Source organism: Coloeus monedula, assembly GCF_965178545.1.
Source record: "Coloeus monedula genome assembly, chromosome: 3".
Taxonomy (NCBI): domain Eukaryota; kingdom Metazoa; phylum Chordata; class Aves; order Passeriformes; family Corvidae; genus Coloeus; species Coloeus monedula.
The window spans coordinates 93,395,320-93,455,496 of NC_138783.1; the positions used below are offsets into that span (position 1 = coordinate 93,395,320).

At 37.9% G+C, this 60,177-nt stretch overlaps 2 protein-coding genes across 6 annotated transcripts; one reads left to right on the forward strand and one right to left on the reverse strand.

Moving 5' to 3' along the window:
- Positions 1 to 3,774: 3,774 nt before the first annotated feature.
- Positions 3,775 to 36,887, reverse strand: TMCO3 (transmembrane and coiled-coil domains 3). Of its 2 annotated transcripts, none has more exons than XM_082277940.1 (13): positions 36,747 to 36,887; positions 33,599 to 34,141; positions 28,859 to 29,038; positions 27,004 to 27,195; positions 26,074 to 26,202; positions 23,003 to 23,083; positions 22,156 to 22,342; positions 21,103 to 21,220; positions 20,307 to 20,502; positions 14,043 to 14,193; positions 7,615 to 7,694; positions 6,954 to 7,103; positions 3,775 to 5,287 (listed from the first exon to the last, which is right to left on the reverse strand). In XM_082277940.1, exons 2-13 carry the CDS (start codon positions 34,043 to 34,045, stop codon positions 5,174 to 5,176), a joined length of 2,025 nt encoding a protein of 674 aa, XP_082134066.1. In that variant the 5' UTR covers positions 34,046 to 34,141; positions 36,747 to 36,887; the 3' UTR covers positions 3,775 to 5,173. The 2 variants fall into 2 exon arrangements, with proteins under 2 accessions (XP_082134066.1, XP_082134065.1); XM_082277939.1 differs by having other exon boundaries at positions 23,003 to 23,095.
- Positions 36,888 to 37,082: 195 nt separating this feature from the next.
- Positions 37,083 to 59,705, forward strand: DCUN1D2 (defective in cullin neddylation 1 domain containing 2). 4 transcript variants are annotated; one of them, XM_082277941.1, is made up of 7 exons: positions 37,083 to 37,215; positions 39,647 to 39,863; positions 42,967 to 43,135; positions 45,657 to 45,787; positions 57,338 to 57,420; positions 58,418 to 58,514; positions 59,179 to 59,705. In XM_082277941.1, exons 1-7 carry the CDS (start codon positions 37,213 to 37,215, stop codon positions 59,256 to 59,258), a joined length of 780 nt encoding a protein of 259 aa, XP_082134067.1. In that variant the 5' UTR covers positions 37,083 to 37,212; the 3' UTR covers positions 59,259 to 59,705. The 4 variants fall into 4 exon arrangements, with proteins under 4 accessions (XP_082134067.1, XP_082134068.1, XP_082134069.1 ...); XM_082277942.1 differs by lacking the exon at positions 37,083 to 37,215 and adding an exon at positions 37,581 to 37,673; XM_082277943.1 differs by lacking the exon at positions 37,083 to 37,215 and adding an exon at positions 37,655 to 37,673 and having other exon boundaries at positions 39,467 to 39,863.
- The last annotated feature ends 472 nt before the right edge of the window (positions 59,706 to 60,177 follow it).

The window sequence follows — 60,177 nt, forward strand, 5'->3', positions numbered from 1 at the left end:
CTCTGAGCACACCTTTTTCAGGTATTTTGGAGCTTTAGGATTTCGTTTCTGTTTGTAGTGGTGCAAGGCTATTCCACTTCACAACTGTTTTCTGGGGACTGCCTCCTCCTTTTAAGGGTGCTCGAAAAGCAGAACAGATGATAACTTTAAACAGCATCACTGCGGCAGGACTGCATGACAGACGTGAGGAAATTGTCTCAAGAGGTCATCTAGTCTATAGGCAGAAAGCTACAACAGATGCCAGAGGACATGCACATGAACTGGGAGCCATGCAATCTGAACAATGTGACCACTGTGACATGTGTAAGCTCATGAGTTAATTAAAGACCTCATGCCAGCTGACCACCTTGTCAGCATCTGGCCTCCTCGGGAGGTACCACCTCCCAATTCTCAAATTTCTACTCTATTTTAGGAAATAAAAAATACTGCTTGGTATTATAAATTTGAAAATTTTACAACTCCCTGATCTAGGTTTTTTTCCCACAAGGCAGGATCAGTTATCCCTAAGTCAGTCTTGTCACACCTTTGTCCAGTTCGTTGTCTCCAGCAAGCAGGAGGCTTTTCTAGTCCCACTGTCCTTAAGGGTCAGTAAGTCCAACCCAGCAGTGGTAATTATTCAACAGAGACTGGGAGAACCCAAGGAGCAAATCTCCTGGGCTACTGAGAGAAGTTGGTAAAGGCATGTAGGGGCTGAGTGGGCTACACATCTCTGAGCCCTTAGGACATCTCACTGTTCTTCCTTCTCCCTTCACTGTGTTGGCTCCCTTGTTGTCAGGTCATCAAGAGTGGATGCTGATACTTTGCTGCTCCTTACAAGCTATTGCATTTCCCACAAAATAGTAACGCTGTTAGTGTGGCTTGTCTCTCGTCATTCAGGGATCCCGTTTCCTCCACCTTTGGCACTGCCCACATACTGGAACACTGCCAGGACTGGTTACAGAGCAGAACTATGGATTCCTTCCCTATACAAACCCCAGGAGTGCTTTTGTGGTTAGACTGTTCCTGGGTTTGTTCCAACAGGCAAGACCACACTAGATTCTCACCCCCTCCATCACGCACCACCATACAGCACTATTCTGTCATACAAGGCACCCCCACATCTCTCTGCCTGCAAAGCTGAGGATGTCCAATCACAGAACAAGTGAAGTACAAGGCATTGTGAGGATGCTTTTCCTCATATTTGAGAATTATAGGAAGTATATATTCTTACAGCTTTTAAAAGGCTATGTAGTCCCATGGACTTAGTCCACCACCACCACATTCTTGAGCCATCCTAGACCTACATCAGACAGAGTTCCAGGAAACCGCCTCACAGCTCCCACAAATACCTTCCTACTGACAAACTGAAGCCACCTGCTCTATATGGAATAAGCCACAAGTAGGGTGGTTGTGGGTCCATATATACTCATCTGACGCCAGGGCCAGGGAAACGGCTCACAAAAGATAAGCACAGCCCACACTACCAGCTTTTACACTACTTTGGTTCCTTTATCTTTACAGAATGACCACAGTCAATTAAGGGGTAACATGCAAGAACTCAAATTTTCAGAAAGCCATGCAAAACAAGCACAGTTAAATCCACATATAAAATTAAACAACCAACCCCCCTCTGAAAAAACGAATCTCAACCCCAAAATAGGTTAGCTGAATGAGCTGCAAGTAAAGCACAGAGCAGACCTTCCTTTTCACTCCCCTTAAGCTCAGCTTGGCCACAGGAATATCCTCTCATCACTTCATCAGGTTTCTGCTCTGTATCAGCTTCTCTGTACTCAAATGATGTTGATCATTAGTTAATGAATGAGATAGAACCTCTGTCCAAGAAGCTGGAACAAGAATTTCCAGAAAAGACCTTTCGTTCTTCAAGAAACCTTCAACAAATCAGTGGATTTTCCTTTCAGGACTTCTGGAACTCTGCTTTAATTTTATCTGCTTGACACAGAAAGAGAATGTTCCACAGTACAAGCATAAGGTTTCCAAAAAGCTGCAATTATATCTAAGTGGGCTGGTTATGCAATATTCTCCCCATTTTCCATACAGGAATGAGTGATCATTCAGGAATAAGGTCTGTTGTTTCTATCCTAAGATCATATCATGAGACTACCTCATTTGGACATGGAATTATGCATGGAGCCATTATTTGCATTTCAGGAAACATTTACAGTATCTCAATATACCTCCAGATTTCTATGCGGCAATCTCAAATATCTGATTGTAAACGAACTTACCATATGTCCAATAAGGTTAGTATTTTGCACTTACATCTAATATTGAACCAGGCAATCCAAGTCTATGTCAACAAAGAGGCACAGAACACTGGTACTCACACGAGGCTATTTCTCTTTCCCGAGTTCTCCTAAAGCCTAGCCAAGCTGTTCTGGTTCTGGCCAGGACAGAGCTTTTTTCACAGTAGCCGTGAGGGGGTGGAACCTGGTGTGGGTATGTCTACCTCATTATTCTATACCATCTTATGTCATTGCCAGAGGCAGGAAAAAGGGGCTCCCTCTCTTACTTCCAGGAAGAAAGGCGGCCCCTTCCTGTGTGGCGGGGTGGGGAACTGTTATTGTCTGGGGTGTCTTCTTTGTACACTTTTGTTATTAATATTGTTGTTGTTACCATTTGTTTTCTTATCTCATTGCTGTTTCCAGTAAATGGTGCTTATCTCAACCCACAATCTTTCCCTTTTGTGCTTCCAACTGGGGGGAGAGGGGAAACAACTGACAGCATGGTTTTGGTGAGAGCACTGAATTGGGGAATACCATTCCTAAACCACGACACAGGTTTATTTGGAAGAGAACTGAGAGAGGTGAGGCAACCAGTAAGGTATCTAGATACTCACTTTCCTTTTTTTTGAACATGGTACCAAAAAAGCTTTTCACCCAAATCTTCAAAAAGATAATCAGGAAATTTTTTTTTTTTCTTTTAAGAGACCCAAGCCAACAGCATTTCCTAGTCTCCTTCCTAACTGGAGTTCTCTAGAGAACTACAACTACCCACAGCAGTTTATTTAGATAAAAGGTTTACTCATCACAGGTGTAATACATTGTATAATTGCTTCAAGGGCTAACTAAGTGACGTAATGGAAACCATACAGAAGTCTCTACCATGATCTGTCATACCTTTTTTACCCCCTGAAACAGGCAGCAAACTACATGTGAAATAAGCATCTTTCAAAGCCAAAAGGAAGCACTCATGAGAGATGTCTGTATTTCATGCAGAAACTATGAGCTAGGTTAGCAGGTAGAGTAAGATTTCTCTCCTTAAAACAGTTAAGAAACAAAATTTTCAGTGAGGCACCTGAAAAAGAGTAAAAGGACTGAGATAGATTGTTAAATGGAACCATAAAACTTGAACTGCTCCTCTATTTTGAATAAAAATACTGAAATTCACCAACAAATTTTTATTTATTTGACAACAAGTTTTGAGTTTCTTTTCTGTTATGGATTCATTTTGTAAAAAGAAAAAATTCATTTATAGGGCAGCTTTTTGCTCTGCATGTGTCTGTTTTGCAACAACTTTTGAAACCATTTGAGGGGAGATGAAATTGCCATACATTCCTCCAATCTTTATGAAGCATTAGTGCCTAGAGGGAAAGCCCCAAATCCAGTGAGGAAGAACTCAAGCATGATGATCTCTACCCTGTCCCACCAGCACATACATGCTCCAGATCAATCCAAGCTTCATTTGTACAAGCCCAGCAGATGTCAGAGAAAACACAGAAGAAACTGAGGCTGCTATGGGGGAAAGAGGTATAGAGCACAAAAATCCATCCAAAGCTTTGTTTTGCTACTTGGAGGACAATTTTCATTTTAATTGGCATTTAAACCTCATAACATGCATTTTTTCTAACCATTTTGTGGATATCAATGTTATTTCAGGTAACACTGCAATACCGATCTGAAGAGTTAATGGATCTTAAATAGTATTTGTTTTAGCAGATAAACCTCAAGATGATTCTTAATTGCTTTGTCACAGAGTAGACTATAGCCTATGAGTAAGCTTACTCTATGACACTTAAAGAATGGGCTTTTACAAGACCTATCTCACTACATACAATGTTTTAAAGAAAAAACACATTTAAGATCACATTCAAAACATTGTTTTCTAAAATATCATGGTACTTTAAAAAGACTAACAATTTATTAAATGTAAATGTAACTTAAAGGGTCATAGAGCAGCAAATACACATCCAGTCTGTTGTTTCTAGTTTTCTGCAATTTACTTAAAATAATTTCAAATCTAGAATAGTGTCAACTAAGATCCAACCTCCAAAGTTACAGAAGTGCTATTTTTCACATCTAATTGAAATTACACTTCCCAGTTTTATTAAATTTCTTTTTGATTTAAAAGAAAAGAAAACACCCCTGTAAACCGTTACTGTAGCAGCAGTTAGCAACAAGAACAGGTAACAACTGTCAGTCTGCAAACATAAGTTACGCCCTTTTTACTGTCAATTTTTTGTCAAATATGTAAATAAATACAAGAGCTAACACAAAACATACCACTATAAGAAAATATATTATATGCTGAAATTTGGAATAAAATATCATGCAGTACTGGCTGCATGATTTGGAATATGTAATTAACTGCTTGGAACTGATGTTAAACAGTTAAACCTTTTCTTTGTGTAGAAGACCACTCTTTTATTCACCACGAGAAATTTGTTTTGTAATTAATTTTATACTGCTATATTAAAATCCGAAATGTGAAAATGACTCAAGTCATTTAGTGAAAGAAGATACCATAGGCACCATAATATATATATTTTTTTTTTCCCTTTTTGAACAAAATCTGGTGATGAACCATCATTAACAGGATGAAAATTAAAAGGCACATTCAGGCAAAAAAATAATCAACATAGTTTGCATGACGCTATATTTTAAAAAAATAATTTATGCTCTGAATAACAGACTGGATCAGAAAAAAATATTCTAGCAGATTCCAATCTGTCAGAGTTAAAGTAAATTTTGTAAAAGGTGTGCAATTCAAATGATGCAATTACTTTCAGTATTGAATTTTGTTTTGCTTTAAGGTCAGTATAAGGCTTATAACCAAGTGCTTGTTAAGAGGACTGACTACTCAACAGGTCTCGTTTTCTGAGTGCATAGAAATATAATGAGCAATGAAGATGTTTTCCTTCCAAGAGGACATATTGTTCTATTTGTGCAAAACTTGATCAAGTACTTGAGCGTCTTTCAGGTCTTGGAACACATTTCATAATTGCAGCTCTCCACAGGGCAGGAGCAAGTAAAAGGCTTAGAGTAGTCACACTCAGAATAAGAAGATAGACCTGCAAAAGGCAAATAAAAGCCATTACTTCTCTTGGTTGCAAGGTTGTACAAAGAAGCGACCAGAAGTTTGGGGAGATTAGACTCTTCTAGACAATATTTTCAAAAGACTTCACCTGTCTTCCTAAGCAACTTTGCATATTGCTACAAAAGCAAACAAGTGCATGCTCAAATCATCTAATTACCTGTTTACCTGGTGTGAAGATACAATTGCAAAAACACCATTATGAACTTATAGAAAAACAATTGTTTATATGTATAGTTAAGTGACCAATTTTGAAAATTCAGTATTTGTTAAAATGTCAAAGGCCAATTATCACTTTATTTTAAAAACTAAACAAAAAACCCCAAACACACAAACCAAACAGACCCCCAACCAATCAAAAAAATAAAAAAAACTCCCACCACCACTCTAAACTATTGTGGTTTAGTGATAGAATGGCAAAGTTCACTGCTAGTTCACTTATCAACAGAAAAAAGCAAACAAAAATCCCTTTAAGTCATACTGTACATCTTCTGGAACAAAAAGATCCTAACTACATAGTCTGAATCAGTCTTAGGAGTGGCAGGAAGTAGTTTTGAGGTCTTAAAGAAGGAGTTTAGGAAATTTCACAGCTATACAAACCTACACAGTAGATAATCATGTGAGAATAAAAAAAATGAAAGCCTAAAAGCCTCCAAGCTCAGTGGGTGGGCCCCTAAACTGGTTCTGTGATCCCACAGAGATATCTTGAAACTCTATGCAAACATGCAATATTTGTAACTCTTAATTATATGAAAGAGTGAACATGAAAGTGAATCACCTTTACCTACAAGTAAACATTGTGTAAGTTTTTGACATGTGCTTTATTTGGAATTGGTTCCAACACTATGCAGTCCACTTGCTCATATAATGAAAACCTCGGAGCACTAGGAGAGCATGTTTTGTGAGCAGAAGCACAGAGGACAAAGCAGCTAGTACTAGAAAGTGAGGTCAGTTGTTGTATCTCTATAGCCATAATTTACTTAATTTCGTAAATCAGACTTCATCTTCAAAAAAAAAAAAAAAAAAGTAACATTCTCACAGCTTCAGTATAAAACTAAGTTTAAGGCTTCTTTCCTGGGGGACTTTTCTCATGACTACTGAAAACATTGGTTGTTTCTTCTGTGGAGGATTTAAAATGAACAAGCCTTACAGGTTAAAGTGATTACAAGTTTATTTGCTTGTTTAAATGTCAAGGCAATTTTCACAATATCTGCTCTCTAGTTCTTATTTACTGGTATTTCCTTCTTCAAATCCTATATTCTCTCTGTATTGTATACTCCTATACCTCTTTCAATAGCTGTATCAAGATTTTAAAAGCAAAGGCCTCTCAGTCTGTGTTGCTTGGGTGCTATCTGCAACTCACTGCTCACATAATTAAGTTGTAAGTGAGAGAAGGTAAGGTAAAGCATTTATAACTAAGCTATTTAAAATATTAAAGTACAGTATGAAACAAGTAAAAACCAGCACTAAGAACCCTGTCAAGGACACAGAAGTATCCATTTGTATGGGTTGATTCTACTTTTTTACAGTTGAGAGGTGCCACAAAATTGGAGTGCTTTGGTATTTCAAATACTGGGATTTTGTATTACAGTGTAAGTTATTCAGGTGCAAAAAATGAAGTTAATAACCACAGAACAGCTTACCTCCCGAGATATGATCCCTGCTCTGCGTGCTCTACTTCCCAGAACAAAAGAGAATTCACTGACTTGGGCCAGTCCTGCTGAGACAATCCACTTGATATACTGGCTGGTCTTTGGAAGAATCAAAGAAAGGACAAGCACTGCCAAGACAAACTTTCAAAACAGGGTTTTTTGAGTTATTGTGGGCTTGCTTTGTTTGTTTGATTAGATAAAAGAAGTGCAGTAAATAAAACAGTACTATCTCTGTAAGATACATAGCATCAAATACAATAATTTTGGACGTAACATAAAATAATGGACTTCCAAGTGTGTCTTCTGTATTAATGTCAAAACAGACAATGTACATTGCACATTAAAAAGTAGCATCTTCTTTACTATAATAAAAACACTTGATAACTGTCACAAATCCCAAGACAGAGAAATAGATGCTTTGCCATGTGTAACTTACTTTTAACATTAAATAATTTTCTTTTTAAATACCTGAAGAATATTGTATCAACTGTATTCTAATCAGTAAGATTCCTCCAAATACAGATTTACAGTAGTATTCTCTGTTAAATCAGATATTCAGCTCTTGCATAGAATTTTCTTTAGCCCATGCAGCACAAAGATTACTTAGATTATTGAAGATTAAAATATTTTTTAAAAGCGTAAAAGAAAATACCTTCATTATGACGACAGACAATGTAAGGAATAGCAAGACTGTGAGTTCATATATTACAAATGTGGGAAAAACATGAAGTCCTAGAAGGAAAGAAAACAATATTGCACAGTTTGAGGCCAATATCTTACTATGGTAATTTTCTCGGTTAATAATATATTTAATTGAAAGACTATAGTCTCAAAACCAATCAAACAGAAAGCCTTAACTTACCTACCAACCACTTGATCACAAAAGCCCTAACTACCTACTTGATCACAAAAGCATTTCCTGCAATATCCAGCCCTTTTTTCCTTTGGGGAGGTTCAGCACAAGAAATATTCCCAAATGAATTAAGTTGCATATGACTGATGGACAAACACTTTTAATTTCTAAAGCTTTCAGTCCTCCACACCAGCCAACAATACAAAATCTGAACTGAAACACACATCTAATGAAAGCTATAAAAATCCCACAGGAAAATAATTCCATTGTTCTGCACAGTCACTGTAATATTTTGCTAGTCATTTAACTTTTTTTGTGCAATATGGTAATGGACTATCACAGTGGAAGGAACATGTAACTCAGTATTTGCATACTGACTACATATATTTGACTATAGCTACAACAGAAATCCAAACTGCATCATTCTATGACCCTCACTTCCAAACACTGAAAGACACCTGAACTTGAAAAGTCACTTAGACTGGAATCAGGTAAGGCTATAAACCCCTGAGCACGGTCTAACAATCAAGGAATTACAGAAAAACCCATTGCTTTGATGTTGGTGGGGTTTCTTTTGTTGGAGTGGATTGGCTTTTTTGGTTTTTTGCAATATTTGGTCATTCTAACTTGGTAATTATATGAAGAAAGGTAACAAGAACTACAAAGACTGCAGAAACATAAAATTAAATCCTGTTAATATTAAACATAAGAAAAAGAAGTATTTGTTGGAGAAGTCCTAGAGTCACCAAGGAATAATCTTACAACTAAGTCCATTTTTATCTCCCGAAGTATGAGGAACTTGTGCAGGCAAACATAACTGTGGATCTTTGGAAGCTCGTTCCTTTTTCATAAAAATTTCTAAAAGGTGAAATCAAAATAGTGGTGGTGTTCTCAACAAATTCATAATAGTTGGCATTTCTCCAATCCAGTTATTTCTGATGAAGGACAGGAATTTAGCTTTCTAAAGCATAAGGCATGTAAATCAATGCTGTAAATAACTTCTTATTTTAATGTGGGACAGGTTTCATTAATTTTCCCTCCCTATAGTGTAGAGCCAGACAAACTGTAGAGGACCAAGACCTACAGTATAAGGTCGCTTCCAGACCTAGAGTAACTTCACAATGTTTTGTCTGTATGCACATTCAATTGCTGATGGAAATGTTCTTCAAATACACCAGGGATCTTTACCCAAGTACCACCCAGTCAGCACGCAAACACCCTGTTTTATTTCTCCATTTCCTTCCAACTACTGAAGCAGAAATGCAAAAGACTGGCAAAGTAAGAGGAGAGATGGCAGAATAAGAGATGAACACCACACCAAAAAAAAAGAAATCCACATATATACACAGATGCACGTGGAAGGGCAAGTAGCTCCTCTGTATTTTCACTGTATATCACGTACACAGTGCTCCTTCACCTTTAGGCCGATCTCAGAAAATACATGAAAAGCAATTAGAGAAATACAGCCTGTAGCAATGGCATGTTTGATAAGAGGGCCAACTCTGCCACATCTAGAACTGAAGGTTTCCACGGTAGGCTATAAATAAAACCTAGTGCTCTCATCACTACTGGTGGCACTACACGTTCAGTTCTGGAGCACACAGGCAGTCTGAAGTCCATTTGAACTGCTGCCCAATGTGGAGATTATTGCTATATTCCAAAGAGCTAAAGCACAAACCACAGCTGATTTCTGTACCAATCCTTTGGAGGCGAGTGTCTGCAAGGTGAAAACAATCCTAAACCTGTCACATACACTATTCCGAGCAGACAAATCAACATCCTAGAAACCAGACTTTTTTTGAAGGAAATAAATCCCATTGTAAGTGATTTTATGGTCAGTATAGACCTTTGCCCCAGTCCTAGATGAAAACCCAGGGTAAGGCCAGAAGTCATATCAGACTCCTATACAAGCACATGAAACCTTCCTGACAACACAAGCACCATCAGAAAGATTAAATTCATAGGCAGAAGGTGTATGAATATGGCCAGTTATTGCAATGGCTTTGATCAGATTTCAACTAAGTTCAGGAGTAATTTTGAAATCATTCTCTAACATGTAAGAAACACTTCAAATAACTCGAAAACGTCAGCAGCGTCATCAGCACGTCACACTGGCCAGCAGTCAATAGCTAGGGTAACACTTAGGTACACTTTTACAGAGCTGACCATAAGCTACCAGACTTCAGCTCTAAGCAGTGTTCACAAAGAGCTGGAACAGAGGCCTTGGGGTGCATCGATGTCAAGCCAAAAAGCACAGTTCACTCATATAAGTTGGTATATATTCTGTGGACAATTACAGGCAAGACTTTGCACATTCTTTTTATAAGTACATTTTTCTTAAAAAGTACTCCCTCTTTCCTCGATTAGACAGATTCTACTGATCTGCTGGACAGCTTCCGAACAGCATGTGAATATCCAAACATCTTGACCATATCCTGGTTAGATCCAACATCAAAAAAAGCAATCTTGGAGATCCTTGATGGCAAACGAGTGCAAAAATCAGAACTCTATGGGTCAAACTGGAGCCAGTAGAATTAATTCTGACACATCCTCAAGACAGGACATCACTCAGAAAAATCATGTTAGCTATGCATTGAGATGCTGTGTCTACTAAGAGTCCTAATGAACCGAAGATCATAGCCAGCAAATGCAATAAATGCTACAGCCCTGGCCAGATCATTAAGGAGCAGAGCAGAAAGCCAGTTTACTTCGTATCTCTGCAAAGGGTAAAGTCCTTTTGATTTTAAGTTCTGAGGGCATAAAACCTTCAAGTTTCATTGTGTTCCACGCAGGAAAACAAAGCAGTAGAGCTGCATGGATAAAGAGAAAGCGATGCATGCCACCTAATGAATTCCAGTTGGGACCTTCCTTTGATTTTTCTCAGATTCAACAGAAATGTTAAGAGGCTCATTGGACAATCCTCGTGTGCATGTTTGTTCTGGACAGTGATGGTGCTGTCAGTGTCAGCATCACCCATCTTCCGTAGCAAAGGACTGAGCTGTTAAAGGGTTTTCAGCATCTTGTATTCAAGGTCCAACACAGACCACAGGAGTTACCCAGAAGGGAAGCATGGAACCTGGCAGGTGGGTACATCTGTACAGCCAACTGAGAACACACAACTTGTCAGTGGAAATAATCTGTCACCTCACCAGTGGCAGAGAGGGTCCTGATGACCAGTTTCAAACTCCATACTCCACATGTACACTAAAAAAATTGGAGCTTTTTCAAAACAGTCAAACAGTCTACTCAAAGATGCCTTCCATCTTTCTAAAAAGTAATCAAAACAAAATCAAATGATGTATGGGTAAAGATCTGTGTACTAGGGACCAAAACAAAAATGAGGAGGAAAGTGCCCAAATGTGGCTCTAAGGGACTGGTCAAGATATTCCCTCAAAAATCCTAGTGAGGACAGAGACTAACAGGAATTTTCTAACCTCAGCAGGTGGCATGAAGAGCGCCAGGAACCCTGAAGAACATCCAGAGGCCTAAATGAATGTACAGATTGAGCTTAATAAAGTGCAGCTGTTAATGCCTAACTGCAAAGGTGCATTATTCCCACAAATGCACCCAAGCGCAAATTTGAAAGCAGTACCATTGCATAGGTCAAGCTTAGGGCAGGTCCACTGCTATGGATATTACATGAAAAGTACTATTCAGTTCAGCTTTTAGGCACCAGAAGGATTTCTGTAGTGAGAACAGAAAAGCAGGCTTTTAAGACAAGCAAAATAGGAATGAACTTTTCCAAATGACATACTTACAGTCACTTTTCAATTATGATAGTTTTTCCATTTGTGCCTTTATTCTACAGGGACCAGAAATGATACCACTGCAGTGGTGTTCCTCAGGATCTCAAGTGTTTCTCTATATAACTGCTCTCTATAATATGATTGCTGCATATAGTAACAAACAAACCTTCTTGTTAGGCAGGGGGAAGAACCTTTCCCTGTGGCTCTTACGTAATTTCACATAGTAAATCTCTATCCATTTATAGATAGATATAATTTGCATGTGTACATATGCAAGTAGGAAGCAAGCAAGAAGTCTTTAAAAAGAAGTCTACTAAGAAGAAAAATTCAGGACTACTTTTTATTCTACTCAGGTTTTCTTTGCAACATCACATTCACTCCTTTTAAAACCTACCTCTGTGCAACCCCACAGAATTTCCTGTTAAGCACAAAATTTAAAAGTAACTGAAAGGGGGAGGGGGGCTAATTTTTATTTGGGGAGGAAGGGGATTTTGTTTGAGGGTGGGGGGTTTTTAGGGTTTTGGGTCTTCTTTCTTTGTTGATTTTGGAGGGGTTTTTGTTGGGTTTTTTGTGTTTGGTTTTTTTTAACAAGCAAGCATTGTCACATTTTGCCAGAGGCCTCTAACATAGCTCTTCTGATTTTTTAGATAATTTTCTTCTGAGGCAGGAATAATACCCATATTCTGTAAAATCACACCAACTTGTTAGGAAATTTTCTTTTCTTCCCTTCTTGCAATTATAATGGCAACAACTGTTAAAAAGAATTTTTTTCATATAATTCTGTAGCAGAATTACTAAAATAATTTCCTTAGAGTACAGTGTAGGCAGTATAGAGTGCTGCTAGCATGCCAACTGAGGTCTTGCTATTTTCTTGTACTCTAGCGAAGTCTTATCTCTAGTCTTAATTTATGCAGCCACAAGAGCGTAGGACAGTATTTTTGTTCAGTCCCTTGTAAAATTAACTTTGGGCTTATAATCACTTGTCATGCTTTGTATCCCTGATAACACTATCCACTCCATCACCATCTTTACTGAAACACATAAACAACTTACATCTGTGAGCATTACTCATCCAAGCTTGTCAGTTATATAGGCCCAAGTTTCATCACAGCCCACCACTTTCCTCCCATTATTAAAAAATAAGTTATGCAAATAAACATATCTATTACTAAGTAATCTGACTCATCACCAGAAGCTATTAGCATGGACTGGATTAAAAAAATATTAAAATAAAATTAAGACTGGCAAGCATAGCTATTTCCTTTCTGTTTTGACAGCCACCAGTTTAGCTTCTGTTACGAAACAATGAGTATCACACAGGTATATATGGAAAAACATTAAAATTATGCTGATGGTGGGACTTTACTGTTATCTGAATAAATACATGGAGATAAAAAGAACAATAAAAAACTTAAAATCCTACCAGAAGAAAAACCAAGGGTGGTGTTGAAAATACCCAAGCCCAAACCCTAAGACTTTCTGAGTAAACATGGGTTGAAGAAAGTTGGATTTGTGCACCGGGCCACATCCAAACCTCCTCTTAGACACTGCGATGTTCCCAGCATTGCAGGACATGCATCTCCTATACAATCCACAGGGAGAGGCAAGTACTTTCACAGGGCCTGTCTCCTCACCCACTGATGCCAAGCACTTCAGTAACGCTTCCAGTTTCCCTTAGACGAAGTGTATTGGGACATGCACAGACAGCTAGAGAGCGTAGCAGATCAAAAGGAAGTTACTGATTTACTCTAAGTATTCTGAGTTAACTCCTTTTGGATATCAAGCATAATGAGTTACTCTCTCATCTTATGCATCAATGCTGCATTTCAGTTGGCATTCAAGTAGTGTCTGAGATAAATCCTCTTTCAATTATTTTTTCCCTGCATTGAGAACATACAGATCACCCCCTCCCAATTAACCTTCTAAAGAAACAAGCTATAAAAAATTATGGTATTATGATGTTCTGCTTCTATAGAAAACCAAGTCACAAAAATTTGAAATCTACTCTACCATTTGACTCAAAATAGTAATACAATTTTAGTAAAAATTACAAATACAGCTGCTGGGAAGACAGAAGAACATTCAAAAAAAACCCAGCAAACCAATGCCCAAACCAAGGCCTTTTTGTCTTAAAATTTTTAGTTATGTGTTTTAAATAGGATCATTTCAGAATTAACATTGAAAAACTGACACTAAAACAAGACTTGGGAGTACAACATGGAAATGACTTCTGAAACTGAATGTTACATTTAAAAGTAGCAGCAAAGGCAAACCAATACTGTGGTCAGCTAACAGCGTAGTATTTTAACAAAGTACAATCTATCTCCTCCCCTCACATTATAGACAACATTTTTTTCTCCTCACCCACACTGTAAGCAATGTTTTTATACATTATATATATTTTATATAGTATAGATATAACATTATTTAATATTATATATAAATATAATATATTTTAAAGTAAGTTTTCTTGGAAGTTACCTATAGATGCAAAGAAAATGATGGCAAGAAAGTCACGTATTGGTTCAATACAGCACATAATCTCCTCAGTAACCATGTGACCCTGAGAAGAGATCAGAGCTCCAGCTAAGAAGCATCCCAGCTCCATTGAAACATCCAACAGCTCTGTGATCTGTTAAGGAATAACAGAGAATCTATTGCTGAGTGACTTTATATACCATTTCACAGTGAAACTATAGAACTTTACATTATACGGAACGCAGGAAATTAGTATGTCTTTATGCAAGTTCAACAACAAACAGAATTCAGTGTACATATTTCAGTGTTGTACAGTATTGTATTTATACAGAAGACTCACAAAACTAGTTTCTCCCTTTCTGTTACCTCCTTTCCCACAAAAAGAAAATTTAATTTCTTAATCTACATTGTAATGCTTTGTGTTGCTCTTAAGGACAGCATCTGATTTCACATGTCCAAGAGAGACTATAACATCTTTGGAGTTGGGATTACATAATACATGGAGGCTGTGAAATAAAGCAGTAAGAACAGGGTATTTTCCAGCTGTCAAACAAGAGGGAAAAAATGAAAATCTAAGCTTGTATTTGGGAGAAGAGTCTCAATCTAGCAGAAGTCTCTGGCATAAATTACATTTAATTACTGTAAATTTGGTTCAAACGTACCTGTGTGCTTTACTGAACAGGGATTCATATAAGTGTGTGAAGTAAACTGCTAAAATGAAGCACAATGTCTGCTTGAAAGAATTCAGACTGCTTCATTGTTTTTTAATATTTTAGTGTGGTACTAGAAGATGAGATGAAACACATGTAAAGAGACTAAACAAAACACAAAGCCAACTGCTTAAGGCAATGCCTGGAACATTAAAAAAAAGCAAGCAGCAATTCTCATGTATGGTATGGTATAAAGTATGTTTTAAAATACTTCAAAATCATGCAGCTGCAGATGGTCATCCTGCTGAGAAAGGACAATGCTATTAATATTAATAGAACATTTAAAACCAATGACTTAATTTTCATTCTAATTTAGATTAAGCAAGAATACACTATAGTACATTTATGGACACCATTCATCATATCTTGAACAGTGCTATACTGTAAGATATGAAACAAAAACTCAGGTGACGTGAAACTAATGGAGGAGTGCAAAAGACACAATAAACAAGTCTCCACGCTATGCATAAAATGCCATCTAAAAATAATCCCAAGACTTTTGTGTATTGAAGTATTAATGTCTGAATGCTTATCACATACCTGCATGTGTAATAACACTTTAATTTATTGCAAGATACTTAAGGTAACAAATTGGTTCTGTCAACTAATATTAGTTGCTGATCATGCAAAGCAAACAAAATAATGTTATTCTCATTTTAAAACAAAAGGAATTTCAGTGCTTTTCAGAACAATTTGAAATTTTAAGAGGGAAGAAGGCAATATATACATAAAGGATTTAAAAATCACCAAGAGATGAATAAAATAAAGGAAACAGATATGAATAGGAAACATTTAAGTTCTTCTCAATCATACATTAGTTGTTTCAAAAGTCACAGCCTCTTGTGGATGATTAAGATCCAATATAGCCTATTCAAGTAAAGTTGGAATTATTTTTACTACTCAGCTATAATCTTCCCGCACTTAAGTGTTATCAGCTGCAACACAGTTCTACATTAAAACTTTTATAGCTAGTATTTTAAGCATTCCCTTGGACAGGATTAGGTTACCATATGAGATGCAGCATATCTTGTACCAGAATTGCACGATACTGCACTGTTGTGAGAATCAATCTTCAAGCAAGGAGCAATTTGAGTGTGAATGAAACATGTTTATTCAGAAAGCATCAGACATAACTGGAGCAAACAGCATGTCTAACTGGGAATTTGGTCCCACAGCATAAAAACTGAATTACATTCCTTCAGTCTATAGGAAGCCAAGTATGAGCTCAAGAGCCTGGTAAAAAAATAGGCAGATTTTGCTATTTCTTGTCTAGTCTCTGGGTACCACACAACTTCAGGTCTACAAAATCTATAGGTCACTCGACATACAGAAAAGTGTAAAGTGTATCAGAGAGCAAGAAAAAACCCCAAATTTACATAATTTTAACACTCTCTCCCCTGCTCCAGTTTGTTCTTCAGATTTACAGAATCAACGAGGTTGGAAAAGACCTTTAAGGTCATCAAGTCCAACTTTTATATGTAGCTTTATACATACATTCCTTTTACAATTCCCAGCTTTGTCTCTGGCTGTCCCATAGTATTACCTACAAGTGGACACATTTCCTCAGCTAAAACTGTAGAATCAGGGTTTATTATATATAATGTAAGGGCACATGTGCACACACATACTAGAGGACTTGTTTTACTGGCAGGAAGGCATTCAGAGCAGAATTTCTTACATAAGCAAAGCCTGGAAAGTATTGAGCGTTTAGTATTCCCTCTCTGCTTGCATCACTTCTAATGTTCCGCCTTTACCAAACAGGGCTTTAGCAATTACTAATCCCTGGGCTTTGCACTGTCCTCTTCCCAACTCTTACACTACAGAAAGCTTTTTCAGTCAAAATTATGTGAAAAATTTTGTCAGTTTATATGTTTTCCTCAGTACAACTTAGTTTTCAGTTGTATTCAAAGATCCCTTTTTACTCTAATTCAGAAAGGATTGCTTTGCTTTCACTAGAATATTGGATTTTTATGTTCAAATGTTCTACCACGTCAATAAATAAAGAAATAAACATTACTGCTATAACATGTTCTGTGCGAATCTCAACCATCTGTTCAGCAGTTGTTTTGCTTATATTCTCTAATGGTGTCTATCTTCTTGCCTCTCTTTAATCATCATAGAAGCTTAATGAATATGGTAAACCAGTAAAATTAAATAAAATTTTGGTGGAAATAAAGGTATTAGAATTTCAGGCGTTAGTAATTTAAATCTGCTCAAGAGTAAAGAGGTGAATTTTAAGCTTGCATTTCAAGAAAGTAAAGCCGTAATGGAAATGGAAACAATTTTTAGTGAACCTTGTAAAAACCTCTATCTCAACTGTATTTTACGAAATAATTAACTAGAATATTTGAAATTAAAGTTCTTCCTTAATCTTCTTTTAATTGATAGGAAAGAGTTCATAAGCAGGTTATAAACCATTGAAAAGTACATGAAGCTAAGAATGATATTGCAGTACTAGTAATGATACTCATAAGAAATTGCAGAAAACCCCCTGTACCTATTCATATGTAAAATACTGCAATAACATCACTGTATTTTCAGTATGTAAAGCAAACTGGCAATTTCCCTCCGTTTGCTGTCACCATCCTGGGTCAACCAGCAGGCAGTGAAACCAGAAGCCATTTTTCCCCGATGTGTATGCACAGTCCTATAAACATGCAAATGTAACTGCTGTCCTTCTTGTCAGATCCGGTTTTATGTTTTTCCATTTCCCTAATAACATTCAGCAACTTCAGTTTCAAAACACAATAAAACTGACCACAGTTGTCCTGCAGGTGTCCAATACAGCACTTCATTATCAGGACAGCATTTAAAACAATTTTCCTTGTAATGTTTCCGTACATACAGAACATGAAAAAGCAACACTACACCAGTGAATGCTCAGGCTGACATATTCTTCAGCTGATCCCAGTAAGTATCTCGACTTACAACTACAAGTTTGGCCATTGATCCTGAATGGCCATGTTTAAAACTGTAAGTTAGATTTGTTCCTTATGTTGCAATTCAGGAGAACAGTTCACCAACAAAAACAAACAAACAAACCAACCACAATATGCGTAACTCAAAGCTTGAAAAGGAGTTGCTGAAAGTGCAATAATGATCTACTGAACCTTTGTTACTGAAGACAAGGTACATGATTCAAAGATGCACAACTGTCTCAGTGTCATCTATACTGTTACAGGATTGGCACTTGACACAATCCCCACCTCCCAGCCCCGATCTGCCTAACCAGTTGAAGGATAAAAGGGAGGGGAAGTTCAATTATTTCTGAGACTACTGGGAACAGAAAGGGTATCTTAAACTCCAAGTCTTACTAAAATATCTGTTTCAGGTTTAACAAGTTGCAATGTTATTCAAGTGAACCAAGCTCAGAAATGCTCAAAAGTCATGACCATACACAAAATCTCCTCAACTGACAGAATAATCCTTACAAGAAAATTCCTTACTCACACTGCAGTATAGGAACCTCTTCTGTCTCATCTTCCCTCTTGTTTTCTCATACAGAATTTGCACTTACTGACAAGGAAATGGCAACTCTTGTTTAATTAATCATCTGAGATTTTTCAAACACAGGAACCAAGTAAAATAAATTAAGTTTATATATGATGAGCATTACATGTCCTGGTGTTACACATTAATCCAAATACAGGATAAGCTTAGCTGGACACCAGAAGCACAGCCAACACTGAAGCACATAATAAGTAACTATATGCATGAGGCAGGAAGACCATATCATTCCTACTCTCTTCTTTGTGTATTGGAAAGGATGTGTCCTGCGGAGTAACTCACAATGCTAGATAGTGAGTTAAAATATTTACAAACATATCTCAAATTTTCTAAATGGAGCCACAGAGCTGTCGTTGGTTAAGGACACTAAAATAGGTGCTCTCTTAGTGCTCCTCTACAAATTCAAAAGCTTTTTTAGAATTACACCAGTACAGAGAAGTCTGTGTTTGCAGATTAATTATACAACCTCCTTCAATATTTAGACTTGGCTTTCCAATGAGAAAGATCTTTGCAGAATCCATGACAGTTTAATTGTTTTCCTACCTGGCACCCAAAAACCTTAATCTCACCTTTCCAAAGACATGCAACATTTTTTTCAGCTTAGATTGTGATCACCCATCCTGTTTGTATTCCTGACATAGTACAGCATCTACACCAATTAAGACTGGTTTTCCAGAAGATTTGTTTGTTAACTTGTACAACTCAACAAGCAAATGCTTTTTTACTTTTTTTAAATTTGTGTGTTCAAACTATAACAAATCTATCAGTGTCAGTGAATATCAAGCACCTCAACTGGTTCACTGAAGTTACCTGTAGTATCCTTTGTACCATGCCCTTCGATAAATCATTTATCAACTTCAAAAAGAAAGAATTTTGAAAATGCTGAAGAAGCCTTCTGGTTTTGCAGTATAAATCCAACGAACTCAAACATATTCTCCCCTCCATATTTGTGTACACATACGTATTGTGTAAAGTCATGTAGACAATCTCCTTGTATATTTGAAATGCAATTTGGGTACAGTAAGCCAAATTCTATGTAGGCCATGATTTTAATTAAAAAGTAAAACTGCTTCTAGATACCATAATATTTTACACAACTTCTGTGGTTTGTTTGCTGGTTTTCATTAAAGTTGTTTTACAAGTGTAATGTTTGCTTGTTAGACAGTAAAAAGGAGAAAGTAGTTTTGTTTCTTTTATTAGAGGACACATTTGAAATATGAATACCTGTTTAGAGCAACGGCATTTTTAACTTGTACAACAGAAGGCACTAACTGTAAAGCTATGGTCTCACTAACTATTTTTCAACCTTCTTCCCGAAGAAGGTCAGCTTTCCCTTGTTGGGCTGCAGTAACTAAGCAAGTACCCCTAGAAAACAGGCACAGGAACTTTTGGGTTTAATTATTCTTAGAGGATGTAACAGTCTGCACACTCAGGATAATGGAATGTCAAACCCACAACATTATCAAGCAACTGTCACATTCTGCTCTCCAGCAGTATAGTTTTTCAGAGGGCTGAAATGTGAGATAGAAACAAATAAGGAATATTCAGGGAAAAATGAACCACACCCAATAGGGTTAATCAAAATCTATGACCCTTAAGGCACTTCTCTCCTTTCCTAACTTCATCCCAAAATGTGTCTCCCACACAAAAAGAAAATTATTTTATAATAAAAACCATGTTGAGAATTTGTTATTGAGAAGAAAGCTGTGAGCAAATGTCACAATCAGACATCAGTATCTCAAAACCCATCCTAAATTATTTTCAATACATGAAGTAGCCCACAATTAGAACTCAGATCATGATTCCTAAACTGTTTGTATTAAAAGCTAACAGCAGAATTTCAGCTGATTCACATTCAAATTGTATCTCTTCCTACTCATCTGTGCTATAATGCAGGAATCTGCACATTTGGGGGTTGTTTTAAAACATTTTAAACCAAATAATTAAGAGGCACATGTATATGCAATAACAGTAAGTGTGATGGCTTTTGTGATATTGATGAAGTAAACTACCACATGCATAAAAATGTTTTATTAATTTAAAAGATTACCGTTAACATAAGGAAGGTGAATGCAGTTATTCCTAGAATGAGGATTTCTTTATTCCCTTTGCTTTCTGTGTGCAACTTGCGGTAATACGGTCCTATGAGATAAGTCTTTATAACAAGACAGAGAAGAAAAACAGCAGCCAGAGAAAACAGAATTTGGCCAATCAGTATCAATATTCTCAGAATTTCCTTGAAAATGCTGGAAGAGAAGAACAAACAAAAAGTTTCTTTCAAGTGCTCTCATACTTCCCAACCAGTTCCCCATAAATGAAAAGATCTAATTCCATAAATGTTCAAAACTGAGTAGCTACAGGAAGGTATTTAGATACGTTAGCAAACAAAATTAAGACTAAATCTTCAGATTTAGTCCAGAAACCTCTTTTACAGCATAGAATTTACTTCCACATTGACTCAGAAAGATTTTTGTTGACTGATCTCCAAGGTAAGACATCAGGCACAATAATACTATCACTTAGTCTTTGACAAAAACATGCCCAGACAGAATAAAGTAAATGAAGAAATTCATTCTTGTTTTTTTAAAATAACAAACTTTCCACTGCAAATTTTAATTACCACACAGGACGAAAGCAGCTATAGCAAAGAGATTATTTTCATACAACTACTTTTGTATGACTACTACAAGTTTCTACTTCATGACAAGTAGAACAATAAAGGAAATCCACCAGAGTGCCTATTTTCCAGGGAACACACATTAACTGTAGTGCTCTCACATTCATATTGGTAATCTACATAGTAATTGCAAGGGATAAGGGGAAGATCCATACAATAATTTTTTTACCTGGAATATGTGCTCACTCCTGCTTGAATAAGTGTAGGCATGACAGCTATAAATAAACCAAGCTGCACATCCTGCATCACCAACATGCCAAGCAGTACGCTGCTGTAGTCAATGTCCCCTGTACACCAGCAAAGTGGTCATGGAAACAGTCATCAGAAACCATGAATGCTTGCAAATTCTCAGAAATCTAGAAAAGGCTCAATCCAATGGAAGCCCAGTATAGCTCTTAATGGGTTGAAGGTCATTCAAAGAAGTCTAGGGATTTTTTTTTTCCCCACTAGTAGGTATATTAAAATGTATCTATAAAGACATATTAAAATACAAACAAAATATTCATATGAAACTTCTGTTACACAGTAAAAACATAGACTTTGCTTAGCAGTTAAGCACTAGTTATGCATTTAGTGAAACTTCTCTACAGGCTTTATTCTGAAGACACATGTATGAGCCAGCATGTGTAAAACATACACTCTGAATTCTGGCATTAGAATGAATATTCTAGAGGGTGAGGAGTACTTTAACACAATTTGTATGAGGGAGATTTAAGTGGAAGAAAGCAGGATGTCAAAACTTTCAAAAGGAAACATTTAGAAGTATTTGAGAAGCTAGAAATATGGCTCTTGAAGGTACTTATTTGAAGAGCTGTTAGCTATGAAAGACCATCTGAACTGGTTTCTGTTTCCTGAAGAAGGATGTGAATTATTTAAATTAGCATTTCTGCCCTGATGACAGGTAGCAATGGGCTAATCTGGTAACCTCTTAAAAAGTTCAAGGATTCCAGATCCTCAGTAAAGTCAGTTCTTAATGGAGAGCACTGGTTGTACTACACTGTCTTTGCCCAAAGAGGACTGGCTATGTACAAATCAAGTACACTTCCTAGCAAGAATACGCACAACACTGGTCAGTGTTAAACAAGGATGACTGCTTGTAAACCAGGCTTAACAGTGCGTTTTGTTTTGCTCTTTTAACTAGCTTCTCTTATAATATTACAAAGTCAACTCATATCAAATTTTATTAGATACTATAGTAGTCCATATTTAAAGTCATATTTACCTTCTTTATCTCCTCGAACACTACCTGCAAGAAATCTGGACACCAGTGGTGTGCTCGACAAAGACAAGCAAGTGGAAATGAAGACACTCTGTGTTGGTCTAATTTGGAGCAAGTGCCCCCATAGTAAACCAAAGGCAATCATCAGAACTGTCATGTAGCAAGGTCCTTGCAAAGATATTTTCCATACCTTGGGAAGAAAACATGTTTTAATGACTTTTCGCATTGCTAAGTTACAATGTTTTTCACTGCAAGTAAGCAGTTCTTTACATATAGTCTTCATATATTTTGTAGCCATATTTTCCAGTATTAAAATTCTAGCTGGTTTATAACTTTTTTTTTTAAATTAAGACCAAAAGAAACTTGTAGTTTTTGTTGAATTCTGATGGCCACGTCATTTAATATTCCAGATTGCGTTAACATACTTGCTTGATCAGTTTATTAGCCAGTAGAGTATGTATTATCAGTTCAGTATGCAGGACTTAAAATTTCTGATTTCTTCATAACAGGAATGGCAAACATCACTGACACTCCATAACAGCAACTGCACATTACTGCATGTTAAAATAAGGCAGAGATGGATTGTCAAACTGTGAGAGATTTTTCTAGTAATCAAACTCTTTTACTACAATAAGGAGTAAACGTAGTTTTTTTTTGAGACACTGAATAAATAATGCATTCTATTCTTCACAAAGTGCAGAAGCAAATGTCACATTTGTCTTTTCAAAAATGTACAAAGTTACACCACTGTGTTATAGGGAGTGTGTAAAAATCTAAAATATAACTAAAACCTGCAGTTTCAGTAATTAGCGATTAAATCCTTTAACGCAGAGATATTATACAAAAATACCTTTCTTAATCTTTCAGGAGAAAATTCCAGACCAACTAGAAAGAGAGTGAAGAATACACCAAACTCTCCTAATGTCTCCACCTGTACAATAGACTTAGAAAAAAAGAAAAAAAGAAAAAAAATCAGTGCACAGCAGTCTACGTAGAATACAAAATTATAAATACACTACAAAACAAATGGATTCTCATTATGTTTCCACAGGTAGCTCACTTGCTGCTCATAGGACATCAGAAGTTCCCATAGCACCTTTAGGGCGCAATTATTTTTCTCATCACCTGGCTGATATTAGGTGATAATTTGGTTGGAGAGTCCTGGTCACCCAACGTGCACATGTGCATTGATCTTCGTAAGTGCTGAGGAATACATCTGGTCCAGGTAGCTTGGCTGGCAAGCTGCAGATTGAGATGGAGATTGAACTCTCAGTGGGAGCCTGCAACAAGTGTCAGTGAAGTGTCAGCCTTTGGGATAACCAAGGCCACGAAGGTGAATGCACACTGAGAGGCCAGAGACTTTCATCAATGGTCAGACGGGGAAGTTTCCTTAACAGTAAGCTTACTTGCTGGTTGAAAAAAAGTAAGTTATGTTTTATACAGGTCCTATTAAATCCCCAAGGCTTGCATTCCAGAAGCTACTTCTCGCTAGTTATTTTCTTGATCTATTGGTATAACCTTTCTGCTAGACTGTGGTTGCTGTCCTGCTCGCCATCCTACAGGCTCCACACATCCATCTCTCAGACCAGCACAACTACCAGCCTTTGTGCTTCAGACAGAAGGGTCCAACAGCAAGAAAAGTGTCTGTCTTCCTAATCACTACAGAAAAATGGGGATACTTCTGGCTGGAAACTGGTGTACCCTCAGGGTTCAGTTCTCAGGACAATTCTATCATATATATTGGAGCAGTTGAATGCACCACTAGCAAGTTTGCTGGTGATACCAGACCAGGAGGTGCCTTTGACTCTTTCGAGGGACAAGATGCCTTGCAAAGGGATGTGGGTACACTCGAACATTTAGGCAATGATTAATGGGAGGAAATCATTTAACAACACAAAATGCTGGATTCTGATCCACCTAGGATGGGGTAATGCAGGCACAAGTATGGATCAGGAGAGGAGTGTCTGAAGAGCAGCTCTGCAGAAAGGGATCTGGGCGTGCTGGTAGACAGCAGGCTCAGCATGAGTCAGCAGAGAGCTCTGGCAGCCCAAAGGGCAAACCCCGCCCTGGGGTGCATCAAACAGAACATCACCAGTCACTCAAAATTATCCCACTGTATTCAGTGCTGGTGTGGCCTCACCTGGAACACTGGGTCCCAGCATTTGAGAAGGACTTGAAGGTCCTTGAATGCATCCAGAAGAGGACAAAGCTGGTGGAAAGGCTGGAAGGAATGTCCTGTGAGGAACAGCTAAGGACTCTGGGTTTGCCTAGCTTGGAAAAAAGCAGGATGAGGGGCAACCTCATCATTCTCCACAGCTTCCTGAGGAGGGGAAGTGAAGAGGGAGGTGCTGAGCTTTTCTCACTGGTATGCACCGACAGGATGCATGGGAATGGTTCAAAGCTGCCCCAGGAAAGGTTCAGACAGGACACTAGGAAGCATTTCTTTACTGGGAGGGTGGTCAAATCCTGGAACAGGCTTCTTAAAGAGCTGATTGATGCCCCAAGCCTGTCAGTGTTTAAGAGGCATTTGGACAATGCCCTTAACAATATGCTTTACCTTTTGGTTAGCCCAGAAGTGTTCAGGCAGGGAACATGAACAGTGAACACTATGACTGAAATAGCCTATTCTATTTTAAAAACCTAGTATATCTTTTCTATGTACTTACAGGGCAGAGTAGAAGAAAAGGTTTATCATCAATTACAGAAGTGGGGACAGAAACTATCTTTTCTGCCAGATTAGAATCTGCCGGCCTTCTCAGTTCCTTGGACATCCAACTTTTTTAGGAAATGCAGAAGAGATCAAGCACAAGAGACCCAGTCAACATGAGTATTATCCAGATGAATAATGTTTAATCACAGCTCCACAAGAAAAAGGCAACTCACTTAAACTGTCCTAAAGAAACTTTTCTATCTGTTCTGACCACATCATCTTCTGCAATGTAAGTCTCTGAAAATTTGTTGTTGGGTCTCTTTCTAATGCCAAGCTTACAAACTTGATTCTCAGTCTAAGTGGTGAAACTTTCCAGACATTCTCCACCCAGAAATTATGTACAATGCAGAGGTTGAGATTATTTAATCTCTTCTAATACAAGATCAACAAAATCCTAGAATTTCTACTAATCCCTACTTACTTTTGAGCCCAACAGTCATTTCCAACAGAAGCCCATGTAAGAGCAGATGTTGCAAAGACAGTTCCAAGTGGTTTCACGGATATCAATGCAATAGACACGTGCAACTTAACCAGACATTACCATGCAGCCCTAACGTGTTCTGTTTTGCCTGCTGGCTAAACAATCTGTTAAAGCACACCAGAGCACTAATCAAAATATGTCCAGCCAACCACAGCTCAAGGTTTCACAGGAGTCAGTAATCAGGGTACACGTGACGGAGCTAAAAAGGTTCAAAAGACTTCAGGAATGTGGGCAGGGTACTGGGAAAGGAATAGGGGGACTAGGGTGGATGAAAGCACTACAGAGGTGCAAAATAACTCTCTAGAAAGCCAAGCTATGTTACTTGGGGAACTATTTGTTTTAAATGCTTCCTCCACTGTCAACACTGACTTTTTGCAAGGTTCTGTATATTTTCTGTCATTAAAATAATTTAGCTGTAAATCGTGATGCTTTATGATTAAAGTCAAAAAGAAAGAAAGAAACAAACAAAAAAACCTGACATAAAACTTCCACAACACACAACCTTTGGTTTTCACTTTCAACAGTTGTCATAATTTTACAGGAGAAAAAAAGATTGAAAACAAAATGATTCAAAGACATAAAATTTGAAGGCCTCCTCTTGCAAAGGTTCAGGTTTGGGGATATCTTTTTTTTCAAAATACATTTGAGGTTGGCAACACCATATTCTTTTAAAACTACTTTTGAAGACTTCAACAAATTAAATCAGTCAAGAAGTAACTTGCATGCTTACCTTGATACTATTTAGTCCTGAGGGTCCTAAGAGTACTCCACAGATGATATATCCAAACATGGTTGGCAATCCTATTGTTGTGCACAGCCAGCCACATGGCAAAGACAACATTCCTATTGTCACAATATCCTAAATACGTAAGATTTACAAAGGCATTAGTATAAAGGACACACAAATTTGGGATGAAATTGAAGACTATTATCTTTCAAAAGATAAATAGCACTGTAAAATTAAATGTAGACTACTTCCTGTGAAAGGAAAACAAAACTTGTGTAAATTAACCTCAGTGCTGTTGCAGGTAGTAAGCACAGCAGTTTTTCAGATGAAGCAGATGAGGTACTGACCTTAAGTAACTGCGGGACTTTTAATCAACTCATAAACATTTTAAATATATTACAGAAAGCAGGCAATTTCCTGAGTGGAATGACACCTTGCATTAAAACAAGATGGTGAAACAGAACTGTTTTGGGGTTTTATAATTAAAACAAAAATCCCAATCCAGCTATTCTACATGAAGCACAAGTACAATCAAAACTCTACCACATCTATGTATTTCCAGTCTCCCTTTTTTCATCACAAGGCACAAACAGATAAATTCTCTCTATTGACAACATGCAAGTGGCTTATTAAGCAGTAGCTTTAAAACTTGGCAGTCTGAGAGAAGGGACAGTGCCCCGAAGGTGAAACAAGATAAGCTGAATAAAACCAGAGAGAATTCATGTGGCTTCATGATCAGTCTTGTGAAGACAATCCTAAGAGCAGGGAACACATGGCCGAATCATCATCATAGATAGGGGAGTCATGAATGCTGGGATAACTTCAGAGAGACAAATGCTGAAACTATACTCACTCCAACCAAGTAGTACTGACATGCGAACTAGGGGGACTAAACCCAAAAGTGAAGGACAAGAATGTCTCTAAAATTATTACCTTTATGAAATGATGATCAGCACGAGGAATGGTTGAATCTCTGGGTTTAGTAAGGATATACTGATTGTTCTGGGAATCAATAAGCATACTAAGACCTAAGTCATCTTCTACTTCTCTTTTTGAAGCATTTCTTTTGGAGCTGGCTTCATCTTCTTCCACCCTTAAAACTGCTTCAAAGTTTACACCTCTAACCTTTAAGAAAAAGAAAACAAATAATCAAGGAAACAAAAAAAGGCGAGTCAATTAAGCATATAACAAAAAGGGAAAGACTATTAGCTGTACTTGAAGTTTCTACAGAACTTGTTGACAGAGACTAAAAATAGTGCAGGTTTCTTCTCTAGAAGTCTTTCAATCTCTTATTCAAAACGTGATGTCTTTAAAAGTAACATCTTATCACCTTGAACAAAACTACTTGGAGATTACAAAGTGATATTGAGTCACGAAAATCTGAACTAAAGACTGCATTCCATGTCAAGAAAAGGTCGCTATCCTGTAAATTTGATGGAGAGACTATAAGAACTATTTCTATCTAGTTATTTTCACGATTTTCTTTCTCAAAACAGCAATTCTTGAACACAGGTTGTAGTGCAGATTTTTTTTTTAATTTTTACCTGCTACACTTCTCCATTTGGCTATATTTTAATAGAAGCTTGTGTATCTTTATCAGAATACGGATTACTGTATTAAAGCTCCTCTATTCTAAAATCCCACTGTTTTAGTTTAAAAGAATGTTCCCTGCAATGACGGAGAAATACGCAGTCCTCCAGGTTGCATTTCATGATTCCTTTTCTTTCATGGATGGAGCTACAAGCAGAAAAGCAAGGAGACGCCGGGCGTTCTGCCCGTTCCCAGGCGCCGCAGGAGAGCGCCCGCCCCGGCTCCCGACAGGGCCGCTCTCCCCCGGCGGAACAGGAGAGGGCGCTGCCGCCGGCCCGGCCCCGCCCGCCGCGGGCGCTGCCAGGTGCGACTCCCGCGGGGCACACCCGCTCTCATCCGCCGCACACGAAATTAAAAAGCTGCTGTCGCTTTCTCTCGATTCGAGCACTACTACTACAAAAAAAAAAAAAAACCCAAACAAACAAAACAACGCACGGCTTGGCTCTCTGCCATAGAGAAACTGGTCTTGCCTCCTCAGTAGAACTCAAAGAGCTATGCTCACCTCGGGAGTCAACCTGGAAATCAACAAAAACCTCCCAAGAGCAGAAGCCAAATAAACTGTAATCCATGTTTATGCAAACAGGGCCAATCTGTTTGAGGATGGCAAAATCGGACACAGAATAAACTCACACATTGCTGGCTCTAGAAACACACAGCCTTACCTGAAGGATACTGTCCCATCATGCAACATTAAACAAGGATCAGTGCAGGTAGGCCAAGGCACAAAAAGCAGAGGAAGACAGATGTGAAGAAAGTAACACCACAAACACATTTCAGGTCTTTCCTTTGAACAATATATCTTTTCCCAGACCGTGAAAACCAACTGCAAGGATTCTTGCTCTCCCATAACTTTCTCAAGAAAATGAAAAAGTGGAGACAATGCTTAACACGGTAACTCCATATCCTGCCAAGTCCAACCATCACAGTCCCCACCACCGCAGAGATGCCATATCTCTCATGGGCTGTATCAGTGAGATGGACTACACTTGTCTCTTGTTAAAGTGGCTGCTGCAGGGAGGACTTTCAAATCAAAACCACAGAAATCACTAGCAAAAAGGAACAATTACTCCTGTTTGCTCACTCTTTACCAATCACTAAAATCCTAACAGCTATATAAGACAAGAGAAACACACACTGCAAACACCAACTATAAATAAATGCACTCCAATGAAATGACTGAGTGTAAAGCATCACTTACAGATTTGTTGTCATCAAAGGCATGCTCTTCTATTTCCTCTTCCAATCTATCAGCTGCCTTCCTGACATCTTCCAGAATTTCATCAAGCATCGACAGGCTTTTGTTTTGGTGCTGCATGTTCTTAAGGGCTTCAACCTGGTGTTTTTCTGCTGCTAAGAGTTCAACATATTCCATTTCTTCCTGTTGAATTTTACAACACACAGATAAAGTGTTGGCCAGGCCTTTGAGCAGAAAAAACATTTGACATAAATATATGCTTCTTTTGACACTAAACATTTTAGCAGTGAATTGCAAAAGCAATATAGACTTTATGAAGATATTTAAAGATTGCTTTCTGTTGTGCCAATTTTCACCAGATAAGTGGGCAAGAAAAACAACAACCAAACAAAATATCCACCAATTGCGTTTTCTAATCCATTAAACAGTAGACTTGCCCCAAGGTTCTGATCCAGAAAATATGAGAAAGAATTTACTTTGAGAAACTCTAGGAAACATTTCAAAGCCAAAAAGGCTTAGAACTTCGTGCTTCAGAAAGGAAGCACAATACCTTGAAAGCATAGCTATACTATCTACAACAAACAAACAAATTAGATGTGAAGCACAATGAATCTTAACTTTATAAGCCCTTTTATAAACATAGGAAGAAGTCTGTTTATGGTTTTCAAAAAATTACAGTAACTGTGGAAACGGGAAAAAAAAAAAAGAGCTGGAAGAAAGATGAGCAGCCAATCACTCTAGCCAAGCTTCCTGTTCATGTTTCCCAAAAAGCACTTTTCCTATCAGAATTAAAACATATGACTTTTCCCCCTATTTCAGTTTGGGCCTCTCATCAACTTGCACTGACAGCTTCTGAAATTACTAGGTTTCAGAAGTAAAATGACAAAATATGCTCATATGGTTTGATATGGTGTGAAAATATTTCACGAAGGTCCCTGATAAAGTTATGATGTTTCATTTCTCTTTGGATGTTTCAGATTCAAGAACTAAAAAGCTTAATTTACTGATCACTACTGGGCCTAACACTATATCTTTTACATAGTTACCATGACAGTAACCAAACAAAATACTTTGTGTCTTGACAGAGAACAACTTGAGGCTTTTGGGGAAAAAAGACTTTCCTTTATATGACGCCATTCTTTTAAAGACTGTTGAGAGAACAGCTATGAGTTAGGAAACATACACAAGGGCAGCACTCCTTCCTTTCAGTTAGATTCAGGATGCTGAGAATACTTGGATGAGAGACCCTTTTGCTGTTCTTTTAGAGAGCAAATATTATCAAAAAGGAAAAAACACAGGCAAAAAAATGCAAGCAATCTATAGGTCTGACTCAATTCCCAGAAAACACAAGTTTTTGTCTCCAGATGCCCTGCCCCTGCCACACCCAGTTAGAAATCAGAGAACATAGGTCTCCCATAAATTGTGTTTTATCTGCCTACCCTCCACAGATATCTTCAATAACCTGAGCTTATAAAACGGTCCTAAACACCTACACTTAAATAACTGGAGTGTCTTCTCCTCCACACATTTGCAGATGGACGTTTTTCCCCTTGGAACCTGCAAGAACATGCACTTAATTTAATCAATTCCTTGATGCCAAGACAAGAATATGTTCAGTACAACCAGTAACTGTAGCCGAACGCTTCTAAAATCCTGACAGTCGGAGGAATGCCTCTGACTGAGATGAAACCACAGTATTGGTGTCTGTTGGTGTTTAGAATTATCACAGTTACACCATCATGGTGAAAGTTACCCAGATCCCAAAATAACTGGAGCTGGGAAGAATGTAACTAGCAATGTGTTTGGCCCAATGTCAACTATTAGTTCTTATGCAATACATAAGTAGGAGACACAGTCACTCTCATACAGCCTCAAGGAAAAACATTTCTTATCTGTTGCTCTCTGCTAGCAGAAATTGCTTGAAAGATGTAAGAAACAGCCCCCGTATGAGCTGCAGATTCCCTGCTAATTCAGCAACAACTTAGAACACAAGATGAAATTGATAATGATTAGATTCTTTCCCTTCAAAAATGGAAGAGGTTTTGGGTGTAAGGAGCCCATCTCAGTCCTTTCTGTCTGCCAAGACAAACAAGCTGAAGAGAGCTAGAGGCAAACTACATAAAAAATAATTCCCTAATTTCAAAGAAGTTAACTTTCCCTGAATAGCAAGGTAGAAAAGCTTTGAAAAAAATCAGAGTTTAGCTGCATGTTTCTTCAATTAATGGAGACAAAGGTTTTTGTAGTCTATTAAAGTGGCATCTGTTTCCACCAACAGACTAGTGTGACAGCCGTAGACTGGAACAATCACAGGGAATGGTGTCCATAAAAAGCACAAGTTAATTCAAACAACCTGCTACATGCTAAGCGGAAGTGCATCCCAGTACAAACACTGCTCTGCAATTTAGGCTGGGATTGGAGACACATGATCACCAGGTACATACCAAGCAATCCCTCAAGCAAAGTAATACAGATAAGGATTGTGCACTTAACAGGAACACCTACAAACTCATGAGCAAAATGAAGTAAGATTAAGTAAGACTTTGGGGAAATGCTGATTCAGAATGCAGTGTTGCTGTTGCTCTCTACTGTTTAATCAGAGATGACAAAGGCACATTCAGAAGAGGTTGCATCTTGGCACTACTTGCAAGTTATTTTTTTCCACCCATGTCTGATTAGAAGGCATCCAAGAAATCAGAAGCTAATTAAAAAGTAGGTAAGATTTTGTTGGTTTTTCCTGAACTTCCAAACAGGATCCTGGAGCAAAAGAAGGCAGAAGCCATCTTCAGCGCTTCTTTCTTACTTCCCCCTGCCCTGCACCATGAATGATTCCACTACATCTTTTCACAGCAGCAGAACCAGCAATAAATGCATCAGACGTACAAATATACCCCAGCACTAATGACTTCCAAGCACTTCAGCTCAACAGAAATAAAATAATGGGAAGAGTCCAGCACCCTCTACAGTTATTTGTATTTTCGGTCCACTCACTGTTTAAAAATAGATGTTCTATGAGTATACCAACAAAATGATCATTACAGTTAAAATGAAACTGGGACAAAATTGGACTAATATGTGTCTTACAACATAAGAACAAGTCCAAAACAAATGTATCTCATGCAATTTTTATCTTTTTGGCATGCATTTTTCCATATCCTTTGCTTCCCTTTATACAACAATTACAAGGTAATAACCACAAATATTCTGTTTAAATAACCATGTGCACAGCATAAAAAGGAAGGTGCAAATGATTGCTCACTCAAGTAAATATTTTGATAATACAAAAAAAGCCTCCACAATCCACTTCTGCAAAAGTCAGGTTTTCATAGCACACACTTCTAAAACACATCATTGTACACACTGGCCTCCTCCTAGGAGAAGCACCATTCTCAAGTTCAAGGATAAATTACTTTATTATTTTACAGTAACATTACCAAGAATTAGGTAAATGGGAAAGAAGGTTCTGGACTGCCTCACTGCTGCTACTTTACAAACTCCAAGAAAGAAAAAAGCTGGAAAATCAAGTAAAGCTTATGACAATTTCTATGACATTTCTATGCAGCAGAGGCTGCCACTACCATAGAGTATCAATATACAAATCATATAAAGCAGTTCGTTGGAATACACCTAGATCCAAATTACTCTCTATTCAAATTTGTTATAATTCAGTCTTCATTTCCACTGCACAGAACCACACCAGTCTGCCAAGTCTGCATCCTAATTTCTACTTCCACCAGCCTATCTTGGCACAATTCACTGGATACCTTTCCTGCACATAATTTCTTTCCATCTTCACCTGTCAAGATCTGCACATCTCTTAGCACAAATGCCCTTCAGAGACTCTAACAACTCAAATGCTAAATGCCAATTACATTTTTGTTCCTTCTCTCGGTCCCTTGTGCAGGGGCCGCCTCTTCTTTCGGAAGACAGAAAACAAAGAAAATTCTTAATATATTCCTCCGGTGGTTGAGGGGTAAAGCAAGGAAAAAACCAATTTAAATACCAAATAAATTAAATTACATTTTCTCTCAATGGGAGACTTCCAGTACACAGTCTGAACGCTACCTAGTGACAGATTGTGCTCAACCTAATGGGACATGGGAACTCAAATTTTCCATTAAGTACTTGTGTTCAACTGTTACTCATCTGTGTTTTTTCTTGGCAAAGTTATCTCAGCTGGCTCTTTCTTGGAAGCACTGCTTTTCAAACCTACACTTCTTAGGTTAGGAGTGCAATATTGACTTTAAAAATCCAGTCGTCTACTGATTTGCATGTCCATTTTACCCATATCTATACAAACACGGAAGTGAGAGGCAGCAAGTCATTCTGTTTTAACTGTGAACTTTGGTTTAGCAATTCTCATTTAAAATGGAAAAAACAGTCAGTATTTCACCATGTGATGGCATTATTTCCACTCAGCTAGTCCCACTAGCTTGGCTAGTGCAACTGTGCTATGTGCACGGATTCCCTGTTCATATTCCTTTCCCTTTAACATAGTATTTGCCATAGGTCTTATGACTATGCTTAGCTTTGAGATAAGAAGTATTGACTGCTAATAAGTTTTAAGAATTACTTGTAAATTTACTAATGAGAACAAATACTTCATTCAAAATCCATTTTCAACAGTAAACATCGCAAGTTTTATGTAGATACCTTTTTATTAAAACAGACTGAAACTGTACCATAACAAAATTAAAATCACAAGTAGAATATGAATATTCTAGTAACAAACACGGGGAAACCAACCTTAATTGCAGCTTCTCTCAAGGCCTCCAGTCTCTGTCTACTGCTCTCTTTCATATTTACAACATCTTTGTAATCACCCTGCAGAGCTCTCTGGAGGCCATGGATTGCCTGAAAGACTGAGTTTTCACTTTCATTTAGCTCTTTTTGGAAAATTTCAAAGGTGTGCACCTGAAAAAGTTTCTCTTCATCAGACAGTCCTGCATCCTTCTCAACTGCTCTTATGGCATTTTTTAGTTTGTTGAGAACAACGTTCTTTTGGCGAAGAAGACCAGACAGTTTTCTGCAGCTCTCCAACACCCACTGCTTCCTCTGAGTGATAACAGCTCCTTTCCCACGGTGCAGCTTTATTGCATGCTTCACTACATCTTCACGTTCTGCAGGGTTTGCTAACGGGCCACAAGGCAGTGAAACCAATGTCCACAGGGAAATCAATCCAGTCGCCTTCATTCTTCACTTTATATTGCTCTTGGGAGAAACTGGTAATCCACAGCTGCTCAAAGCTTTCTGCTACATGGTTTCTGCATCGCCAGTATGCACACCAGGCTGCAAGACAGAACCAACCAGCTATCAAACGTGGTCATGTTGGGCCATTAGATCAAACTAACGTAGAAAATAAATCCAAGACTGCCTCCTGCACAACTATCTTTAACAGAACACATATGGTCTTCTTCACTCAACATTTACAAAAACCAAGAAACAGTCCAAGGTTATTGATAGATTTTTGATTTCCCCTTGACTGTTTCCTAGATAACACCTTATTTTAAAGCAGAGACTGGTAAGCTTAGTCACTTCACATGGTACTCATCTGCACTTCTTACATGAAAGAAAAGCCTTTAAAAATATCAGGCCATGATGTCATCGGCTGCATGTCAACCTAGCACTAGAACTCATTATTCTTAGCTATCAGTAAACCTTCTGTCTCTTCTCAAACCTATCCTAAAACTTTGTATCATAATCATTTGTTATTTATAAAGTCTCAGAAGCATTAACAAACTCAACTACACACATTCAACAAAACATAATTAAAAAAAAAAAAAGCTTAACTGAATCAGATTACATTATAAATCATAATTGTGGAAGAAAGAACAGCAAACCTTCCTGGACTTCTGGGTACTACTAGTTTGGATCAAAGACCTTCTTCTCCTGAAAGGCTGCAGGGCCTTGAGGTACTTTACTTCAAAACTTATTAGGGATCTTCAAGATTTTAAAGTAAATTATAAAAACACTAAATCAATTCATTCTTAAGTTCATTTCCCAACAACTACTTGAAGATCCATATTAAGACTGCTGTATTTAATTTTAACACCAAGCAGGATAGAAGTAAAAAACTAATTTCCTTCCCTCAGAACCTAGAGCAAAATACTGACATTATTGTAAAATAACAAAGTTACATTTTCTTTTAAAAAAATCCAAACAAACACAAAACCCCTCAAAAAAACCCACAGACCACAAAGCTACACATAACAATATATAAAACTCTGTACATGGCATTCTAAAACCACACATCATACGCAACATGTTAATAGATCACCAACATAGCAGGTATTTCCCTAAAAATTTATTTATAGTCTTGATCATTGGGCCAGCAGCCTTAATCAAGAACCAACACATGGACACAGTCATCTGGAAGCAGTCTGCCTAACAGAGAATCTTCTTTTCCTACAATGCAGTAGCAGTCACAATCCCAGGTATCCAATTGGGCCAGCCATTGTCAATACATGGAATGAGCCCTGAGCAACCTGGTTTAGTGGAAGATGTCCCTGCCCATGGCAGAAGGGTTGAAGCCAGAGGGTCTTTGAAGCTCCTTCCAGCCCAGGCCATTCTATGATTCGATGGGAACATGGCAAGCACAGTCATGCACTACCTTAATTTTACAAATGCCCTCCCATGTCTGTTTCAGAGAGAAATGAGAAAATCTGTCTTTGGGTTGGTTTATTTCTTTTTTCAATGCATGAAATGCAAGCCAAAGTATTTAGTTACTAATAGCTGACTGTGGGCTAGGGTTTAACAACACAAAGAGCTAAAACATTTAAAATTAAGAACTGAAAGGGCAACCAAAGTAGCAAATGCAAATCGCATCAGTCTAATGTCAATAAAATAACAAAGTACAAACATTTAGGAACTTTGATAAAGCTGTGGGGCTTACTATTTTTAAGAAATCAGGAAAATAACAATCCCCACCAACTGGCAAAGTTCTAGAGTGAAATTTAAGGAAGTATTTCTTCATATATACAAATTAATACTCTTCCTGTTTAGTAGGCTTGGGGCAGAGATTTTTCTAAATATGTATTACAACCTATTTCTGCAAGAAAGAGGAAGAAGAAAAAACCCAGTGTATATCCAAGGTGAGTAGAAGACTCTACTGCCTGTCTTATGTGGTACATCAAACCACATAACAAAATTTTAAGCAGAGATTTATACCAGCAAAGTTCACTCACTGTTGCGCAGTACAAACTTAGCACTGTGGTTCAGACGTGGGACAGTTTTGTTTCAGTGCTTTTTACTCAGCTAGCAAAAACTGTTTAGAGGAGTGACACCTGGGGCAGTGCTCAAAAGCTCTTAAGGGAATAAAGACCTCACATACCGAAATAAATGATGTGATGCTGAGCGAAAAAAAAAAAAAAAAGGCAAAAAGCTAACACTCCTCTCAATTCATCACCAGTAAGTATCAAATCAGAGGGAACTACTGTCGTTTGGAGCCCTTATTTAAGCAGCGTTTGCTTCCTGCTGGATTACAGCTCATCTTCCCCCCTTTCTGCTTCCTGAACACGACACTGTAGCACCAGATTTCATCAAGCTGCTAATACTGGGCCCTGCCTCTGGACCCCTCTTGCGGGTCCTTCCACATCTGTCGGTTCGCCTCCACTCGCCCCCTTCACCAATCCCAGCTCCGCCCCAGGAGCCGCAGAGCAGCCGGGGCCGTGTCCGCCCGGCACCTCCGCCCCGGCGCGGTCCCACCTGAGCGCGATGGCAGCTCCCGGCGCCGCTCCCTGAGAAAGGCCGGGCGGACAGCGGGGTACAAGGGGAGAACAGAAGGAGATAAGTGAGCGCGGGGGCGACCGGCCCGGCTCCCTCTCCCTCACGGCGGCGGAAGGATGGGGGAAAAGAGGCGGCCGCCTCGCCCGGCGCTCTCGGCAGCGACGCTCACCTGAGGGACGGAGAAGGCCCGCAGCGGCGGGGCGGGAAGGGCGGGATCGCAGGGCGGCGAGTACGGGTGTAAGGGGGCGGCGGCCGCTGGCGGAGGGCACCGAGGAGCCCCGTCCTTGCGGCCGCCCCTCGCCCCGCGCCGGTGCCCGAGCGCCGGGGCGGCGCCTCGGAGCGCAGCCGGGCGGGACCCACGCTCCGAGCGCCGCCTCGCGGCGGGAAGCGTCACAGCGGCTTCTCGCCGCACGCCGGGAGTTGTAGTCGGAGCCGCGGCCCCGGAGCTGCCCCAGCGCCGCGGACGCCGCTGCTCCCCCCGGCAGCGCTGCGGACTCCGCACCGCGACCCCGCGCTCCGCCTCTGCGGCCCGTGCCTGGAGCGCTCCTCGGCGGGAGGCGGCGCGGGCGGGCCGGTGCGCGCCTGCGCGGGAGGCGGTGCCGGGCGGTGAAGTTGGTGGGAGCGCCGGTGATAAAATGGTAGGTTGTGCGAGCCGGGGGGGAGGGGAAGCGGTGAAACCGGGGAGGGGGAGTTCCGAACGACCTCCGAGCTCCCCTTGGGCTGGCGAGCTGAGCGATCCCGCACCTCCCGCCGCGCCGAGTCCCATTGCCCTGGCCGGGGAGGGGGGCGACGGTGCCAGGCGGGGGGAGACGAGCGGCGCGGCGACACAGGGACGCGCACCCCCCGTGCGGAGTCGCTCTCCCGCCGCCTCCTCCGCCGGGCCGGGAGCGGGGAAGGTCACTGGGGGCGGCGGGGGAAGGGAGGGGCCGGGCCTCGCCGCGGCTATTTCGAGCGCTGGCAGCCGGCGCAGCGCGTACCTTTCCCTTTTTTGGGATTAGGGCCGGCGGGGCAGGTCACCGGAGCTGCGAGTCCCTCGCTCCCACCGGCCCTTCCCCGCCGCGGGGCGCGGCAGGTGCAGCCTGAGGCGGTGGGAAAGGTGCGGTACAAATTCCCTTGCCGGGTCGGGGTGGCGGGGTCGGCCGGGGCTGTTCTGGGAAGGAAGCTCTCTCACGGTGCCTCTGCAGCAGCTTCAGCGCTTCCCTGGGGTGTGCGGTACGGTGTCATAAGCGCTGGGAGAGGGCTCCCGAAACGTGACTGAGCTGTGCCTGGGTGCGAGGTGCGCATCCTTGTTCGGGTGCCATCGGCGAGGAGTCATGCTGGAGACGGGAGTTCAGACTCGTCCCGGCCCCCCGGGAAGCTGCGCGGGTGCCGCTGCCCGCTGCAGGGCACTGGCCGCAGATGAGCGGGAGGAACTGTGCTACGTGGCAGGGTAGTGGGCTGCAGAGTCGAGTGTGTTTCTTATCGCTTCAAATAATTCAGTGTGTCATTTCGGTAGACATGAAGCTAGAAAATATCCGTAAATGCCTGACGTTAACTAGGCTTGAAAGAGGACATGGGGTTTGCTTTGGCGTTGTTGGCACAGTGCTCTGTTTTGAAGTGATTATCGCTAAGTTTGTAGCCCAAAAGAAGTTTATGTAACTGAGGGAGATCTAGGTGCAGAGGTTCCCTTAGCTAAACCTTCATGAAAATTTGGAGGCAGGCTGGAGCTTGCAGCCAAATTGGTTATTTACTTAGCAAAGTATGTTGTAGTTATTTTTTGCTTGTTTTCCTTCCCACTGTACACATTTTTTGTATAAAAAGAAACCCAACGTGTTTCTTCTTATACTAAATTGAAAAATCTTGTAGGAAAGACCAAAATCCTTATCTTGTTTATGTGATGTGTTTCTTGTGTCAGGGCCATCTATAGTCGAGATGTCACTGCCCATATGGGTACAAGCGATAAAAAAGTAAACTGAAAGATGGTCCCGTGTTTACTGCTGACTGGATCAGGATTAAGTTCTCTTTTAAGAGACCAGTAAATTTTCCGTATACTTGATGATTTAAGCTGTAGTGGGGAACTTAGACAAATTTCTCAGCTTAATTGTTGGCCCAGAACACGTGTTAGGTATGGTTTAACAAAATTGTAAACTACAGAATATAATAAAAAATGGAGTTTGATTTAAGCAATCTCCTTCTGCTTGCAGCTTCATGTAAAGAATAATGTTGAAATATGTTACTGGCAAATTTTCTCCCTATAAAATGCCCATTCCTACCTCTCTGGTGTTGCAGAAGTTTAGGGGTATTGTATCAATATGGTTGCTGCAATTGAGAGAAACATCCTATTAGTTCCTGTAGACCACTGTAACAGGCTTTTTTGTTCTTTAATGTATTAGTAGTATAAACATCTTTTTCAGAGTTTAATTAAAGTTTTAGATTACATTTATAACAATCTTATACTCTCACTGTAACATTCATCAGTCTCCGATACGTCTGCTTCATCTATTTTATTTTTGTTGTGTGTCTTCTGTTGGCAATGTTCTATAACATAATTATGTGAGAAATGCTTCTGCCTTTTTTAGCTGATGACTTTAAATTATTAAACTTTGCGTTGTTAATTGTTGCTAAGAAAATACTAGGAAAACTCCAGGGTTTTTTTTTTCCATGTACGAAGGACTTATATAGAATTTGAGAATCTATGAGTTGCACCTTTTTTATTTTTTTTTTATAACCACTAGGCATATCTTTCAGAAGATAACCATATTATACTATGATGATACTTGTATTTACTGCTGTTACAGAACAGAAAAAACGTCAGCATATGTGAGCAATAAAGCAGAAATACAAGTTTGTTACTGACAGAATATGTGCTGCTAAAAGTGTATATATAGATGCTGTCATTTCAATTTTCAGAAGAAAATGCTGTCTATTTAACTGCAGAAGAACAAGGCTTTGTCTTCCTGTAATTCTGAAGTGAAAGTTGTCATCAACAAGAAAACTAAAACCTTTAAAAGATAGGCATTAGTAGTAGAATGCTGAAACAAACTTCTGGATTAGCTTCATTGGCTTTCCTGCTTCTTTTGCATCCCAAAGCATAAGCTTAAATCATCCCAGAAGGACAAGGTCCGCCAGTTTATGGCATTTACCCAGGCTGGTGAAAGGACTGCTATATACTGCTTAACACAGAATGAATGGAAACTAGAAGTGGCAACAGACAACTACTTCCAGAATCCAGATTTATACTACAAAGAATCCATGAAAAATTCAGTAGACAAGAAGAAATTAGAACAATTGTATAATCGATACAAAGGTAAGGTTTTGGTTGTGGGGGGATTTTTTTGATTGGTGGGCTTGGGTTTTTTGATGTTGTTGTGGATTTTTTTGTTTGTTTTTTTCTAAATTATGTTGTGTGAGGAGTTTTTCTGCTTTTCCCTCTACCATTTTTAAGGAGCTTTAAGAAAAGCTCACTAGCTTTTGCATCTCCATGTGTGTTTGCAGTAATAAGAATGAAAAAAGGTTTTAAATGCTCTTAATGGTCTGTACACGACTTCTGTAGAGATTTCTGTAGACTTCAAAAGTAGGAAATTAAACCTATAGTGAGGAAAAAGTGTCAATTGTCAAATATGGTAACAAAGCTTATTATTCAGCTTCCATGATTTGTTGTCAGTGGCTGCTATTAAATATGTGTATGATGTTCCTTCCATGGCAAAATAATGCATATTGGTCTTATGCTAACATTTGGGGAAATTAATTCTGTTCAGAGACAGTAATATTTTTATACATTAAAACAAAAATTTTCAGATAACATTACAGCTAGGAGTGTGACAAAACAGTCTAATGAGGAAACTCAAGAACTGAAAACTACATCCTTATTTAATTCCTTCATGCTGCCATATTACAGCAAAAGTGATGTGCCTTTTCAGAGAGGCTTGGAGGGAAAACCACAGGAAAGTGGATTAAAGTCAGAATTGCCTCTTTTCCAGGTTTTATTTTACATCACTATTAAAAAGAACAACAACAAAAAAGAAAAGATAGGCATTTAAATATAAGAATGTACATGATCCAGGTGACAGTGCTTGCTGAACTATGGCCATGTGACATGAGTGTGTGCATTGTTCATGTTGGAGCGATGCAGGCTGGAGTCATTGTTAGCTCCTGTTGAAATCCATACATCTCGTGTTTTAAAACATGAACTTTTAGCCTCTACTCAGCTATGATTTTATATACTTTTCTAATTGAAATATATGGCATGCTTTTTATACAATTTATCCTGGTTTTATTATATTGTTTCCACCATTTTTATTCCTCTTTACATAATCTATTCTGTTTTAAGTATGGGGGTTCTTTAATACTTCATTATTATGTGGTAGTGAATTGTGCCAGGACAAAGAGGCAGCAGTGCTATAGCATTTCTCTGTGAAAACAAAAGCCCAGAGACAAAACTCAAAGAACCATGTTTTGGTTTATATATGCATATGTGTATGTTGACATATGTATATATATATAGCATATATATATGAATCTTCTCTGTGCTCCTTGAATGTCAGTCTTGGAGATTGCTGGGTCAAAAATACGTATTCAGATTGATAAATGCTGTTAAGAATATCTAAAATGGAAAAAGATCATCACAAATGTTATTTGTTATTTACAAATTCCTAGCAGGGGCAAACTGCACTATCTGACTTTCGTGAAAGCAAGTCTAGCCAGTTTATGTCAGTGTTTTAGTTAGCAGCACACCTTTGCAGTTCTGGCACTTAAACACTGAAGTTGTAAACATTAAAAAGTTTCATCAGATTTGACAGAAGACTATAAAAGTTTTGGTTAAGCACCTTTTCTTTATTCATATCTGGCTTAAACCTGAGTCACTGGTCCCTCAACAGTAAGGGATTCCTTTGTTCTATAAGGCCTATACAATATTGCGCTGTACTTGAAATCTGAGCTAAAATGTCTTTTTCTGTGCTGTTTTTTCTTAGTTTTCTTACCTGTTTATCCAGTAACTCTGTCAAAACAATTGCATTTTTTGTTACTAATTGCATGGATGATGTGAAATATGATAGGGATGAAAAGTCCTTGTTGAAATCCACCAGAATCTTTTCACTGATTTCAAGACAGTGCACATCCAGCCTTCAGTTCTTCAATTACTCCCCAAATACGCAAGAAATATGTTATATGTGTCTTAGAACTAGTTGAATAGATATATTTACTTGTTATTTGGGGTCAAAGGTCCCTGAATTACACCATGGGTGTAATTCTTTGTTTAATGGGTATCAGTCTGTTTGCCAAATTAACTTCCTCTCTGGTGTTTACCATTTTTTTCACTGTAGTATTGTCTGGAAAAGTAGAAGAGATCTTAGCTTAAGAATTAAAATAAAATGCATAAAGTTTTATCTAGGCTTGATTTTTTTTTTTTTTTTAATCAACTTGTTGGATCAGGACATAAAAATAGCATGGTTGAAAATTGTAGCAGTTCAGGAAGTTAGTTTTAAATCTTCTCAAGGGATGCTTTTCTACACAGCCCAACTTATGATATTGAAATGTCTTTCTCTCAAAAGCTAGGAAAGACAGTTTGTGGTTTGTAAAGTCTCAAGCTCTGAAAACTACAGGTGTGGATCTCATTTTCTTTTGTTTTCATTTGGTTTTTTTCTTCTCCAATTATTTAAGTTTACATGCAGGAGGTTGTTTGTTTGGGGTTTTTTTTGAGAGAGAATTTTGTTACAGAATTATTATGAGGCATCTACTGTGATGTAGGTAGTTAGGAAATGCACTTCTGACATTCAGAAAGGTACTAGTGGGGAAATACTATGTTTCACTTGTACTAAATTGTATTAATTAGCTTAAGACTGTTATGGTAAGGCATTATTTGAACAATGTTTTGGTGATTTTCCTGACTTAGAATTAAACCCCCAGAATGTTTAAATGTGGTCTTTAAATAGATACAGTAGATAGCCATGTGTCACTATCAGGAAAAAAAAAAAATCTGTGGTCTTACGTGGTAGGTGTGTTTTTGCTGGGCTTGATTTTGGGTTGCTTTTTATTTTTAAGCTTAACACCTGCTGACCAATATAACTGTGTTGTACATTTTGTTTATCACCCTTACTATTTCTAAATGTAGGCAGCATCTCCTGAGTTAACGCAAATCTTTTATAGAGGATTGGGAGGGAAAACAAAACTATTTTGTTGTTAGCAGATAAGTTCAGGAAAAGATGCAAACGAATTTCTCTGTAAGTGTACAGAATACTTAATCTGTTTACTGATTCACTTTTAAAATTACCTAGACTTCAAGTGAAAACATTTGTGAAGGTTATCAAAAAATGAATACCTGTATTATGCAGCACATCAGAACTGTCAGATGATTATTTCTTAATATGTTTTGTAAATAATTATAATTCCTCTCTCTGTACTTTGAACTGCAGATCCACAAGATGAAAATAAAATTGGCATTGATGGGATTCAGCAGTTCTGTGATGATTTAAGCCTGGACCCAGCCAGTATCAGTGTTCTGGTTGTGGCATGGAAATTCAGGGCAGCTACTCAGTGTGAATTCAGTAAAAAGGAATTTGTTGATGGCATGACAGAGTTGGGGTAAGTATCCACTTCTGCATAGTTCATAGTGTAAGGCCTGAACTGTGTTTTTGCTCAAGACATTTTCAGATAAATTGTGTGAAGCTTTACAAAGCTGTTGAGGCCAGTGCCAAGCTTAACAGGTGCAAAACGTAGTGTCTTGTCTTCCTTGAATTGGTGCTTTATTGCAAAGCCTTAATGACCACAGTAGGGGGGAAGCAAAACAATTTCTACCTGTATAGCAAGGGAGTCAGATGAATTCAAGTATCTTTTTATGTAGTTCATAGTAAACATATCCATATTTGTGTTAAGGATTTGAGTTGGGCCTCCTGCTGTTAAAAACTGAAAGTCACTGGAGGTGTGTGAAGGGAAAAAAATTTCGCTATTGAAGCAGAAAAGAAATAGGAAAACAGAAAAGAACCTTCAATTCTTTCCCTTGCTATCAGCAAATGGACCCATCTTCCTTTTTGTCCATTTTACCATCCATACTTTTGTCTCTTTTATCCTAGATACTTCATTTGTGCAAAATACCTATGAGGAATTGAAATAAAAAACTACAATCTTGGTAGTAGAAAAGATTAGTCCAACTGTGGTGTAATTGATAAAAATTTCCTTCCTGGATTATGGGGCTGTTCTGGATAATAAACCTTGAACATTGCCTCTGTTTACCAATAAAGTCAAGCATTTATCATCATAAAAAAATATTTTGTGTATAACTTTTCCTTGCAAGAGGAGCAGCATTTCTAATATTTAGAGATGTCAAAATAACTTACTTTTTAACAGATTGCATTAAATGGGTGGATAAGTACAGTTTATTACTTTTTCATGGTTTTTGTAGGTAAACAATTTCATTTGGTCTTAGAATGGCACCTTATCAATACATTTCTGTGACAGACCAACTTCTAAGAAATGTAGTGGTTGTTTCTTGAGCAGAGATCTTAGCAGTCTGATGTTACTGACCTCCTCAGTTACTGATTTTTTTTTTTAAGCTTCCATTTTTAGGAAATTATGATGAAATAACTTTTGATACCACTTTGTTCACTGCTTTATTTTGTCCCCTTGGGTAGCTTTGAGTAGAAGTTACAAGAATAATTATGATTTTCTAACCACAGACAGAAATTAAGTGCTCATGTTATTATACTAAAGGTTGCCAGCATTTTTTTTTCCCATGAAAGTGATTAAAGAGGTTTTGCTAAACCCCTTGTGACTTTTGGCTTGGATTTTTGTTTTGAATTTGATTGTCACATTTCTGCTGTGTTCGTTTGACTGTCTCTGACAGTTCCATAGCAGTCTGTGATTTTTATCTCATTCTGCTCAACACATGCTAAACTGTTCTTGGGAGTATAATATGGTTGTGCCCGCTTGCCACAGCACTTACTGAGAATTTGGAGTGATGTTGTTACGTACTTGGAGGCACAGTGTCTGTGGTTTTTAGCAATGAGCACAAGTGAGCATTCAAATGGAAAGAAATTCCCTGAGGCTTAGATCCCATAGCATCTTTAGGATGCATATGGGAAGGTATATTTGTTGACTAGATCAAGTCCCAATGAAATTGAACTTCTCATTTGAAGACCATTGGCAGAATTCTTTCTTTTCTCCACCAGGTACTGCTGGAGGCCAGAAAGGTACTTATTTTTATCTATACCATGCAAGACAGTTAAAACTGTACTTGCATTTTATGGGTGTTGTTATGGTTACCCATCCTTTCATAGAATTTTTCTGGAATCTTTAGAGTAAGTACAAATATTTGACTATGGAGAACTTTCAAATACACAGTGTTAGTTGTGATAGCTGCTTCTTTTGAAACCTGTTTGCTTCACTTTGAGTTTCTAGGTACAATTCAAGATATTGGTAATGTCTTGTAAACCTTGAATATTCGTTTGATGCCTTGTTGTGGCAGAAATGCTTTCCCTTTTACAAATGTGTCTTATTAGCTCAGGTGTTTTCACTGAAAATGCTTTGGTGGTGTTATTCAGGGATGTGTTTCTGTTAAAATTTCAGTAACTTGGTTCTGTCTTAGCTTACCTGTGCCAGGCTCTTAAATAGTTTGCCAGTCTTCAGGCTATCATTCAAGGCTCATTTTATTCCTAGGTTTTATTCTCAAGTGTTCATGTAGTGTGAAGCTCTTTATTTAGGAGAGCAGGGATTAAGCAGTGTCTATCTAGATTAAAACAAAACTCACACACTTGTGTTACAACATCTGTCCCAGGAGAAGGAATAACAGAGTTCAGTGAGGTTTGGGTGTTCTTTAAGAACAGAATAACACCTGTTCAGAAATTCATAAAGATACAGAAAAGAAGTTAAACCATTGAATCGTGTTTGCATTGTGTACATAATGGATGCCTGTCTACAATGTTCCACTTAAAATTCTTTAGTAAAGGCACATGAGCATTTATATTTTTCAGAATGCTATCCTCAAAGACAGTCTGGTTTTTTCTTAAACACTGTTTTGTTTTGCTCTGAAACTAAACTATAAAAAAGGTGGGGGGAAAGTAGAAAGAAATTTTAAATATATGAAAATAACATAATCTCTTTTGAACAGGTGTGACACCACAGAAAAACTAAAAGCTCTATTGCCAAGACTGGAACAAGAGCTAAAGGATCCAACAAAGTTCAAAGATTTTTATCAGTTTACTTTTAACTTTGCTAAAAACCCAGGACAAAAAGGTCTAGGTAAGTAGAAAAAAAGTGAGGAAATATCTGCAGTCAGTGAAGTCTTCCAAATGGTTCCAGTACTACAATATTCTCATTGGCGATTGTATAGTAAATTCATTATTGATTTCTTTCACTGACTTCTCTTTCCCATCTTCTTTCATTTAATCTCTTCTTAATGTCCCCTTGGTACAGATAATTTAATGGGGTTTTCTGCCAGTATTGACATTCTCTCACCTCTTGTCAAAAGAAATTCGTGCAGTTCTTCAAGACCTGTCAAATTTTATTTTTTTTAAATACTGAGCTAGTGAGCTCTGTGTGTTAACAACTACTGAAACAAGAAGTCTGTATCAGCTCAGAAGAGGGAGAAAACTGACAAAAGTTACTCTTCTAAGAATTTTTAGTTTTAGCTCAGTTTTTATGTAAAGTTTAGGAAAAGGGTATTATGGACTTGGTTTAAAACTAGTGAGTAAAAATAAGCATAGTTTATAAAGCATTAAACTATTACTCTTCATAAAATTTGAGATTTGTCCCAATCCATGCCTTGTATTGCTGGAGTAAAACAGATACATTATTTAAATTCCTTTTTTATTTTTTCTTCAAATCAAAAATCTCTAGTTTGTGAATAGATGAAAAAAATAGTAAGGTGAAATCCACTCTTTTCAAATTTATGTCCACTTTCAGAAGATACTGTGTAGAAAGGAATTAGTGTTTTGCATATAGAATAGCACTTTCCCATCATCACTGTTTTTTGTGCTGTGGGTGAGAGGAAGTGGTTTGTTGGTTTTTTTAGGGTTTGGGGGTTTTTAATGTTTTTTAGCATAGCCACCTTAAATCTATGTCTAAGTTACTTGAAAGGTTGGTAAATGTTTTTCTCAAGAACTGCTGGGAGAGCAGAATATTGGTTTAGACCTCAACCAGGGGTATCTGTTCCCCATTCTTTACTTTGAATAATCTCTCTTGTCTTCCCTGGTGCCCTGGTGTCCTTTTTTTTTTTTTTTTTTGACTATGGACAACTTTTAGCTAGTTTATATTTGTCGTCTTTTTTTTTTTTTTAGCAGTTTCATTTTTCATTTCATTTGTCCCTCTCTCATGGCTCACATGCCACTTGTACTGGCACAAAAATGAAGAAGTCTTGTAGTGGCTCTGTGAGGTTGGTTGGAATTCTAGTCCCTTAGCTTGTCTTCATTAACAAAGATTAGTACTTCAAAATTGCAGGAAAGGTAAGCTAGTTACAGCTGAGGTTGGAATTTATGGGATACCTAAAGAAATATTACAAATAGCTTCCTGTTTTAATTGGATCAGTTCCAACATGAAACTCTTGAACTTGGGCAGTCAGTACATTTCAAAAGCTTTTCACCTAAGCTTGTATGAAGAGCGGATGATGCCAGGCAGCCCAACCCAGATTTGGAACTGAATGCACTTTTTACTTGACATGAGGAGGAAACTTACTTGTTTTCCATTACTTCTATTTATTCAGTATTGGGGTTCTTTCATTGGTAAGTCTGTCTTACCTGTTGTGTAAGAAAGGTGTTTTATTGCCAAAAGTACCGAAGTTCCTTCTTGGACTAAGAGTTGAACTATTAACAGGAGAAAGTAAGGAGTGCAAAAACTGAAGTAAAGCTTAAACTGTAGGATGAATTGATGGGAGCTGTTGCTGATTTCAGTTTCAGGAATTTTAGTAATTTTGATAATATGTACAGTTTCTTAATTTCTAGTACTTAGTTCTTACATGGTAGTATCTTGGTGGCATTTTTCATCAGACTTTTTCTGGTTTTGATAAGATGATTCTAGACAGTAAAGAAGTATAAGCAGATGCCACTGTTAGTCAGTGGAGACCCCATATTTCTTGGATCACCATAGGTTGAGTAGAAAGAAACTGTTGAGCAAACATACAGACTAATGTGACATTTTTGAGTGATTGAGGCCAATGATAGCTTACCCAAATAAAAATTAACACTGTATAGGTTTGGAGTTGGAATCTTTACAGGGAATACCATCATAGTGGAGCAAAGAGGTGAAGGAAAAAAGTAAGTTTACAGGTAGGTGTTTGTAATAACCACAGAAGGAAGCAGTAAGTTGTAAGCAAGGAAAAAAATCCAAACAGTTATTTTACTGGAGTGTCTGTATGAGCTAAGAATTCTAGTTGCTTCAGCTACATTTAATACAGGTTTAGGTAGTTGGTTTGTATTTTTATTTTACATCCTCTTCTCTGTATACATTTATGTATTTTCTCCTGGAATGAGAACCTTTGCTCCCTCTCTCCAGGGATGTTTGGTATTTGTGTCTCATGACTGTGTGCCCTATTGTCAAGGAGATTCAGGAATTGGTATCAGCCATGTACAGAGTCTGCTTCTGTCTTACTCAGTTTGGAGCCTTTACTTTCATTAAGTCCAGATACTTAAACAGAATGAAGAATTAGTTTTTTTACCAACTGAGCTGGTACAAATCTGTGCCTAGCTGTGTTTAGGTCATCTTACAGTGATGGCCTCTCCTTCTTCCCCACATGCACATTAGATGACATTCAGTCAGTATAGGATGCTGCTTAGCTCCTGCTCAAGCTGCTTGCCTTAAAGTCTTTCTGGTGAATTGTAACTTGGAGACTGAGAGGTCAGTAAGTGTGTCAAGTAAAGGATGAAAGTGAATAGTTTTAATGAATGAAGTGGAAATAATCTAGGAATTCTTTCCTAAATTTCAGTTGCAGAATATTTTAATGTGATTTTTCTAGGGTCTGAAGTATTCAGTGCTTTTTCTTATTAGTCTGGGAGCTTTTATCACCAAGTCTGGTAATTGTACTCATTGTTTAGGGGACTGATCTGTAGGCTAAAAGAATGTTGTTTGATTCTTGGATATACGCATCACCTATGAATGCACCTACTTCAAAACTAAGCAAATTTGACATAGTGACAAATGAGGAATTTGTATTCTTAACAGATTGTTAGTAGAAACCTTTTATAAAAGAAGATGTAATTAAAACCCTTCTGTTGGGTCCTTCAGGCTGAGTGCTAAGGCATCTTTTTTTTTAAAAGAAGTAACTCTTGAAAATAGAACTTGCTAGAAATGAGGCTGTGATAGGCAGACTGACTTACACAATTACTTTTCATGTTTTTTTCTTGTTTGTTATCTTAGCATATTGAAACCACAAGAAATTAATGAAGTATCTCTAAAGTGTTCAAGCAGCAATGCTTTGATTATGAATCATGTTCATTACTCCTTCAGTACATTAATACATTTCAGATTACTTTTTTTTTAAATCTGTATCTGCTGTTTTAAGAAGTGATATGCAACTTATTGTCCCCTCTCCTCTGAAAAATGTGAGGAAATAGTGATTTATGGGTTCCTTTTTAATAGGTGGTCTTTAAATTTAAAAGGTAGAGAAATACTTATGTAGTGTATTCCCTTGTGCTAGACAGGATCAACATCTACCAAAACCACTCCTTGCACATGCTTTTCTAACCAAATGCTCCGTGGTATGCTACAATACATACTAACTTGCCTTCTCAGTTTCAGTAAGTATCAATAAGATTTGAGGTCTGATTCGTAATGGTCCTCTGGTTGAACAAGTTTGAGAGCCATTGCCTTCACAAAATAGAACCTGAAATTTTTGATGGCAGGTTTCATACATCTTTGTCTATGTTTGCTTAAACCTATTGTTAGATTTTTTTTTTCTTTCTTTAGCATGTAACATAAATCTCTGTTTCTAAATTTTCCAGTCAAAGTAAATATGCAGAATACATTTCCTTAAAGTGAGTAACAACTTTTTACATATTTGGCATGATGTATGCCAAATACATATGCCTTTAGTCTCTGGACTGAGTAAAACCAACTACCCTGATAAATTTTATCTTCTAGCTGATACTGGAATTTTGTGTTCCAACTCTCTTTTCCTTTGCAATCAAATTGATCTAATTTTCTCTTTGTCTTGTAGTACCCAAACAAGCCAGATACCTTCCACGTGTCTTAAATATTTTGCTTCTTGTTTTGCATCCTTTTGAGTGTTCTTAAGTTTGATACTGTCTGCAGTTTGCAATCTGTTTTACTATTGGGTTTCTGTAGCACTGCAATGTACCCAGTTAAATCTGATCTTGTATTTCTGCAGTTGATTACTCCCACTAGCAGTATGACTTTGCACTTCTCTTTAATGAAATCTTCCTTATTTACTTCCAAGTGGTTTTCCAATTTGTCCAAATAATTTTGAATCTTAATCCTGTCTTCTATCATGTTAGACTTTTTTCAGGTTTTTTTTTAAGTTGCAAATTTAATAGAAGTTTTCTTTGTTGTATCATCTGAGTTACTTAAGTATTGGGCAGCGTTAGATACAGGACTGACCTGCTTGGATGAGTTACTTTCTCCCAGTTTGGCAGGGAATGACTGAGGTTCTTCCAGAACTTCCTTGACCTTTATGAAGTTTCAAACATGGTAGGAAGCAGTTTGAGATTGCTTCAGCATACTGAGGTGAATTTCACCATAGCTGGCTTCACTTTGTGCAGCAGTGCTTGAAGACTGAATTTCTGAAAGCTTTTTCTGAAATAACTGTCAGTTTTTATTGAATCTTTTTGCTTGGAGCATAGCTTGGAAAAAAATCTCCATGTGTCCCAGACTTTTTTTCTTTCCGGAGTTATTACCAGCAGGACAGTATCTTTTATCACACCAGCTGCCATTTATAAGATGGGGAGTGGGAAGGCACCGAAGCCCTTCTTAAAGTTTTTTTGGTCATAGAAGAATTTTGATGATACCTGACACAGCTGTCTTCATAATTCATTGGGGATTTTGCTCCAGGAAAGTGTTCTTGGAGGGTAGGAGTGTGTGTGTAGTTTTGTGTTTTATTTATTTTTGGAAAAGCCTGTCCTCCCTTGCTTTTTAATTTCTTCTTCTCCATTTCCCCTCAAAACCAATGCAAGAAATTCTGCCTTTATGTAATTAGATGGGAAGAATCCTCTCCAATAAACTAAGTTACATCTGTTCTGTCATTCCCTAAAATAGACACAGAATTGAGTACACCAATACTCATTCCTAGAAATAGGACTGCCTTTTGTAGGAGTCTCTTTCCCACAGTTCATGTGGTGACAGTAAGGAATTTTTATTTCTCTTTGTATATGCTGGACTTCTGTTGCTATAGTCTCATCCAACTCAAATGTTGGCATTTACTTTTATTAGCTCAGTATTATCAAGTAGAATGCTTCAGTCTGGACACGTGCTGTTTAAAGATGTGAAAGTAACAGCGGTGCCCCAAGGTGATATCTTGTGTAAGGAGTGAGATGAAGGAGGCAGAAGCTCAGTGCATAAGATCTGCCTTGATGATCTTTAATCAGAACATCATTTTCTGGTTAATGTTGCTCAGCACCCAACTGTCAAGTGTCTTTCAAATACATCTGAGTAGATTTGATCACTATCAAAGAAGACAGTGGATGCTTATAACTTATGACTCTCTAAGTGGTGGACAAAATTCAGGAAAAAAAACCTAGCAGGGTTTCAACACAGCAGTGCCATCTCAACGGCTGCATGTTGGATCTGGCGTACATAGTAATTAGATATATTAAACTTGATCTGCATTTTGTCTTTATATATTGAAGGTGCAGTTTATGAGGTTACCTTGCTGGTTTGCCAGGACACTTTAAAAAGAATTATTATGGATAACTGTGATTCTGTCTTTAGTCTGCTTTCTTATGTTCTTACTACTGGATATAGTACAATAAATATTTAATTTTTGCATGGTGCAGATTTGGAGAGGTTTATCTTGCCTTTTACTCCCAAGGTTTAGCTTTTCTACTGCAGTCCAAATGAAATTTTGTATCTTAGTTCTTGTTGGTAAGTGTACTAAAAAATAGGATTATAGGTCTTTTGTCATGTTGTCTGCAGAGCAGTTCAGATTTCTAAGGGCACTTTGAAGCTCAAAACAAGGCCTTATCTTTTTTTTTCCTTCTTTGTTTTTGAACCTGATGCTTGCTGTGGTTCTCTTACTGGGTCTCCCTTTGACCCCCAAAAAGACATGCTCAGGAGTTTGTTAAAGTTTGTTTCAGCCCCAGGGAGGAGCTTAAAGCATTCTTTCATGATCTTCACCTTCCAACATGGAAACAAAAAGCCGATTTGGTCCTTCATCACTTCTTTGTGATCCCTTCGTCTGCTTGCTGGCTCAAAAGGTTGTGCTTCCTTCTCTCTGCCAGTTGCCTGGGATCAAGCAAGAGATGAAAGATGAGGAGGGCATTCAGACTTGAATCAAATATTACCTCAAGACCAGAAGAACGACTATCTTTGCATCCGGTATGTGGACTTCAAGGAGGTTTCCTCTCCTATAAGCAGATGAGTATAATGTACTCTTTTTTAATTGAAGCAACATCAACTTTGGCTTTTATCATAGCAGTATCTCAAGATTCTTTGAAGAGATCTTTAGACATTAGGGAAGGATATCTTTTCTTTGTATTTTGTTTTCTTTTTTTACTCCCTCTCTCCCCAACCTAGTTATCAAGATGTCCTCCCCTTTCAATGAAGAATTAGATTCGTAGGCTATTGGTAGGAGTGAGTGCATAGAAGAAGTTGAGGAAGGACTATAAATGAATTTTACATTTATTTTGAAAGAGGTCTGTGAATGCTGTACTTTAGGTGTTCCAGTGACCTTGGTCTGTGTGTATGGTTCTTGCTTTATTTTTGTTCACATTTTCCATGTTGAAAATGCCAGCAGTTTGAGAGAAACTTGGTATAGAAGAGGTTCTCTGATCAGTAAAAGTGTGGCATAACTGCCAGTTCTAGTAATGCCTCATTGATTCTTTTACTCATGTTTGGACCTTGTTTGGGAAATGTATGTCCAGTCAACTTTGATTTGAGTCATCTGTTGTAGTTTATCTGAATTGCACATGGAGAGATTTGCAGAGGCAAAAGGATTTTTGAACCGGCTACAATCAGGTTCATTAGGCTGCACTCAAACTGGTGTTCAGACACCCTAAATCTATCTAACTTGAATTCCAAAGCAGTTCATCTGTTTTTGTGTAGTTAATGCTTAAGGTGATAAACATGAAAGGTTCTGCATGGAATCAGGCTGCTTCAGCATGGCAGATGCTGAGGCAGAGCTAATGAGCACAGCCAGACCCTGCTCAATTCTGCAGTGATTCCTGCAGTGCTCCTCTGAAATCCATGTGCTGTGCTTTACCATTCCTCCTGTCCGCCACAGGCACTTAACTGTGCGTTATCTGTCTTCATTGGGAAGCTCTTTTCTTACATCTTTGCTGGGATGAGTGGATCCAGCTCAGATGGATCCTGGGTTTAGCCATGATCTGTATCTGTATCATCCCCCTTACTTGTTTTTTTCCCTTTCTGTCTGTCTTCTAGGGGGGAGCTTCCAGTTGCAGCTACAGGCTATTTTGCTCTAAGCTTTTGGCAACTCAATTAAGTGGTTTTGGGTTTAAACCTCGTGGTATTTTCTTGTTATTTTGCTGATTAGGAAAAAAGAAACTAATTCTTGTGTCTGTGTTCTTAGCAATTTGGAGGCCAAGAAGACTCTTAAAAATCATTTAGAAATGAAGAAACAAGGAATTTATTAACTCACTGGCTCTTGCAAGTATTCACTTGATGCTTATTGGTCAGGCAGTGTGATAGTCGTGTTGTTGAGACAGATTGACAACAGTTTCCATTGTTCTTACCTCTGCATCAGTTTCAACACACTGTTGAAAAGTTATAGCAGTAATTCAGGTGAATTAGTGATGATACTCTATCAGTTTCAAACATGACTGCATGAACAGATCTTGTTGGTAGGGCAGACTGAGAGGTAGAAAGCTCTGTTTGGCAGATGCTAAAAGTAAGTGCTGCAGTCCCAGAGGGTGGTTTTGGCACAGCAGGTCTAAATGAACTGCGTTTCCTGTTCCTCAGAAATCCTGCTTTCTAGAAAATTCCTTGCTATTTGTTGATTTCTCTTTTTGTTTTCACACTACCTTGATTTCTGGTGTGCAGTGACTTCATTGCCCTGGTCCAAAATCATAGCAAAGGCATGAGGAACTTAATTTGATTCTTACTTTTTTCATGCAGCAATCTAATAATGATTTTTTTCTTTCTTAACAAGATCAGCATTTGATCAAATCTTAAAAGCAGACACAGGCTGTATTTCTCCTTCTGCATTAATTGTGCTATTTGTTATCACTTCAAGCTTTCTGTTCGATCAGGATAGAAGAGGCTGTGGTTTTTTAAAAACAAGTTTAGAATGAGGTTTTAATATTTGAAGATAAATCATACTGCATGTAAAATACTATTTCTGGTTAGGAAAAACTGATTGTTTAAGGGTCTGCATGACACAAAACTCTCAGTAGATATTGACACTGAAAATATTTTTGGGTTGAAAGGAAAGCTCAAACTACTGTATAATGTACAGTATATGATGTGGTATTTTTATGCTGTTTTTTAATCATTTGGCAATTTTATGCTTTGGATATGAACATGGATGTTAGCAATGAAGTCTCTTTTAAACTGGTCCTTGTCTAGGTGTTTTCTGAGATCCATGCATCTTTTTCTGTTTATAAAATTTACATTATTAGTCTGTAGTGTGGGTAGCATGTATTTTGGTACAAAAAACCCAGCATATTTTATAGTTGTAGTTTGATTTCTATTGTAACAATGCCTTCATATCTATAGAGCATTGAAATAGGTATTCCTAAGACTGCCTAAGGAATTTTTGCCTTGCAAACGCATCTTCCTGTGGGAATGCAGAACTCTGATGGCATAAGGGCTTTTCTCTTTTTTTACTGTCTATCAGTGGAGCACTAATTGTAGCAGATACAGTCTCCACAGCATTACTGTTTATTGATACTACTGTCAGCATGCTAATGTTGAATTTGAACCCTGTAACTAGGTCTTCCCTTTAAAGCAGAAAAGTCCTCTTTTTTGTCCTCTGGTGCCAAATTTTTCAACCTGGGTAGGGAACTGTCTTCAAACAGAAGTGTAGCCATATCCCCTGGGATTGTAGCAAATCTGAAGGGATTGTAGCAAATCTGAAGACCTAGTTTTCTCATTTACTTTAAGACTGCATAAACTGGCACCACTACCAAGAGTGATAGTCCCATCTAGTCCTTGTGTTCAGATAATACTTGTGTTAGTCGATGGGTTTGTGGGATTACAGTGAACCAGATGAAGAAGATGGATTTTTTTTTTTTCTTTTGGCAAATTTTATCAAGAACAGAACTTTCCTCCTCGTGCCTGTTGATAAGAGCAGCTCTGATGTGGACCTGTTTCAGCCACTACAGAGCAGCATTCTCAGGGGGATATGCATTTGTTACATGTTACAGCAAGTAACTTTTGCATCCTTGTGCAGGGGAATTCATTGGCAGACGCATGTACAGTGTCCCTTAAGTATCAGCTTTGGATAGTATTTCACATGCGTTGTGTTTAATCCAATTTTGAAATAGTCAAGTTCACCTTAACATAACACTGACTTTGACAAAAACCAAGGAAGTGTTATCTCTTCTTTCCCTTTTACCTCTTCTTTTGTGGCACCTTTAATCATTTTTGTTTCCCTACCTGTACTTTCTTCCTTTTTCCAAGGAATATTTCCATCAGAAGTATAAACTTTTCAACTATTAAGGTGTTATTTCTTCAAAGCGCATTTTGCTTAAAGTTGTAACTTCAATGTCGCTTTAAAAATTACAGATTTGCAAGGTTTGCTTGGAGAGGTTGAGTCTTCATAAAGAAGCCTGAGTGAATGGGATCAAAGCCAGCTACTTCACAGTGAAGTTTAGCAACTGTTAAGATTTTAGAAGTTTCTCTTTTTTAATTCTTTTTGCTTTTCATTTGGGATAACAGATAAGAATAATTAATCTGCATATCTAAGCAGCAAGTAAATGCTATTAATGGCTCTCTTCTACATATTTTTTGGTGAAAAGTGAGCATGGTGGCAAAGACAGGAAGAACTGAAGTATTAATTTTTTCTGTTTTTTCTTCTTGTCTCTGAAATCATGAGTTCTTTTACTTAGTTTGGATTAAAATGCAGGAGACACTAGGTTTTTCTTATAATTGATGTTTATTATTTTCTTATCTTTAGCACAGCTGCACAGGGTGTGCTTTCAAGTTAAGGTGGAAAATGTCCCCGAGTTCTAACTTTCAAGGCCTTTTAAAGTCCAAATCAACCAATTACGAAATACCAAGTAATATGTTTTTACTTACAATCCAATAACTGTCTATTCATGACCTGCAGTGCAGGGTTTTTGACCCAATAACAGAGCACTCAGATTTATGAAGAGCTAATCCACACCCAAAATCCTCCATATTGTTACACGTATATATTATTATATCCCAGATATAGTAAATTCTCTAAACCCAGGGTTCCAACACTGAAGGAAGTTTATTAGAGCATAATTCAAGTTCTGTACTGAAGAGCACTGATCATAGTAAGACAACACTGGCAGCACTGTCCCTGTATAGGCAGGTAGAGGCATATTGCATTTCTCTACATCTTAACTGCTGCACTTCATCTGGGCCCCAGCCCTGTCTGAAACAGGGACTCTAGGGACATGGCTGTGTTAAAATCTGGAACATCTCTTTCAGACATGAAACTTGATTTGAGGTGACAGAGCATCATCCTTTGGTTTGTAGTGTGATATGTACAATTTCAAAAACTGCTCTTATTTCTTGGAGTGCAGGTCAAGCTTCTGTCTTACAAGCTATCACACTACTTTTTCTTGAGCTTCGTGTTCTCTTTACGCTTCCTTTACCCTGAAAGCACAAGCTGAAATATTTCTGTGGTTTAAGAAAGGCTGTGCCTTGTTTTGTGGTTTCCCAGCAGTAATCATGTACTTAGTGCTGTTACCTGTGGGAGCAAGCACCACAGCCATTAGGTGTTGTGAGCTGCTGAGGATGAAAACAGGCCTTCAAGGAAACATCCTTTCTACCCTTAAGCTGCATCTAATGTCGCTCCTGCCTTTCTGCCGGAATATGTGGCTGTGCTGCATCTTCCTTGAACCCTGCTCTCAGATCGCTGGTCAGGATACAGAATGAGGGCTGCTTTCTTAGACTTGTATTTTCAGTACTGCTTATAGGGGTTTGTCTATTGAACGATTCCAGAAGAGAATTATTGCTGTAAGGAGTTCTGTAGAATCCTAATGCCACAGACAAATGACTTTTTTCATCCCCACATATCCTTAAATTCCCTTCAAAGTCAAGTGTGTCCAAAATGTGATAAATTAAAAGGAGTTGACATCTGTGGATTTAAATGTTTATGTTTCAGTCAATATTTGCTATGTTTGTGTATGTGTGTGTATATTTTTCTTTTGATTTGCAGACAAAGTTATCCGTAAGTATTTTGTTCCATTTCTGTAGATTGAAAGTAGCTTTAATCTGTAACTGGTGGATGGTGACAAAAATATTTTAGTTTTATTGACTTTGATGTTCAATACAAAATTTATACTGTTACTGCTTGTCTTCTACTTTTTGGGTCAGGGAGAGTAGAAAACAATTCCTTATAGTTTTTTTACTGATTTTAAAAGAATGTTATTCATTTGTATCATAATACACTAGATGTAGCATTAATAGTTTAACCATGAGGGCTTTATTGCTTATAATGTGCTTAATATTTACATGTTGTTTTATCTCTTACAGATCTAGAAATGGCAATTGCATACTGGAATTTAGTCTTGTCAGGAAGGTTTAAATTTTTAGATCTTTGGAATAAATTTTTGTTGGTAAGTATGTACTTTATTCCTTACTGCCTGTCTTATTCCCCTGTAATCTGGCTTTTGTTGGCTGTGTGCTTCCAATAGGAAAAAGATAGAATATCTCTATACTTCCTTCAAACTTTTTCCTTTTTGAACACTGATATAAAATAGTCTCAAATCAAGCCAAATTAAATCTTCTCTTTATGATTTTCTAATTGAGAATAATGCAAAAAGATGCAGCAAAGTGATAGTGTTCTGGTTGCTTAATCCTGTATCCTCCTACTTAGGAAAGTTCCTGCATGAAAGGAAGCCATGATTGTAGATGGAACTGGTGCTGCTAATTCTCAAGACAGCTGTGATTATTGTCAACCATGTATTTTACCATGCTCTTGTAAAAGACCTGATTCACTCATCCATGTTTATACATTTGCATGTCTATATAATTACAAAAAACAATGTTACATAATATATAATTTATCTTGATTTTCTTTTTATCTGTAGTTTAGGAGAAATAAGTCTTTCTGCATTTTTGTCCCCCAGTGCTTAATAGGGAAGGTGTACACTTTTTGAAATATTTTTCTGAAGTTTTTTTTCTAAATTTTTAGGCAGTATATTTATTTGAATCACTGAATAATGTACCAGTTTCATCAAGAGGACTTCTGAAAACATTTCATGTTTTAACTGCCTTAATACACTTTAAGACATCCAGATTCAGATCTATAGATGTAACTGAAGAAAAATCTGCAATTTATGACCTGGTATTAAAGTGTGTTACTTCAGGAGAAATATTCAACCTGAATTTTTAGTTCAGAAGAAATATTTAAATTAAAAGATTTCAACCTAAGAAAGAAGCAAGTTGGAGCTCTTTCAGATGGTTGGGGTTTTTCAGGTTATTGGTTTTGTAAGATAAAGAAGTTGAAGAAATGTTTTTGAAATGTGTATTTCTGTATATGTCAATATAAAATACTGCTGTGGAATTTGAAAGTAGTTTGGACTGAACAGTACCTGTTTTTCCTCCATACAGGAACATCATAAAAGATCGATTCCAAAAGATACTTGGAATCTTTTGTTAGACTTTGGAAATATGATTGCAGATGATATGTCCAACTATGATGAAGAAGGTAAGCAGTACCTGAATATCTTCAAAAGTTGGTACAGCAGAATTAAAATACTGCTATAAATTAACAAGAGAATGTGTTGTTACCTCATGTCCTAATTTGTTTACCCTTAAAGTTTTGGCCACAAATACAATGTCATACTTATTGCCAAAACAGTAGTGGTAAGAAGGTTAACTAGTTTGCTGTAATTTGAAAACAGAAGTAAAGATACAGTCACACCATGATAGAGCACACTACTTGAATGTGTTATGCTACAGACCTCTCAGTGAAACAATGTTTTGTACAAAATTTTTGCTAACTTATATGCAGTTTACTCTCTGTTACTAATTCTGTTTTGGAATGTGTGCAGAAGTAAGTCCTAAGATACAAATGGCTATAATAAGAATGCCATGGTTTTGCTATCAACTAACGTTTATATTTGTAGTGTGCAGTTTTATGCTTTAAATGCATTTTGGTTGTCTTAAGAACTATTGCTGCAAGAAGAGACTCAAATGTGGAATTTATTAGTTAGGTGCTTTTTTTCAAGTATTTTATCGTGTTGTGCATGTTAAAGCTAGACTAGGCCAGAAATGTCAAGATGAGCTTCTAATCCTTTGCATTTATAGACTACACCATTTTTTTGCAGATAATGGTAGGCTAATTTCTCAATTGCTTGACTTCTCTGTAGGAGCGTGGCCTGTTCTAATAGATGATTTTGTGGAATATGCACGACCAGTAGTCACAGGAGGAAAACATAAAACTTCCTAACCCCAGATTTGTCAATATGGACTAAATGAACTGCACTGGGTAATGAAGATTTGTTAGCTGATAACTGTGCACATTGGTGCTGGTTTCAGTGGTTGTGATGGACATTCTGCAGACAAAGCTGAAATTCTTCCTTTCTACCTAAAGAAAATGATGACTGATGTGTGGACACTTCAAGAACAAACTCAGAAGATAGTCCAGGCTGTTTGTAGGCTACTGGCTTCAATTATTCTACTGGTTGTATCATATAGGATGTAGATTTTGCATGATTTTATACTTTGGAGAAGTTTAACTAGAGGCCATTTTATTAAAGTTTTGACAGCACAGCATGCCATTCAGTTCATAATCCAAAGTGAACACCAGCAGTTACATAAATAAAACTGTATTATATTGTACTTATATTAAGAGCAGTATTTGTGGTATATAAATTAAATCCCTAAATAAAACTTATGCAGTATGTTGTATTTTTATAAAGGTTAGTTCTGTGGATCTGTCCTACTATAGAACTGTAAAAAAAACCCCAAACCAACAAACGTCTGCTTTTTTTTTTTTAACTTGTTGCCAAAATTTTAAATTTGTATTTTCACATCCTAGATGTATACAGTGATTACATCCAGCCTTTTGTTTTCTCCCAATGAATTTGACTTTGTCATTATTTTTCTTGAAGTGCTTGGACATGTAACAATAGCATTGCTGAGGACAGGCTGCTGCTCTATGCGGTGATGCAACTTCAGCTTTTTTTAGTAGCCATTTTAAAGTAGATATTAAACAACCAAAGATGCTTTTATAATTCATGTTTGATTATCATAATTCAGTTAGTCTCCAATTATGTGTTTTATTTATTTTTAATAAGGAGCTGGTAGAATATGGATTTTATTTGTAGCTTGAAACATATCATAAATTCTAGCTAAATGCAACATAG

What these genes read in the sequence shown, in the direction of transcription:
- TMCO3 (XM_082277939.1), bottom strand. Translation starts at nt 34,045, where the DNA reads ATGAAGGCGACTGGATTGATTTCCCTGTGGACATTGGTTTCACTGCCT. An exon ending in TGTTCGAGGAGATAAAGAAG is followed by an intron (nt 21,221 to 22,155) that starts GTAAATATGACT and finishes GCTGGTGTACAG; the next exon opens with GGGACATTGACTACAGCAGC. An exon ending in CAGGGATCATATCTCGGGAG is followed by an intron (nt 5,288 to 6,953) that starts GTAAGCTGTTCT and finishes TGCCTTTTGCAG; the next exon opens with GTCTATCTTCTTATTCTGAG.
- DCUN1D2 (XM_082277944.1), top strand. Translation starts at nt 38,259, where the DNA reads ATGAAAATTTGGAGGCAGGCTGGAGCTTGCAGCCAAATTGGTTATTTA. An exon ending in CCCAGGACAAAAAGGTCTAG is followed by an intron (nt 45,788 to 57,337) that starts GTAAGTAGAAAA and finishes TATCTCTTACAG; the next exon opens with ATCTAGAAATGGCAATTGCA. An exon ending in TTTGGAATAAATTTTTGTTG is followed by an intron (nt 57,421 to 58,417) that starts GTAAGTATGTAC and finishes TCCTCCATACAG; the next exon opens with GAACATCATAAAAGATCGAT.